At 40.2% G+C, this 72089-nt stretch overlaps 5 protein-coding genes across 5 annotated transcripts; all 5 read left to right on the forward strand.

Moving 5' to 3' along the window:
- Positions 1-18993: 18993 nt before the first annotated feature.
- LOC121450436 (small proline-rich protein 2D-like) lies at positions 18994-19239 on the forward strand. Its single transcript, XM_041655316.1, has one exon. The coding sequence runs from the start codon at positions 18994-18996 to the stop codon at positions 19237-19239; it is 246 nt and encodes an 81-aa protein (XP_041511250.1).
- A 15027-nt stretch (positions 19240-34266) lies between these two features.
- LOC121450437 (small proline-rich protein 2D-like) lies at positions 34267-34512 on the forward strand. Its single transcript, XM_041655317.1, has one exon. The coding sequence runs from the start codon at positions 34267-34269 to the stop codon at positions 34510-34512; it is 246 nt and encodes an 81-aa protein (XP_041511251.1).
- Positions 34513-41561: 7049 nt separating this feature from the next.
- On the forward strand, positions 41562-48735 carry LOC121450419 (small proline-rich protein 2D). The gene is made up of 2 exons (XM_041655266.1): positions 41562-41665; positions 48609-48735. Exons 1-2 carry the CDS (start codon positions 41562-41564, stop codon positions 48733-48735), a joined length of 231 nt encoding a protein of 76 aa, XP_041511200.1.
- Positions 48736-55108: 6373 nt separating this feature from the next.
- LOC121450435 (small proline-rich protein 2I-like) lies at positions 55109-55336 on the forward strand. Its single transcript, XM_041655315.1, has one exon. The coding sequence runs from the start codon at positions 55109-55111 to the stop codon at positions 55334-55336; it is 228 nt and encodes a 75-aa protein (XP_041511249.1).
- An 8503-nt stretch (positions 55337-63839) lies between these two features.
- Positions 63840-64139, forward strand: LOC121450427 (small proline-rich protein 2E). The gene is made up of 2 exons (XM_041655293.1): positions 63840-63887; positions 63969-64139. Exons 1-2 carry the CDS (start codon positions 63840-63842, stop codon positions 64137-64139), a joined length of 219 nt encoding a protein of 72 aa, XP_041511227.1.
- Positions 64140-72089: the final 7950 nt, after the last annotated feature.

Consider the following 72089-nt stretch of genomic DNA (forward strand, 5'->3'; position numbering starts at 1 on the left):
ATTGGCCTCTTCAAGAGGCAGATATTCAATGCCTGGGAATTATCTCAAGTGAAACAAAGCACGAGGTGAGTTGAATGCATAGATCCAGAAAGACAGAAAAGTAAGGTTCAAGCCACATACAGCTAATATTGCAATAAATTTATGGTTTAGTGACATATTGCAGCAATGGAATACTGCTATTAACATTCCGTCAGTCCCAAACCTCATGTTTCTGGGAAGGATATTACAAATACTAGAAACAAAATTCACAAGCCATTCAGGCTGTACAAGAACACAAAACAATTGACAAAACTTCAGAGGTACTAACTGCTTTGTATTTAAAATAGTTAACTGAGAGTTATGGGTTAAACAATGGCCTTTAACAGAAGATAACCTGAATGCTTTAGAACAGCTGGTACAGAAGCAACTAGATGCTCATTATATTTAAGAGTCACCCAGCCCTTGGAATCCTCCTGCATTTGTTGTTAAAAATAAATCTGGAAAATGGAGAATGGTGACAAATTTAAGAGCTGTCAACAAGGTTATTTGACCTATGGGCCCTCTACAATCTGAAATTACTCTGCCTTCTCTATTACCAAAATTATGTCCTCTTATAGTTTTTGATTTAAAAAAATTGTTTCTTTACTATGCCTTTACAAGAAAAGGACAGAGAAAATTTGCTTTCACAGTGTCTACTAATAATAATTCTCAGCCTACTAGGAGATACCAGTGGAATACCCTTTCACAGGTGTGCTCAATATCCCCACCCTGTGCCAATACTTTGTAAATCAACCATTGGAAATAATATGCAAGCAATTTCCTAAGTCTACAATTTACCATTACATGGATAACATTTTGACATCTGAATCAAATGCAGATACTTTAGAAAGAATGTTTGAAGAAGTAAAAAAATTATTGCCTAAATGTAGTTTAAGAATTGCTCCTGAAAAAATACAAAGAGGAGATTCTGTCAATTATCTGGGTTACAAGATAGGTTTGCAGAAAATTAGAACACAATTTATTAGAATTTATGGCCCTCATGGATATACCTGCACAAATAAATACAGACAATGGACCAGTGTATGTATCTAAGAAAATGAAACTTTTTTGTTTATTATAATATAAAGCATATTACAGTTATATCAAGCAATCTTACAGGTCAGGAAGTTATAGAAAGATCAAATTGAACTATAAAGCATAGGCTAAGAAATCGCCACACTGATTTCCAAAGGGGTTGCACAAGTTTGCATTCCCACCAGCAATGGATGAGTGTGCCCCTTACACCACAACCTCTCCAGCAAAGGTTATCATTGGTGTTTTTGATTTTAGCCATTCTGACAGGTGTAAGATAGTATCTCAAAGTTGTTTTAATTTGCATTTCCCTGATCACCAAGGAGGATGAGCATGACCTTAAGTGTCTTTTGGCCATTTGAACTTCTTCTGTTGAAAATTCTCTGTTCAGTTCAGTGCCCCATTTTTTAATTGGGTTAATTTTTAATGTCTAGTTTCTTGAGTTCTTTATATATTTTGGAGATCAGACCTTTGTCTGTTGCAGGGTTGGTGAAGATCTTCTCCCAGTCAGTCGGTTGCCTTTTTGTCTTAGTGACAGTGTCCTTTGCTTTACAGAAGCTTCTCAGTCTCAGGAGGTCCCATTTATTCAATGTTGTCCTTAATGTCTGTGCTGCTGGGGATATGCATAGGAAGTGATCTCCTGTGCCCATGTGTTGTAGAGTACTTCCCACTTTATCTTCTATCAGGTTCAGTGTGTTCAGCCTGATATTGAGGTCTTTAATCCATTTAGACTTGAGTTTTGTGCATGGTGATAGATATGGGTCTATTTTCATTCTTCTACAGGTTGACATCCAGTTGTGCCAGGGCCATTTGTTGAAGATGCTTTCTTTCTTCCATTGAATATTTTTAGCTCCTTTATTGAAAATCAGGTGTTCATAGGTTTGTGGGATCAAATCTGGGTCTTCTACTCTATTCCATTGATCGACTTCTCTGTTTTTATGCCAGTACCAAGCTGTTTTCAATACTGTAGCTCTGTAATAGAGTTTGAAGTCAGGGATGGTAATGCCTTCAGAAGTTCCTTTATTGTATAAGATTGTTTTGGCTATCCTGGGTTTTTTGTTCTTCCATATAAAGTTGATTAATGTCCTCTCAAGATCTGTGAAGAATTTCGATGGGATTTTAATGGCGATTTCTCAGGAAATTTGGGATCAACCTACCCAAAGATCCAGTAATATCACTCTTGGGAATATACCGAAGAAATGCCCTATCATATTACAAAAGCATTTGTTCAACTGTGTTCATAGCAGCATTGTTTGTAATAGCCAGAACCTGGAAACAACCTAGATGTCCTTCAATGGAAGAATGGATGGAGGCAGTTAGGAATATATATACATTAGAGTACTACTCAGTGGTAAAAAACAATGACTTCGTGAATTTTGCATGCAAATGGATGGAAATAGAAAACATTATCCCAAGTGAGGTATCCCAGACCCAAAGAGATGAGTATGGGATGTGCTCACTCATAATTGGTTTCTAGCTGTAAATAAAGGACATTGAGCATATAATTTGTGATCCTAGAAAAGCTAAATAAGAAGGTGAACCCAAAGGAAAACATATAGTCATCCGCCTGGATATGGGAAGTAGACAAGATTGCAGAACAAAACCTGGGAACTTGGGGGTGAGGTAGCATGGGGCTAAGGGGAAATGGGGTGAGAAACGTGAGAAGGGGAGAATGGGGGCAGCTTAGGGGAATGGGATGGTTGGGATAAAGGAAGGGTGGACATGGGAGCAGAGAAATATATATCCTAATTAAGGGAGCCATCTTAGGGTTATCAAGAGACTTGACTCTAGAGGGGCTCACAGATGTCCAGGGAGATGTCCCCAGCTAGTACCTTGAGCAACTGAGGAGAGGGAACCTGAAATGACCCTATCCCATAGCCATACTGATGAATATCTTGCAATCACCTTAGAACCTTCATCTGGCGATGGATCGAGATAGAGACAGAGATCCACATTGGAGCACTGGACTGAGCTCTTAAGATCCAAATGAGGAGCAGAAGGAGGGAGAACATGAGCAAGGAAGTCAGGACCACGAGGGGTGCACCCACCCACTGTGACAGTGAAACTGATCCATTGGGAGCTCACCAAGTCCAGCGGGACTGGGACTGAATAAGCATGGGATGAAACCGGACTTCTGAATGTGGCGGACAATGAAGGCTGATAAGAAGCCAAGGACAATGGCACTAGGTTTCGATCCTAATACATGAACTGGCTTTGTGGGAGCCTAGCCAGTTTGGATGCTCACCTTCCTGGTCCTGGGTAGAAGTGGGAGGACCTTGGACTTCCTGCAGGGCAGGGAATCTGGACTGCTCTTCATTCTTGAGAGGGAGGGGGAATGGAGTGGGGGGGGAGGGGGAGAGCGGTAGGGGAGTAAGGGGAGGAGGCGATGTGTGCGAGGAGGGGGAGGGAAATGGGAAACGGGGAGGAGGCGGAAAATTTTTTTGCAACAACTAAAAAAAATAAACAAAAAAAGCATAGGCTAAAAAACAGAAAGGAATGGAAAATTTTCCATTATTAATCTTGAATTTTCTTAACGCTAATGAGAAAGAAACAGCAGCAACAGAGAGACATTGGATAATAGGAAAAAACTTCTGAATTAAATCAGCTGGTGTATTTCAAGGATGTGTTGACCTCATAATGGAAACCCGCAGATGTGCTATGTTGGGGAAGAAGTTTCACTCTTGTTTCCACAGGAGAAGAAAAACTTTGTGTACCATAAAAATTAATAAAGATTTAGTTTGAAAAAGAGAAACATCTTGTGAAAGAGAAATGACATCTCATCCACAGAGGTGGCAATAATACAGGTGGTAAGAAAATCTCATAAGGGTGAGGGCAGGGTTCTGTTCTCATCTTTGCAGAAAAATACTCATCTTCAAAGAGTTGAGAGACATTGGGCATCTAGATACCTAAAGATGAAAAGATAACTATTCAGAAAGGATTGCCAAGCAAGAGAAATCCAACTTATGCTCTATCATCTGTATGATAAAATTTGATTATCTGGACATGTATACATCTCTACTTAAAAATAAGAGCAGGCTTTAGAGTTGAAGGATGGCTATCCTTCTCTAAATCAAAGCATGTTGTTAAAAGAAAAATTCAGAATTTCGGTATCATGTCAGAAGCCATCTGGTATGGGATAGGAAAAGGTAAATTTTAACGAAATATTTTACTTTTCTTCATGCCCACTTTGTCTATATTGTATCTTTCATTGAATATATGTCTATATGAATAATGTTTAAGTTTTCAACAATGAACAGTAGGTTTTCCTGCAATAATTTCTTAAGCTTCCTGGAAGAAGATAGGGCCCCACAACAATGACTCCCCATGGTTAATATGACATCATGATGTGGATAGCCCTACTCTGAGACCAGTTTTGGGTACTAGCTGCTGAAATACTGTACTTTCTTACAACATTATGGCCATAACTCCAAATAAGAACTTCAGAAAAACCCTATCGACTATTCAGAAACCATTTGCAAGGCCTGATCTCTCGGCGCCAGGAGAGACAGCATTGGGGTGAGTTTCTGGCCCTGCGGCGCCAGCCTTGGAAGGGGAGCTCAGAGGTTCCTTGGCCCCCTATCCTTCTTGGGCTCTCTGCAGGGCCTCCACTCCCTGCATACCTCCTCTTTCTTCCTAGCCCACCCAGCTCCCATCCAGAACCCTCCCCACTTCGGCCCCACTGTCCTCTTTCTGCAAGTAACATCACCCAGCCCAGCCTGTCTGGGCACTGGGTCCGAATCCTCGGGCCACTCAAGCGGGCAGGACTCCTTTTGTTTCTATTGCCTGCCTGCACCAAGCAGGTTAGGCGCTTTGTTTGCGACCTGCCCACCAGCATGGAGGCCTGATCTCTCGGCACCAGGAGAGACAGCATTGGGGTGAGTTTCTGGCCCCGGGGCGCCAGCCTCGGAAGGGGAGCTTAGAGGTTCCTTGGCCCCCTATCCTTCTTGGGCTCTCTGCAGGGCCTCCACTCCCTGCATACCTCCTCTTTCTTCCTAGCCCTCCCAGCTCCCATCCAGAACCATCCCCACTTCGGCCCCACTGTCCTCTTTCTGCGAATAACATCACCCAGCCCAGCCTGTCTGGGCACTGGGTCCGAACCCTCGGGGCACTCAAGCGGGCGGGACTCCCTTTGTTTCTATCACCTGCCTGCACCAAGCAGGGTAGGCGCTTTGTTTGCAAGCTGCCCAACCAGCACGGAGACCTGATCTCTTGGCGCCAGGAGAGCCAACGTTGGGGAGAGCCAGCGTTGGGTAGGCAAGGAGACCTGATCTGATAAAAGAAGATTCATAAGGGAGCATTTGGAAGAAGAGATGGGCAGACGCCAAGGCAAGAATTCGCCCAACAAGCTGAAAAGCAACATGAAGCCACCAGAAACCAGCCACCTCACAATGGGAAGACATGAACACCTTAATCAAGAAGAAGTAGAAAAGACTGACTTCATGAAAGTGATTGATGCCCTTAAACAGCATGTAAAAAACGCCCTTATAGAAATGGATGAGAAATATAACAGAAAGTTTGAAGAATTGAATAAATCAGTGAATGATACCCTAGAAAACCAAGGAAAAACAATCAAACAGATAATGGAAACAGTTCAAGACTCGAAAACTGAACTGGAGGCAAAGAAGAAAACACAAACAGAGGGCTGGCTGGACATGGAAAATTTAAGTAAACAAACAGAGTCTACAGAAACAAGCATAACCAACAGAATACAAGAGTTAGAAGAAAGAATCTCAGATTCTGAAGATACCATAGAGAAAATAAACACACTGATCAAAGAAAACAGCAAGTCCAACAAACTCTCATCACAAAATATTCAGCCAGGAAATATGGGACACAATAAAAAGACCAAACCTAAGAATAATAGGAGTAGAAGAAGGAGAAGAAGTGCAGCTCAATGGCCCAGAAAATATATTTAATAAAATTATAGAAGAAAACTTTTCCAACCTAAAGAAAGATATACCTATGAAGGTGCAAGAAGCATACAGAACACCGAATAGGCTGGATCAAAAAAAAAATCCCCTCGCCATATAATTATCAAAACACAAAGCATACAGAATAAGGAAAGAATATTAAGAGCTGCAAAGGAAAAAGGCCAAATTACTTATAAAGGTAAACCTATCAGACTTACACCTGACTTCTCCATGGAAACCATGAAAGCCAGAAGATCCTGGATAGACATACTGCAGAAACTAAGAGACCATAGATGCAAGCCCAGATTACTATACCCAGCCAAGCTTTCGTTCACTATAAATGGAGAAAACAAAATTTTCCACGATAAAAACAAATTTAAACAATACGCAGCCACAAATCCAGCCTTACAGAAAGTAATAGAAGGAAAATCACTAACCAAGGAGTCCAACAATGACCACAATAACTCAGACGTCTAGAGACCCTTCACAAACACAAATCAAAGAAGGGAAACACACAAACTCTACTACTAAAAAAATGACCGGCGTTAACAACAACTGGTCATTAATATCACTTAATGTCAATGGACTTAACTCACCTATTAAAAGGCACAGGCTAAGAGATTGGATACGAAAACAGGATCCAACATTCTGCTGTTTACAAGAAACACACCTCAACCACAAAGACAGGCACCTACTCTAGAGTAAAGGGCTGGGAAAAGGCTTATCAAGCAAATGGACCTAAGAAACAAGCAGGTGTGGCCATACTAATCTCTAACAAAGTAGACTTCAAACTTAAATCAATCAGAAGAGATGGAGAGGGGCATTTTATACTCATAACAGGAACAGTTCATCAGGATGAAGTCTCAATCCTGAACATCTATGCCCCTAATATAAAAGCACCCATGTACATAAAAGAAACATTGCTAAATCTCAAGGCAGCCATCAAACCGCACATACTAATAGTAGGAGACTCCAACACTCCTCTCTTACCAATGGACAGGTCAATCAGACAGAAACCTAACAGAGAAATAAGAGAATTAATGGAGGTAATGAAGCAAATGGACTTAACAGACATCTATAGAACTTTCCACCCAAATAGGAAAGAATATACCTTCTTCTCTGCTGCTCATGGAACCTTCTCAAAAATCGACCACATAGTTGTTAACAAAGCAAACATCCACAGTTACAAAAAAATATTAGTAACCACCTGTGTCTTATCAGATCACCATGGATTAAAGTTAGAATTCAACACCAATGCTACCCCCAGAAAGCCTACAAACTCATGGAAACTGAACAGTCAACTACTGAACCATACCTGGATCAAGGAAGAAATTAAGAAAGAAATTAAAGTCTTCCTGGAATTCAATGAAAATAAAGAAACAACATACTTAAACTTATGGGACACTATGAAAGCAGTCCTAAGAGGAAAGTTCATAGCACTAAGTGCCCACTTAAAGAAAACAGAGAAAGCTCACATTGGAGACTTAACAGCCCACCTGAAAGCTCTAGGAAAAAAAGAAGCAGACTCACCTAGGAGGAGTAGAAGACTGGAAATAATCAAACTGAGGGCTGAAATCAACAAAATAGAAACATATAAAACAATACAAAGAATCAATGGAACAAAAAGCTGATTCCTGGAGAAAATCAACAAGATTGACAAACCCCTATCCAAACTAATCAAACGGCAGAGAGAGAATTTGCAAATTAATAAGATCAGAAATGAAAAGGGGACATAACCACAGACACAGAGGAAATTCAGAGAATCATTAGATCTTACTACAAAAGACTATATGCCACAAAACTGGAAAATGTAAAAGAAATGGACACGTTTTTAGATAAATACCATATACCAAAGTTAAACCAGGACCAGGTGAACAATCTAAACAGACCGGTTAGTCGCGAAGAATTAGAAGAGGTTATCAAAAACCTCCCTACCAAAAAAAAGCCCAGGACCAGATGGTTTCAATGTGGAATTCTACCAGAACTTCCAAGAAGAACTAATACCTATACTCCTTAATGTATTTCACAATATAGAAACAGAAGAGTCATTGCCAAATTCCTTTTATGAAGCTACAGTCACTCTGATACCAAAACCACACAAAGACTCAACCAAGAAAGAGAATTACAGGCCAATCTCACTCATGAACATCGACACAAAAATCCTCAACAAAATACTGGCAAACCGTATCCAAGAACACATTAGAAAAATTATCCCTTATCATCAAGTAGGCTTCATCCCAGGGATGCAGGGCTGGTTCAACATACGAAAATCTATCAATGTAATCCAGCATATAAATAAACTGAAAGAAAAACCATATGATCATTTCATTAGATGCTGAAAAAGCATTTGACAAAATTCAACATCCCTTTATGATAAAAGTCTTGGAGAGAATAGGGATACAAGGGTCATACCTAAATATAATAAAAGCTATATACAGCAAGCCGACAGCTAACATCAAATTAAATGGAGAGAAACTTAAAGCCATCCCACTAAACTCAGGAACACGACAAGGCTGTCCACTCTCGCCATACCTCTTCAATATAGTACTTGAAGTTCTAGCAATAGCAATAAGACAACATAAGGGGATTAAGGGGATCAAGGGGATTCGAATTGGAAAGGAAGAAGTTAAACTTTCGTTATTTGTAGTTGATATGATAGTGTACATAAGCGACCCCCAAAACTCCACCAAAGAACTTTTACAGCTGATAAACAGCTTTAGTAATGTGGCAGGATACAAGATCAACTCCAAAAAATCAGTCGCCCTCTTATACACAAAGGATATGGAAGCAGAGAGGGAAATCAGAGAAGCTTCACCTTTCACGATCACCACAAACAGCATAAAATATCTTGGGGTAACTCTAACCAAGGAAGTGAAACATCTATTTGACAAGAACTTTAAGGCATTGAAGAAAGAAACTGAGGAGTATACCAGAAAATGGAAGGACCTCCCTTGTTCTTAGATTGGGAGGATCAACATAGTAAAAATGGCAATTCTACTAAAGGCAATTTATAGATTCAATGCAATCCCCATCAGGGTCCCATCAAAATTCTTCACAGATCTTGAGAGGACAATAATCAACTTTATATGGAAAAACAAAAAACCCAGGATAGCCAAAACAATCTTATACAATAAAGGAACTTCTGAAGGCATTACCATCCCTGACTTCAAACTCTATTACAGAGCTACAGTAATGAAAACAGTGTGGTACGTTCATAAAAACAGAGAAGTCGACCAATGGAATCGTATAGAAGACCCGAATTTTAACCCACAAACCTATGAACACCTCATTTTTGATAAAGGAGCCAAAAGTATACAATGGAAGAAAGAAAGCATCTTTAACAAATGGTGCTGGCATAACTGGATGTCAACCTGTAGAAGAATGAAAATAGACCCATATCTATCACCATGCACAAAACTCAAGTCCAAATGGATTAAAGACCTCACCATCAGTCAGAACACATTGAACCTGATAGAAGAGAAATTGGGAAGTACCCTACAGCAGATGGGCACAGGAGATCGCTTCCTATGTGTAACCCCAACAGCACTGACTTTAAGGGCAACATTGAATAAATGGGACCTACTAAAACTGAGAAGCTTCTGTAAAGCAAAGGACACTGTCACCAAGACAAAAAGGCAACCTACTGACTCGGAGAAGATCTTCACCAACCCCGCAACAGACAAAGGTCTGATCTCCAAAATATATAGAGAACTCAGGAAACTAGACTTTAAAATGCTAATTAACCCAATTAAAAAATGGGGCACTGAACTGAACAGAGAATTCTCAGCAGAGGAAGTTCAAATGGCCAAAAGACACTTAAGGTCATGCTCAACCTCCTTAGCGATCAGGGAAATGCAAATCAAAACAACTTTGAGATATCATCTTACACCTGTCAGAATGGCTAAAATAAAAAACTCCAATGATAGCCTTTGCTGGAGAGGCTGTGGAGGAAGGGGTACCCTCATCCATTGCTGGTGGGAATGCAATCTTGTGCAACCACTTTGGAAATCGATGTTTCGGTTTCTCAGGAATTTCGGGATCAACCTACCCCTGGACCCAGCAATACCACTCCTGGGAATATACCCAAGAGATGCCCGATCATATGACAAGAGCATTTGTTCAACTATGTTCATAGCAGTATTATTTGTAATAGCCAGAACCTGGAAACAACCTAGATGCCCTTCAATGGAAGAATGGATGAAGAAAGTATGGAATATATACACACTAGAGTACTACGCTGCGGTAAAAAACAATGACTTCGTGAATTTTGCATGCAAATGGATGGAAATAGAAAACACTATCCTGAGTGAGGTAACCCAGACCCAAAAAGATGAATATGGGATGTACTCACTCATAATTGGTTTCTAGCCATAAACAAGGGTCACGGAGTCTACAATTGTTGATCCCAAAGAAGCTAAGTAAGAAGGTGAACCAAAGGAAAAACATATAGTTGTCCTCTTGGCTATGGGAAGTAGACAAAATGGCCGGGGAGAAAATTGAGATCTTGGGGGTGGGGTGGGAGGGTGGTAAGGGGAAATGGGGAGAGTAAAGGGAGAAGGGGAGAATGGGGGGAACTTGGGGAAAAAGGAGGATTGGGATAAAGGAATGTTGGATAGGGGAGCACGGAAGCACAATTCTTAGTTAAGGGATCCACCTTAGAGTTGGCAAGAGACTTGAACCTAGAGTGGCTCCCAGATGCCCAAGCCAAGGTCCCCAGTTAGTTCCTTGGGCAGCTGAGGATAGGGAACCTGAAATGACCCTATCCTATAGCAATACTGACGAATATCTTGCATATCATCATAGAGCCTTCATCTGGTGATGGATGGAGATAGAGACAGAGACCCACACTGGAGCACTGGACTGAGCTCCCAAGGTCCCAATGAGGAGCAGAAGGAGGGAGAACATGAGCAAAGAAGTCGGGACCACGAGGGGTGCACCCACCCACTGAGACAGTGGAGCTGATCTATTGGGAGCTCACCAAGGCCAGCTGGACTGTGACTGAAAAAGCATGGGATAAAACTGGACTCTCTGAACATGGCGAACAATGAGAGCTGATGAGAAGCCAAGGACAATGGCACCGGGTTTTGAACCTACATAATGTGCTGGCTTTGTGGGAGCCTAGGCAGTTTGGATGTTCACCTTCCTAGAAATGGATGGAGAGGGGAGGACCTAGGACTTACCACAGGGCAGGGAACCCTGACTGCTCTTTGGACTGGAGAGGGAGCGGGAGAGGAGTGGGGGGAGGGGGAGAAGGGTGGGAGGAGGGGGAGAAGGGTGGGAGGAGGGGGAGGGAAATGGGCGGCTGGGAGGAGGTGGAAACTTGTTTTTTTCTCCTTTTCGCAATAAAAAATGGAAAAAAAAGAAACCATTTGCAATTATACAAAACTGCAATCTCAAAATCTAATTACCATTTTGCTTTGACAGGATCCCATAGAAAGAACATCACCCCCATGACAGCTGGAAGCAATTCTAGAAGATAATATCCTCTCTCCCAGCAACGTTTGTCCTCATGTACACCCTTTAGGGGTTGATTATTACTTGAATTATTGGGTTGGAGTTTGGGGTGGAAATTATGTATGCCCAGAGATCTCAAAAAAAAAAGAGAGAGAAGAGCAACTGAATGGGATTATAGGTAGTTTAATGTGAACTTACTCACACCAATAGTAATAATAGTGAGTAATAGAGTGAATACTTATGAGGTATTATTTATGGACAATTTACATTGGTATAAATTTTTGTATACTGATACAAGTTCAAATTATATTTGTTATATTGACTATGCTCCTATTTCTGTTTATAAAATTTGTATACCTATGCAAAGTTATTTTGTCAGATTGTATGCATGCATGTTTCTACCTTTGTTTAAGAGATTTTGTATATTGATACAATTTTAAGATATATTTATCATATTGCATTGTATATTTTTACCTCTGATTAAGATATTTATACATTGTTTATATTTTGAGGTCATTTTTCTCCTTACTGCACAGGTGTTTAAATATTGTTTAATATTCTGATATGAATTCTTAATCTTTAAGTTATATAGATATTAAGTATTATAGGTCAATAGTCCCTTAGGTTTGTTATAGTTAGACTAATCAGGTTCTTTTGATATATAAAAATTGTATTCCACATAAATAAGTGCTCTTTGTAGAACATGGCATTTTAATAACTTAGGATTCTGTTGACATGAGACATGATTGCTCCTGGAAGAATGGATCTATTCCTTAGAGAGTATTGAGCACCAAAGTCACTCCACTTGGAGTTTGTTTTCTTCTTGGCACATCTGGTCTTTGGGCAAGTAACCACTGACTAACTGAACAATGTCCAGACTGGACAAGCAGGATATAAGAAAAAAGACTGCTAAACATTGACTAGACAGGGTAAGACGATTTTGAAAAATTTCCTGCCTCTGAAAATGGTCTGTCAGTTACTCTAGGCCTTAGCCAAAGTTGGTTGCTTCAACATTGCTAATGAGACTTTGGGTGAGTACTCAGGGAGCTAGTTGTCTCTGTCATCTACTGTACACTTTGGAACCTGCTTGATAGCACTTCCTGCCTATTTAAGTAATATTATCTCCCTTCTCAGGCCTTTGATGGGGTTTAAGATTAGATGGTTGTAGCTACCATCCTCTGTAGAAGGAGGGCCTGCTTGTTTGTCCTGGCTACCTAGCTAGCTTAGCCCCAAAATAACCACACAGAAACAGTGTTACTTAAATCACTGCTTGGCCCATTAGCTCTAGTTTTTTATTGGCTAACTCTTATACTAATTTAACCCCTTTCTATTAATCTGTGTATTGCCATGTGACAGTGGCTTACTGGGTAAGATTCTCAGCTTCTGTCTCTGGAGGTTCCATGGTGTCTCTCTGACTCTGCTTTCTTCCTCCCAGAATTCAGTTCTTTATTCCCCGCCTACCTAAGTTCTGCCCTATCAACAGGCTAAGGCAATTTCTTTTTCATTAATGAAAGCAACACATAGACAGAAGGACCTCCTACACCATTTCATCTTTTCTGTTTAAACAAAAAGGAAGGCTTTAACTATAACATAGAAAAACTACATATAACAAATCAGGGATCAAGCAAGAACTACAGTTACAATATTTATATCTACTTTATCTTTTATCATAACTAAGGAAAACTATAACTATAAATATAAATTCTTTTACTCCATCAAAGACTCCAGAAGGATATAATATTACCTAAGTAAACAGGAAGTACATTGTAAGCAACTTCCAAAACTCTAGAAATGACAGAGACATCTTGCTGCCTGGACAGTCACCAGTGTTCTCTTGTATCATTGGGGCATTCATCTTTGGCCTGCAGGTTGATAGTATTCACGTGATCTTTCATTTCTAAAACTCACTCTATTACCTTCCTGATATGCTCTTGTTACATTGTTTTTATTCTTTAACCTCCTGTTCATTCTTGTGTAATCAGATTTTGACTGAATTTTGGTTCATAACAACAATTACTTTGTGTTTCTTTGCTGGAGAGACACATCATTTCATTCCTTATAACTAGAATTTCTTTTTTAGCAAATGGTAACTTAAGAAGATTATGTGATATTCACATATGCATGTGCTACTTAGGACAAATTTTCTCCCTCTCCCCATATAGTTTTACCTCACTTGTCCCCTTTCTCTGATGTAATAGTTACATGTCTACATCTACTTATCATTGTCATGTTTTTCTTCTTCAACAATATAGAAATGTATGCTGATGTTGTATTAAGGGAGCATTTATTTTTCTTAACACGATGATAGGTAGTTTCTTTTATTTGAATGAAGAGAATGTGATATAATTGTTCTTTATGACTGATTATTACTCCAGTACAGATTAGTGCCACATTTTCTTATCCCATTCATTCCCTGGTGAGCTGCTAGACAGATTATTAAACCTACATTATTAGTTGCATTTCATAAATATAGATGGATATGCAGGTACCTCTTTTGTACTTTATTTGACTTTTCTTTATTAGAACTCATGTAATGCTGGTGAATCATATGATGGTTCTACTTTAGTGTTGTTTCTCTGGAGGAAACCCCACACTGATTTCCATATTTGATAGGTTAATCTATTCTTTCACAGTCTGACAGTTTATGTTCTTTTTCCTCCACTCCTCTGCTAGGACATGTTATTACTTTGATTTACTCAATTTTACATGGGTAGAATGGTCTTCTGGTGTAGGTTTGGTTTCCAGTTCTCTATTAGCTACAGAGTTGAAAATTTTCCTGTTAATATTACTTGTAGAAACTCCTAATTTTGCTAAAGTCTTGTCTTTGGTCATAATTGAGCTACTGCATACTGTTTGATTGGCACAATCTAGGGTACCTAATTAGTACTAAGTAAGTAATATGTTTAGAAGCTTCTGATCCACATAATTTCCACCACCGTCACATCCACCTGCAACATCACTATCATTGTCATTAATACAAGAGTCATTATCATAACCATTGTAAGCTAGCACTGCCAACCTCCACTACCATTGCCACCCTCTCTAATATTACCCCACCAAGAGCAACATATCCTTGTCCATCATCATTTCCATGTCCATTACTTCAAGTACCACCAACAACTTCAAAAAAACTAAGTAAAATATTGGTAATTGCCCAAATGTGTGGGCAAGGAATTCTGGCCAAGAAATGTGATTATTGTTTTTTTCATATGTTAATATAGAATCTTCAGTTTTTTCCAAGACTTTTTCTAGTGGCATAGATTACATTACATTAAAATATTAAATGAAATGAAGAACTAGAAAAATTAGAACTTCATGTTCAGGCCTGTCATATGACTAATACAAATCCTTAAATGTTTAGATAAAACCATGAAGTTTGAATTCAGGGTTATCTACTTTAAAGGATAATAAAACTAAGAGAAGCAAATGTTTAGCTCAATGGTAGATGACATCTAGAAAGGACTTATATGTGTGTATTCATGTCTGTGCACACATCTGTTCCATGTCTCTGGTCTTGAAGGTTCACACTTGAGAAAGTGTGCTGTGCTCCCTGTTCATATGTGACTGCTCTTCATGGAGCTTCTGTGGAAGGAACTCCCTTCAGTGTCTGAGCCTGGTATGAGATTCAGCTGCTCTAACTCTCATGTCAGTGCTTCAGGAATTAGTAGCTGCTATTTTGAAAATATTGTAATTAACATATATTATTGTAAAAAGTGAATGGTTTCATCATTTCATTAAATATTTAAATATTTGCAAAGAGATTATATTTGCATTCATCTATTGCATCAACAGAGGAAAGCAAACATGATATTTGTCTTGCAAACTTTCGCATGTCCTTCAAAATGATACCTTCTTCAAAATGTCATCTTTATTAATTCTTGGAAAAGTTTATCCAATGCATTTCAGTGATCCTCACTCAGAGGCTTAGCAACATTTGTCATCCATCCCCTGTGCCTCTCCTTCTACTCCCACCCACATTTGCACCCAGCTTTGATATATTTTCTATTGCTTCTCCTTAATGACATCATTGAATTTTGTGTAGTCCAGCTACTCCAGACAATGGGGCCTACCCTGGAGTGTGGTTAACATAGCAAGGATTACGTGGAAGAAAACTGCCATTCCTTCTCTCAGAAGCTCTCAGCTGCTAATAGCACCTCAGCGAGTGGGATTTCATACTTCCCTTCTCTTTCATGATGAGTTTTGGTCTGGTTTGAGTTTTCACACGACTGTGCATGCTGTGTCAATTGTTATGAGTTCAAACGTTTAATGTCCTGATTACATGAAGAAAACAGTTTCTACCTGTAGTTCTTATACCCCTTCTGCCAACTCCCCTGTGAGGGTAAGGCTGAGAAAACACTAGTTTCTTACTCTCAGCACCATTTATCAGTTGTAGGTCTCTTTGTTAATTATATAGTGTGAGGAGAAGCTTCTCAGATGAGAAATGAGAGATATATTGGTATGAGAACAGGAATAAATCATTAGGAATTGCTGTGTTGCTTTATTAAGTTTTGAAGGGTAGACAAGTTACAGGCAATAGTCTGTAAGCTAGTGGAGTCAGACTATTGCTTTCACTGTCTAGAAACTAAAAAGAGGGAAGGTGTTACTGCTACTGAGGTTTGCACTTTCTAGTATGAGTTATCTACTTGTGGCAATGCATCCCTTTATGTTGTAAGGTAACTGCATTAAACATTTTTTATATGCATATATTCTAGCAAGCCTTTAGAATAGTAGATTTCCATATGGCTTTTTCAAAAGCTCTTTTATGTTAATCATCTCTCTATGCCCTGATCTACCCTGCTCTCTCGTGTCCTATCACAATGTAAATCATCCCTTTGCATTATTTCCCTTTATCCCTTTGTACCTTCTGAGTGGGCTATATTCATAGGAAGAACCTCTGGTTAAAAGACCCTGTGTTATACTGACATCCCAGGTCAGTGTGCAATTTTGTAATTGTGATGACTGAAGGCAGACATTGCCTAAGATCATCCTTTACATGTGATATGCAAACATGGAGAGTACTGAGTCTCCTACTGACCTGGCCTTATGGTATGTGTCCTAACCTTTATGAGCCATCCACTGGCGGTGTGTTTCTTGGCACCTGGCCTCAGAACTAACGACTCTTTCCCTTCAGGGACATGGAAAAGGGCATCCTCAGCTAAATTGTTCCTCACTCTGGAAGGCGCTGACAGTCACAGGAAGCTGACATGCCCTACTGAGTTTGATTCAGTACCCGTGTGCTTCTCAGGGCAGTGTTGGTACTAATTAATGGCTCTGTTTCATGTTCCCCATTCTATTCTTTCTTCTCCAATCACAAAGAACTTCCCAGAACTAAAGAAATTATTTTTTCTCTTTTATTAACTGTTTCCCCTTCCTTCTTAGGAGGTTCTATGTTCTTGAATTCTGGGTTTGTTTTATAGCCTAGTCAACTTCCTAGGACATCTCAAGTAATAGTGATTGCAGCAGTTACTGTCATCACTGAGACTGCCCAGTATTTTAGAACTTAAACTTCAGACTACCTTTCTTGAAGATCATGTTTCTGTAAGATCACTTACTATTTCCTTTGAAGGAAAGATGTTTTATTACAATAAATGTGAAGAAAAGTTTTGTTTTCTAGGTTAATAAAACAAAAGGATGACATAAACGGGAAATTCAGGAAGTCTGGAGGAGGAGTTGAAATTGAGGAAGAGTTCTGATGTTTCATAAACTTGACATTCTTTCTCTGTGGGGATCATGTCTTGTGAGAATTGTTGCATAGTGTCTTTCAGATTCAAGATTTAGCCTTGACAGCCTCCTCCTGTGTGCCAACACACAGAGTGCTCAGAGCATCGTCTACTCTCAAGTTGCTCTGAGCCTTGACTTTCTCCAATGTTCCCAGAGCCTTGGACTCCCTCAAATGTTCAAAAGACATTTAAGTCAATCAATCACTAAACAAACACCCAATTTTTAGTTCCTTCTGTTAGTTTTCATGAGGCAATGAATTAGTAATATACATTAGAAAATGAGTAAGTGATAAATGTAGCTATGTGGCAGATAAAAATGTGAGTTTGCTGCTTTTTTGTTTTGTCTGTGTCTGTCTTCTGTCTATCTATGTGCATGTACAAGAATGAGCACCTGTGCTATATATAAAGAAGTTAGTATACTGTATGTTTTGGGAGATCCCAGAGTTCCAGTTGGTGTGTACCACAGCCAAGGTGGACTCAACAGGTCTTCACACAAGAGAAGTGTGGGAGATTATGAGTCTTCATGCTGACCACCTAAGCAAGAACATGCTTAAGGTAGGTGTTACGGTAGGTATGATTTTATTTCCTTTATCTTCATGATAAGCAGCCTTATGAAAATTATTAGAGGGGATTCTAAGCATATACACCAAATATGTCATTGGAGATGGCAGTTCTGACGAGGGTGGGGATAAGGTTCAAGCCCAGCAATCTCCTTTATGAAGAGCATAATTGATTTTCTATGGTTACAGAAGACTTAAATCTATGCAGCAGACAACACCTGTCTCCAAAACAGGTTTATCAAAGATGAAGCTGGAAAGCACAGCTGATGTCCCCTTTAATTTTGTCCTTCTTTCAGCACACACGCAAATTTTGCCTAAAAGCAGGAATATAAATGGGCCAGTGCACCAAAGATTATCAGTGAGCTGAGATAGAACAAACAGGACACAAGAGAGATGTAACAGCGAAAAGAAATACTGTCTTCAATCAAGAAAGACAACTTAGACAACCAGGGAACTCTGGCTGAAACCAAAGAGACAGGAGGGCCCACTGAGTCACAGCACTCTACAGTGATGACGTCCAGACACAGGATATTTCACATGATGTAGAGTCCCAGTCAAGAGAGTCAAGCATGTATTTGCATTTTGTTTGGGAAATTCTTGGACCTGCCCCTGTCAGTCAGCTCTACTCCCTCTGGGCGGGGCAGTCAGCACTATAAAGAGGTCCTTGGATGCATGACTGCAGACTCCTTGTACTCAAGTCCTAGACTACTTTGGAGACCTGGTGAGTGTTATATCTTGAGTTGGTCTTTCTTATGATCTCCTTATATGCTTCAGTCAAGTTTTAGGGTCTGTGTGTGATGTTTTTTTCCTTTTTTTTAGTATGCAATTGAACACAGTGTATTTCTCTTTCATGTGCATCTTTGGTGTTTATTCGTAGTCCTATGACGTAGCAGGTATTAGGACCTGGTTTTCCCGAGCTGTTCTTTACTCTGTCACCCAGACAACCTGCTGGGATGTCACAGTGACAGGAGAGTCAGGGATTTGTTCTGAGGGTGCTCAGGGCATCAGTTCTTGAGACTTCCTGTATTGAAGATGTTTCTCTGTGAAACACTTTTGTTTCCTTGGAACAGATATTTTCTCCTGGAAAAAAGCATCAAACAATGGGGAGTTCCCAAGGCTACTACCACAGATTGCTGACAGGAAAGGGGAAAGTGAGCATATCCTAAAACAGGACTTGGGGAGATGTGAATGTGTGGGGAGGAAATGGTTGTGACGCTCCATGTTCCACCTCTCTTCTCTGTGATGATCATCCCCTAACACTGTCATGTAATGTCTTTCAGATCCTGAGCTTTCAGCACAATGTCTTACCAAGAGCAGCAGTGCAAACAGCCCTGCCAGCCTCCTCCTGTGTGCCCACCCACAAAGTGCCCAGAGCCTTGTCCTCCCCCAAAATGCCCAGAACCTTGTCCTACCCCAAAGTGCCCTGAGCCTTGTCCTCCCTCAAAGTGCCCAGAGCCATGTCCCCCTCAGCCATGCCAGCAAAAATGCCCTCCTGTGCAACCTCCTTCACCCTGCCAGCAGAAGTGCCCACCCAAGAACAAGTGAGTGCTTTAACAGTCATCAGGATCAAGAGAAGAGGTGTGAATTTGTCTTTCATACTTCCACAGTAACACTTCCAACGCACTTCAAAGCCTGTCATGGATGCAAGAGAATCTTGTCCACCCTTCTCTCTTAATGTTTCTGCAAAGGATTTCCCCTGAGGTTGATCTGTTTCTGCTGTCAAGGGGCAGCTGAGCATGGTCCTTCCTCACTGGTTCAGTGTTCCAGATGCTCAGTGATGAGCAGCATCTTCCCACCCTGTGCACTCAGAGGATGTTTCCAGAACTCCCAGTTTCGTTGCTTGTGTGGTTGTCACTGTGGCTTCATTTCCTGAATAAAGTACAATATGGCTGTTTGTACTCATTAGTTTTTTTTCGTCTAAAACTGACTCTATGACCTTACTGATATGCTCCTGTTATTGCTTTTTATCATTAATGCCCGGGTCATCCCATTGTAATCAGATGTTGACTGGATTTTGGGCAATAACATAGATTTCTTAGTGTTGGTTTGCTTGAGAGACAGAGTTTCCTTTTGTACAACTACAAGCTGTTTGTTAGCACATGTTATTTTAAGGCGATTATGTGGTATTCAGATATGCATGTGGCACTTAGCCCAAATATCCCCCCCCCATACTCCATGTGTTTTCCCCTCACTTCCCCTTTGTCATCAACCTATCCTTGTTATCTTTTCCTTCTTCAATATTTGAAACATCCTCCCCTTCTCACTTTTCTCTCCCCATCTCCCCTTACCCCCCATCCACCTCACCCCCAAGATCCCAATTTTTTTGCCTGGCAATCTTGTCTGCTTCCCATAACCAGGAGGATAGCTATATGTTTTTCTTTGGGTTCACCTTCTTATTTAGCTTCTTTAGGATATCAAATTATAGACTCACTGACCTTTATTTATGGCTAGAAACCAATTATGAGTGAGAACATCCCATGCTCATCTTTTTGGGTCTGGGTTACCTCACTCAGGATAGTGTTTTCTATTTCCATCCATTTGCATGCAAAATTCACGAAGTCATTGTTTTTTTACCGCCGAGTAGTACTCTAATGTGTATATATTCCACACTTCCTTCATCCATTCTTCCATTGAAGGACATTTAGGTTGTTTCCAGGTTCTGGCTATTACAAATAATGCTGCTATGAACATAGTTGAACAAATGCCCTTGTCATATGATCAGGCATCTCTTGGGTATATTCCCAGGAGTGGCATTGCTGGGTCCAGGGGTAGGTTGATCCCGAATTTCCTGAGAAACCGAAACACTGACTTCCACAGTGGTTGCACAAGTTTGCATTCCCACCAGCAATGGATGAGGGTACCCCTTCCTCCACAACCTCTCCAGCAAAGGCTATCATTGGTGTTTTTGATTTTAGCCATTCTGACAGGTGTGAGATGATATCTCAAATTTGTTTTGATTTGTATTTCCCCGATCGCTAAGGAGGTTGAGCATGACCTTAAGTGTCTTTTGGCCATTTGAACTTCTTCTGTTGAAAATTCTTTGCTCAGTTCAGTGCCCCATTTTTTAATTGGGTTAATTAGCATTTTAAAGTATAGTTTCTTGAGTTCTTTATATATTTTGGAGATCAGACCTTTGTCTGTTGCGGGGTTGGTGAAGATCTTCTCCCAGTCAATCGGTTGCCTTTTTGTTTTAGTGACAGTGTCCTTTGCTTTACAGAAGCTTCTCAGTTTCAGTAGGTCCCATTTATTCAATGTTTCCCTTAATGTCTTTGCTGCTGGGGTTATACCTAGGAAGTGATCTCCTGTGCCCATATGTTGTAGTGTACTTCCCACTTTCTCTTCTATCAGGTTCAGTGTGTTCAGATTGATATTGAGGTCTTTGGTCCATTTGGACTTGAGTTTTGTGCATGGTGATAGTTATGGGTCTATTTTCATTCTTCTACAGGTTGACATCCAGTTGTGCCAGGGCCATTTGTTGAAGATGCTTTCTTTCTTCCATTGTATACTTTTAGCTCGTTTATCGAAAATGAGGTGTTCATAGGTTTGTGGGTTAAAATCCGGGTCTTCTATACTATTCCATTGGTTGACTTCTCTGTTTTTATGCCATTACCACACTGTTTTCATTACTGTAGCTCTGTAATAGAGATTGAAGTCAGGGATGGTAATGCCTCCAGAAGATCCTTTATTGTATAGGATTGTTTTGGCTATCCTGGGGTTTTTGTTTTTCCATATAAAGTTGATTATTGTCCTCTCAAGATCTGTGAAGAATTTTGATGGGATCTTGATGGGGATTGCACTAAATGTATAAATTGCCTTTGGTAGAATTGCCATTTTTACTATGTTGATCCTCCCAATCCAAAAGCAAGGGAGGTCCATCCATTTTTTGGTATCCTCTTCAATTTCTTTCTTCAATGCCTTAAAGTTCTTGTCAAATTGATCTTTCACTTCCTTGGTTAGATTTTCCCCCAGATATTTTATGCTGTTTGTGGCTATCGTGAATGGTGAAGCTTCTCTGATTTCCCTCTCTGCTTCCATATCCTTTGTGTATAAGAGGGCGACTGATTTTTTGAGTTGATCTTGTATCCTGCCACATTACTAAAGCTGTTTATCAGCTGTAAAAGTTCTTTGGTGGAGTTTTGGGGGTCGCTTATGTACACTATCATATCATCTGCAAATAACGAAAGTTTAACTTCTTCCTTTCCAATTCAAATCCCCTTGATCCCCTTAATCCCCTTATGTTGTCTTATTGCTATTGCTAGAACTTCAAGTACTATATTGAAGAGGTATGGCGAGAGTGGACAGCCTTGTCGTGTTCCTGAGTTTAGTGGGATGGCTTTAAGTTTCTCTCCGTTTAATTTGATGTTACCTGTCGGCTTGCTGTAAATAGCTTTTATTATATTTAGGTATGACCCTTGTATCCCTATTCTCTCCAAGACTTTTATCATAAAGGGATGTTGAATTTTGTCAAATGCTTTTTCAGCATCTAATGAAATGATCATATGGTTTTTTTCTTTCAGTTTATATATATGATGGATTACATTGATAGATTTGCGTATGTTCAACCAGCCCTGCATTTCTGGGATGAAGCCTACTTGATCATAATGGATAATTTTTCTAATGTGTTCTTGGATATGGTTTGCCAGTATTGTGTTGAGGATTTTTGCATCGATGTTCATGAGTGAGATTGGCCTGTAATTCTCTTTCTTGGTTGAGTCTTTGTGTGGTTTTGGTATCAGAGTGACTGTAGCTTCATAAAAGGAATTTGGCAATGACTCTTCTGTTTCTATATTGTGAAATACATTAAGGCGTATAGGTATTAGGTCTTCTTGGAAGTTCTGGTAGAATTCCGCATTGAAACCATCTGGTCCTGGGCTTTTTTTTGGTAGGGAGGTTTTTGATAACAGCTTCTAATTCTTTGCGACTAACAGGTCTATTTAGATTGTTTACCTGGTCCTGGTTTAACTTTGGTATATGGTATTTATCTAAAAACGTGTCCATTTCTTTTACATTTTCCAGTTTTGTGGCATACAGGCTTTTGTAGTAAGATCTAATGATTCTTTGAATTTCCTCTGTGTCTGTGGTTATGTCCTCCTTTTCATTTCTGATCTTATTAATTTGCGTATTCTCTCTCTGCCGTTTGATTAGTTTGGATAGGGGTTTATCAATCTTCTTGATTTTCTCCAGGAGCCAGCTTTTTTGTTTCATTGATTCTTTGCTTTGTTTTCTGTGTTTCTATTTTGTTGATTTCAGCCCTCAGTTTGATTATTTCCAGTCTTCTACTTCTCCTAGGTGAGTCTGCTTCTTTTTTTTCTAGAGCTTTCAGGTAGGCTGCTAAGTCTCCAATATGTGCTTTCTCTGTTTTCTTTAAGTGGGCACTTAGTGCTATGAACTTTCCTCTTAGGACTGCTTTCATGGTGTCCCATAAGTTCGAGTATGTTGTTTCTTTATTTTCATTGAATTCCAGGAAGACTTTAATTTCTTTCTTAATTTCTTCCTTGATCCAGATGTGGTTCAGTAGTTGACTGTTCAGTTTCCATGAGTTTGTAGGCTTTCTGAGGAAGTGATAATTTAGAAGCTACTGATGCACATTTTTCACAGCCCTCACTATCAAACCACTTCCATCTGCAATATCCACATCCCCAGAACCAATATGACCATCATTATTATAACCACTATAAGTTATCAACCAGCTACCTCTGCCTCCCTTCACTATCGTTGCCAGCTTGTCTATTATTACCCAACTAAGAGACCGTGTTCATCACCATTTTAATGTCTATTATCTCCAGAATCACCAACATTATATAAAAAACAATAAAATATTGATAACTTTAGAAGTATGTGGGAAGTACATCCCAGCCTAAGAATTTGAGACCTGCACGGATCCTCCTGTTGCTTGTTATTATTTCTTTTACTTGTTAATATAGAATCTTGACTTTTCAGGGACTTTTTTAATGGCTCAGATTATATCCTAGTAAATATTAAATCAAATGAAGAAATAGAAAAATGTTAGAACTTCATGTTCAGGCCTGTCATTTGATTCATAAAATCCCATAGAAAATTAGGATAAAAATATGCAGGTTGAACTCAGAGTCATTTGACCTTAAAAGATTATAAAACTAAGAGAACCAAACATGAAACTCAATGATAGATGACTCCTAAAAGGACAATTGTGTGTGTATCCGTGTCTGTGCACACATCTTCCTTGTCTCTGGTCTTGAAGGTTCACACTTGAGAACCAGCACTGCGTGCCCTGTTCATCTGTGACTGCTCGTCATGGAGCTTCTGTGGAAGGAAAGCCTGGCCTGAGTTTCAGCTGGTGCCAAATTGGCATTGTAAGAAGCCTCTGTTTTAAAAATAATATAATTCACCTATACATTGTAAAAGGTGAAAGATTTCATCATGCTATTAAATAATTGTTGATAGAGAGTCATCACCCTGATCCACTGTACTCACATAGAACAAACACTTAATATTTTTTTTTACATTTTAAATGCATATTTTATTTTTAAAAATGAAAACAAACTTTTTTTTTTCATTTTATACCAATCCCAGTTGCCACTCCCTCCCCTCTTCCCATTCCCTCCACCTACTCCTCCCACCAATCCCATTCATTCCTCAGAGAGGGTAAGGCATATTGTTTTGGGGAAGGTCTAATGTCTTCCTACTATATCTAGGCTGAGCAAGGTATCCATCCAAAGACAATAGGTTTCCAAAAATCCAGTAAAATCAGTAGGGATGAATCTTGATGCCACAACCAGTGACCCTGCAATATGCCTCAGCCATACATCTGTCACCAACATTCAGAGAGACTAGTTTGGCCTTATGCTGGTTCCTTCACTGTCTGGCTAGAGTTGGTGAGCTCCCATTAGCTCAGGTAAACCGCTTCAGTGGATATTCCCATCACAGTCTTGACGTCTTTGCTTATATTCTCACTCTTCCCACTCTTCAATTGACCTTGGGAGTTCAGCGTAGTGCTCCACTGTGGTTCTCTGACTCTGTTTCCATCAGTTGCTGGATGAAGGTTCTATGATAACGTTTAATCCCAGCACTCGGGAGGCAGAGGCAGGCGGATCTCTGTGAGTTCGAGGCCAGCCTGGTCTACAAGAGCTAGTTCCAGGACAGGAACCAAAAGAGATGGAGAAACCCTGCCTCGAAAATCAAAAAAAAAAAAAAAAAAGATAGTCATCAATCTGACTACAGGGCAAGGCCAGTTTGGGCATCCTTTCCTCTATTGCTTAGGGTCTTAGCTGTGGTCATCCTTGAGGAATCCTGGGAATTTCTCTAGTGCCAGGTTTCTTGCTAGCCCCATAATGACTCCCTCAATCAAATTATCTTCTCCCTTGCTTTCATCTCTGTCCTTCCTCTATCTTAACTACTCCATTTCCTCAAGTTCTCCCCTCTCGCCTTCTTCCCTGCTTTTCCCCTTCCACCCTCCCTTCTCTCCCCACCCTATGCTCACAATTTTCTCAGGTTATCTAGTCTATTTTTCCTTTCTAGGTGGATATATGTAATTTTTTCTTAGGGTGCATCTTGTTACTTAGCTTTTCTATGGTCAGAAACTATAGGCTCAGTATTCTTTGTTTACAGATAGTTTTCATTTAAGAGTGAGTACATACCATGTTCATCTTTCTGGGTCTGGGTTACTTCACTGAGGATATTTTTTTCCTAATTCGATCTATTTGCATGCAAATTTCAAGATGTCATTTTTTTTTTTACCACTGCTAGTGCCCCAATATTTAAATGTGCCATTTTTTCTTTATCTATTCTTTGGTTGAGGAGCATCTAGGTTGTCTTTACGTTCTGGCTACTACAAATAAACAATACTGCTATGAACATAGTTGAAGAAATGTCCTTGTGGTATGATTATCTTTTTTGGTACATGCCCAAGAGTGGTATTGCTTGGTCCTGGGGTATGGTGATTCCCAATTTTCTGAAAAACCGCCATACTGATTTTCAGAGTGGTTGTACAAGTTTGAATTACCACCAGCAATGGAGAAGTGGTCCCCTTACTCCACATCCTCTCCTAGCATAAGTTATCATTGGTGCTTTCGATCTTAGCCGTTTTGACTGGCATAAGGTGATATCTAAGAGTCATTTTGATTTGCATTTCTCTGATGGCTAAGGATGTTGAACTTTTCCTTAAGTGTCTTTTGGCCATTTGAGATTCTTATGTTGAGAATTCTCTGTTTACCTCTGTACCCCATTTCTAAATTGGGTTATTTGGAATTTTGATATCTAATTTCTTGAGTTCTTAATATGTTTTGGAGATCAGTTCTCTGTGTGATGTGGGGTTGGTAAAGATCTTTTCTCTTTCATTAGGCTGCCTTTTTGTCTTACTGACTGTGTCCTATGATTTACAGAAGCTTCTCTCTCTCAGAATGTCCCATTTATTAATTGTTGCTCTCAGTGTCTGTACTACTGCAGTTATATTCAGGAAGTGGTGTTATTTACCAATGTGTTCAAGTATTCTTTACACTTTCTCTTTTGTGAGGTTCAGTGTGGTTGGTTTAATGTTGAGGTCTTTGATCCATTTGGACTTGAGTTTTGTACATGGCTATAGAGATGGATCGTTTGCATTCTTCTACATGTGGATATCTAGTTATGCCAGCATCATTTTTTTGAAGACGCTTTCTTTTTTCTAATTTATATTTTTAGCTTCTTTGTCAGAAACCAGGTGTTCATAGGTGTGTGGATTGATTTCCTGTTCTTCAATTTAATTCTATTCTTCCTCTTTTCTGTTTTTATGATAATACCAGGCTGTTTTCATTACTATAGCTCTACAGTAGAGTTTCAAGTTTGGGATTGTGATGCCTCCAGAATTTTTTTTTGTACAGGATTTGTTTTTCTATCCTGGGTTTTTTTTCCATGTGAAGTTGATTATTGTTCTTTCGAGGTCTGGGAAGAATTTTGCTGGGTTTTTGATGGGCATTGCATTGAATCTGTAGCTTGCTTTTGGAAAGATTCTATTTTTTTTTTAACTATACTAATTCTACCTACTGAACAGCATGGGAGATCTTTCCATTTTCTGGTGTTTTCTTCACTTTCTTTCTTCAAAGTTTAAATGTTCTCGTCATATAAATTTTTCACTTGCTTGGTTAGCATTACCCCAAAATATTATATGTTCTTTGCAGATACTGTAAAGGGTGATGTTTCTCTGATTTATTTTTAGCCCATTTATCATCAGTATAAAGGAGGGATACTGATATTTTTCTGAGTTAATCTTGTATCCTGATACATCACTGAGGTGTTTTCAAGTTATAGGAATTCTCTGGTAGAATTTTTGGGGTCACTTAAGTATACTATCATATCGTCTGCAAATAGTGAGAGTTTGATTCCTTCTTTTTTGATTTGTATCCCTTGATTTCATTTTGTTGTTTTCTTATTGCTCTAGCTAGAACTTCAAGGACTATATTGAATAGATATGAAGAGAGTGGACAACCTTGTCTTGTTCCTGATTTCAGTGGGAGAACTTTGAATTTCTCTTTCCTTAGTTTAATGTTGGCTGTTGGTTTGCTGTATATTGCTTTTATTATGATTAGATATGTTTCTTGTATCCCTGCTCTCTCCAAGACTTTTTTCATGCACGGGTGTTAAATTTTGTGAAAGCCTTTTTCAAAATCTAATGAAATGATCATGTGTTTTTTTTTCTTTCAGTTCGTTTATATAGGAGTTTACCTTGACAGATTTTCGTATGCTGAACCATCTCTGCAACTCTGGGATGATGACTACTTAGTCATGGTAGTTGATTTTTCTGATGTGTGTTTAGATTTGGCTTGCCAGTATTTTATTGAATATTTTTGCATCAATGTTCATGAGTGAGACTGGTCTGTAATTCTCTTTCTTAGTTGTGTCATTGTGTGGTTTGGCTATCAGGGTAATTGCCACCTCTAAAAAGAGTTTAGCAATATTCCTTCTGTTTTTATTGTGTGGAACAGCTTGGGGAGTATTGGTGTTAGTTCTTTAAAAATCTTGTAAAATTCTGCACTGAAACCATCTGGTCCCAGTCTTTCTTGGTTGGGAGACTTATGATGACTGCTTCTATTTCCTTAGCCATTATAGTTCTATTTAATTTGTTTATCTAGTCTTGATTTAAATTTGGCAAGTGACATTTATCCAGAAAGTTGTCCATTTCCTTAAATTTTTTTAAATTTTGTGGTGTACAGGCTTTTGAAGTATGACCTAATGAGTCTCTGGATTTCTCTGTTGTTGTGTCTCTCTCTTCATTTCTGATATACTTCATTTGAATATCTTCTCTCTGCTTTTTGGTTAGGTTGAGTAAAGATTTATGTGTTTTGTTGATTTTATATAATAAATATATAATTTATATAATAAATAAATCTCATTTGTTCTTTGTATTGTTTTCTTTGTTTCTATTTTGTTGATTTTAGCTCTCAATTTGATTATTTCTTGTTGTCTAGTCCTCTTGGGAGAGTTTGCTTCTTTTTGTTCTAAAACTTTCAGGTATTCTGTTAACTCACTAGTGTGAGATTTTTTCCAGTTTTTTTAAATATAGGAATTTAAAGCTATGAACTTTCCTATTAACACTGCTTTCATTGTGTCCTATAAGCTTGGGTATGTTGTGTGTTCATTTTAATTGAATCTAAGGAAGTCTTTAGTTTCTTTCTTTTTTTCCTTGACACATCAGTGATTCAAGTGAGCATTATTCAATTTCCATGTGTTTGTGGGCTCTGAAATTAGAGTTGTGGTTGAATTCTAGCTTTAAGGCGTGGTGATCCGATAAGATACATGGAGTTATTCTAATTTTTTGTTTCTGTTGAGGTTTGCTTTGTTACTGAGTATGTGGTCAGTTTTTAAGAAGATTCAGTGGGAGTGCTGAGAAGAAGCTATATTCTTTTGTGTTTGGATGGAATGTTCTATAGATGTTTGTTAAGTCCATTTGTATCATAACATTTATCAATTCCCTCATTTCTCTGTTAAGTTTCTATCTGGCAGATTTTTCCAGTGGTGAGAGTAGAGTGTTGAAGTCTCCCACTGTTAGTATGTGGGGCTTAATGTGTGATTTAATACAAGGGTGCCCTTGTATTTGGGGGATATGTGTTCAGTATTGATGTTTCTTCTTGGTGGCTTTTTTTCCTGTTTAAATGTGAAAATGTTTTTCTTGGTCTCTTTTGATTGATCTTAGTTTGAAGTCTATTTTATAATGAATAGATACCCCAGCTTGTTTCTTTGGTCAGTTTAATTGGGAATTTTTTCCCAACCTGTCTGTCTTTGAGACTGAGGTGTGTTTCTTGTATTCAGCAGAAGGATGGATTCTGTTTTTGTATCCAAATTCTAAGCCTGAGTCTTTTTATAGGTGAGTTGAGTCCATTTATATTAAGGGATATTAATGACCAGTGATTGGTAGTTCCTGTCATTTTAGTTTTCATTTTAGGTAATGTTATTGTGTGTGCTTTTCCCTTTGGGGGGGGGTTTGCTGCTGTGAGATTATTTATTCTGTGTGTGTTTTGTGGGTGCAGCTGACTTCTGTGGGTTGGAGTTTTCCTTCTAGTACTTTGTGCATGTCTGGGTTTGAACTAGGTATTGTTTAAATCTGTTTCTGTCATGGAATGTCTTCGTTTCTTCATCTATGGTCACTGAAAAGTTTTCTGGACATATTATCCGTGGTCTCTTAATGTCTGCATAACGCTTGACCAAGCCCTTCTGGCTTTCATTTTTTCCACAGAGAATTTAGCCGTCATTCTAAGAGGTCTGCCTTTATATGTTCCTTGGTCTTTTTTTTTGCCACTCTTATTATTCTTTCTTTATTCTGTATGATTTTTATGTGGTGAGGGGACTTTTTTTTTGGGTTCTGTCTGTTTTGTGTTCTGTAAGCATCTGGTACCTTCATAAGCATACTTTTCTTTGGTTGGGAAAGTTTTCTTCTATGATTTTGTTGACTATATTGTCTGTGCCTTGACTTGGACTTATTTTATCCCTATTATTTTAGATTTGGTCTTTTCACGGTGTCCCATATTTCCTGGATATTTTGTGTTAAGCTTTTGTTAGATTTAACATTTTATTTATCAATTAGTCTGTTTCCTCTATCATATCTTCAATGCCTCAGATTATTTCTTTCATCTCTTTTGTTCCACTGTTTATGCTTGCAATTGTGGTTCCTGATGGTTTACCCATAATTATCATTTCCAGAATGTTGTAATATGAGCGGCGGGGCTGCGTCCCCAGCACCTGGCCGCCTGCACGGCTAGCTTTACCCTAAATAATTACATGGAAACTGTATTCTTTTAAACACTGCTTGGCCCATTATATCTAGCTTTTTCTCGGCTAACTCTCGTACCTGGACTAGCCCATTTCTAATAATGTGTGTAGCCCACGAGCTGGCTTACCACGAATGATCTTAACCTGCATCTGCCTGGAGTGGGAGAATCATGGTGACTCCTTGACTCAGCTTCTTTCTCCCAGCATTCTGTTCTGTTTACTCCTCCTACCTATGTTTTAACCTATGAGGGTCAAGCAGTTTCTTTATTGCTTAACCAATGAAATCAACAGATTTATATATGACACTCCCACATCACTAGAATTTCCTTGGTTTGTGTTTTCTTTATTGTCTCTATTTTGATTATAAAGTCTTGAATCATTTCTTTCATCTGTTTGGTTGCCTTTTCTTGGTTTTCTTTAGGGATTTGTTGATTTCTTCCAATATATTGTTTGTCTTTTCCTCCACTTCTTTGTCATTTCTTATAGTCATTTTTTATGTTATCTCCTTCTGCTTCACCTGTGTTGTGGTTTTCAAGTCTTCCTGCTGTTGCTCCTTTGGTTTTTGGTGGTGATGTGTTGCTTTTTTTTTTTTTTTTGCTGTTCAGTGTGTTCTTACCTTGTTGTCTACAAATCTTTTCTGTAATTGGTGTAGTTGGGGTTGTGTCTCCACTGATCAACCTTCCAGGCTCCATCCAGATGGTTGAGTTGGGGCCATGGTTCAGGTCAAAATAAATGTCGCTCAGCAGGCAGGCTGAGGTTGGGCATATGCAGGCAGGATTTCCTTGCCTGCTAGCTATGGGGGAGGTTGTGTGCCAGTGGGTGGGACTTCTTTGCCAGCTGGCTCTGGTGGTGGTTGGGCACGCATGGGCTGTCTTTTCTTGCCTACTGGCTCCAGGGGACATTGGGCATGGGCGGGCTAAATGATAGTTTCATAATTAAAATACTAGAGAGATGATGTAATTACCAACCTTAGTTGGTAGTCCTCTCATCGTGGCCAGGGATGATAATCTTCCTGTTTCAAATCAAAGAATGTGGTTTTTTTCTAGATGTGTTCTCATAACAGCCTGAAGCATCACAAAGGTTCAAGTTTCACAATTTACCACTGCCCAGGATCCTCCTTTCTCTGCCTTCCTAGCAAAAGGAACAGCAAGAAAACAAATGAGTCTATTTCAAAGCAATGAATTATAGAACTGAAATGCATGTTTGTAGAAAATGAAAGACAAATGGCTGAGAACTCTTAGATGTGTTAAAATCCTTAGCCAGCCAGGAAATAAAAAAAAAATACTATTCAGAGATTTTGTCTTACTTCAGTCAGAATGACCAAGATCAATAAAAGAAATGACACTCCAGGCTAGTAAAGATGCAGGGAAAGGGTTGCACACTTTCTTTTATGTTGAATGAAAGCTAGTTCAGCTGCTGTCAAAATCAATGGAGAGAATCCTGGATATTTTATCTTATTTAATAAATAGCAAGGTACAGAAGAATAGTGGCGCTAGTTCTCCCATATACATGCCCTTGTTTACTGTGGTAGCCAAGAAATGTGAGCCTATTTCTACCTTGTATGACGATCACAGAGTTTCCCTGAGATCATTCTTAGGTGTGGTATGCAAACTTGGAGAGCGGTGAGTCTCCTACTGATCTGGCCCTATGGGCTGTGTCCTAACCTTCATGAGCCACCCACTGGTGGTGCAACTCTTGACTCCTGGCCTCAGGTGTAGAACTGATGACTCTTCCCCTTCAGGGACATGGACAATAGCATTCTCAGCCAAATCCTTCCTTACTGTCAAAAGCACTGTCAGTCACAGGAAGCTGACATGTTCCACCCAGGTGGATTCAGTGCCCGTGTGCTTCCCAGAGCACAGCTGGGACTCGTTAATGGCTTTGCTTCATGTTCCTCAGTTTATTCTTTCTCCTCCAACTACAACTCAGCTTTCCAGGACCGAAGAAAATACCTTCCTCTTTTCTGAACTCCTTTGGTCTTCTTTTAAGGAGGTTATAGATTCTTGAATTGATCTGGGTGTTCTTTTATACTTCAACCAAGTTCCTGGAACATCACAAGTGATAGCAATGACAGAGGTTACTGTCATCACTGAGACAACCAGTATGTCACTACTTAAAATGCACAGTGCCTTTTCTGCAAGTATCAGTATTCTGTCCTTTGGAAGAAAGATGTTTTCTTACAGAAAATGTGAAGAAAAAGTTTGCTTTTCTGGGCTAATGAAACAAAAGGGTGACATGGAAGGGAAATACAGGAAGTCTGGAGTAGGAATGGGGAGTAAGGAAGAGTTGTAATATTTCATTAACTGGAGTTCCTTTCTTTGTGGGGAAACACCTCTTGTGGCAAATGTCACATGGTGTCTTTCAGATCCCTAGATTTCAGCATGATGTCTTACCAAGAGCAGCAGTGCAAGCTGCCCTCCCAGCCTCCGACTGTGTGCCCACCCACAAATTGTCCTGAGCCTTGTCCTCCCCCTAAGTGCCCTGAGCCTTTTCCACCCTCAACATGCTCTGAGCTGTGTCCTCCTCCAAAGTGCCCAGACCCTAGGCCTCCTTCAAAGTGTTATAAAGTCAACCAACAACAACAAACACCAAACTTTTAATTAATTCTGCCAGTTTTCATGCAGAAATATATCATTAACAAATATTAGAAAATCAAGACATGATATATGTAGTTATGTGGCAGGTAAAAATGTAAGACTGATATTGTGTGTGTTTCTCTGTGTGTTTGTGTGTGTGAGTGTGCATCCATGAGTGTCTGCCTGTGTACATTTGCAAGAACGAGCACATGTGTTGTATATTAAGGATTCAGTATATGATATGCTTTGAGAATTCTAATAAAAACTCAACTAGGTGTGTATCACAGCCAAGGTGGGCTCAACAGTGCCTTACACAAGAGAACGTGAGAGATTGTAAGCCTTCATTTTAACTATCCAAACAAGAGCATGCTAACTTAGGACAAGTGTGATTTTAGTTCCTCTATCTTCATGATAAGCAGTTTTATAGTTATCATTAGAGGGGAATCTAAATATATATACCACAAATATGTTATTTGAGATGGCGCTCCAGAAGAGGGTCAAATTATGGCCCAAACTCAGCAGAGTCCCCTATGAACAGCATATTAGATTTTCCATGGTTACAGAAAGGAATTAAACGTAGGCAGGAATCCCTACCTGTTTCTGGGAAGAGGTTTGTCAAAGATGTGGCTGAGAGCACAGCTGAGGTTCCCTGTAATACTGTCCTGCTTTCAGCACACAGATGAATAATACCTAGAAAACAGGAATATGAATATGACAGTGCACCAAAGAATATCAGTGAGCAGAAGCAGGGCAAACAGGACACAGAGTGGTGTAACAAAGAAAGAAATACAATGGATGTCTTCAGTCAAGAAAGACAACTGAGATAACCGGGGAGGTCTTGCTGAAACTGAAAAGACAGGAGGGCCCACTGAGTCACAGGGCTCACAGCGATGGTGTCCAGGAACAGAATATTTCCTATTTTGTAGAGTCCCAGTCAGACAGTCATACATGGATTTGCATTTTGGTTGGGAAATTCTTGGACCTGCCTTCAATCACAGCTCTACTCCCTCTGGGTGGGGCAGCCAGTCCTATAAAGAGGCCCTTGACTGTGTGACTGCAGACTCCTGGTGCTCAAGACCTGGACTCTGAGTTTGGAGAACCTGGTGAGTGTTTCTTGGGTTGGTCTGTCTTTATGGTGTGCTTATGTGTTCCAGTCAGTTTTGAGGGATTAAGTGTGTTGAGTCCAGTTGTATTTCTGGGATGAACAACGACAACTTAGCAATCAGAAATATAGCAATGGTTACAATGGTCCACTATGAAAGGTGGCTTTTCCTTTTATTTAGTAGGAGGTTGAACAGAATATTTTTTCTTTCATATGCATCTTTTGATGTCCTTTTCAGAGCCCTATACCTTAGAAGATATCAGACTCTGGAACTTTCCTGAGCTGTCCTTTATTCTGCAACCCCAGACAAGATGCTGGGATGTCACAAGTAACAAGGGAGAAAGGGATGTGCTCTTAAATTTTGCACAGGGTTCTAGAACTTGAGGTTGTCTGCCTCAAAGGAATTTCTGTGTGAAAAAAGCCCTACTTATTTTGCTAAAATAAAGTATTTATTTCCTGGAAGGAGTCATAAAATGAAGGTTACATCCCAAAGCTAGTACCATAGATTGCTGAAAGAAAAGGAGAAGCCAGGCTGTCCTAAACCAGGAGTTGAGGAATAGGTACATGTGTGGAGAGAGAAGTAGATGTGTTGTTCCATGTCTCTGACTCTCCTCTCTCTCTATGGATTATCCTCTAACTCTCTCTTGTAATGTCTTTCAGATCTGAACCTTCAGCACGATGTCTTACCAAGAGCAGCAGTGCAAGCAGCCCTGCCAGCCTCCTCCTGTGTGCCCACCCACAAAGTGCCCAGAGCCTTGTCCTCCCCCAAAATGCCCAGAACCTTGTCCTACCCCAAAGTGCCCTGAGCCTTGTCCTCCCTCAAAGTGCCCAGAGCCATGTCCCCCTCAGCCATGCCAGCAGAAATGCCCTCCTGTGAAACCTCCTTCACCCTGCCAGCAGAAGTGCCCACCCAAGAGCAAGTGAGTGCTTCAGCAGTAACCAGGATCAAGAGAAGAGGAGAAAATCTGTCTCTCATTCTTCCATAGAAACACTTCCGTCTTTGCTTCAAAACCTGTCATGGATGCAGAAGAATCCTCTCCAGCCTTCACACTCCATGAGTCTGTGATGACCCCTGATAGGGAGGGCATTCTCCTGAGATTGTTCTTCTTCTGATGTCAAGGGGTGGCTGAGAATGACCCTTCCACACCAACTCAGTGTCCCAGATGCTCAGTGATGAGCAGCATCTTTCCACCCTGTGCACTCAGAGGATGTTTCCAAAACTCTCAGTTTCCTTGTTTGTGTTGTTGTCACTGTGCCTTCATTTCCTGAATAAAGTACAATATGATTGTTAGTAGTCATGAGTTATTTTTTTGTTCTATAACTCACTCTATGACCTTCCCGATATGCTCCTGTTACATTATTTATTCTTTGATGCAGGGGTCATCCTGTTGTAAGCAGATTTTTACTGTATTTTGGGTCATAACAAAGATTGCCTAGAGAAAGAGTTTCATTTCACACAAATACAAGTTTCTTGTTAACACATGCCATTTTAAGAAGATCATGTGGTATTCAGACATGCATGCATCACTTAGCACAAATATCTCCCATACCCCATGTATTTTTCCCTCATTTGTCCCCTTCATCTAATGTAATAGTTACACATCTACATCTTTTCCTCCTTTAATATTTCCTTTATTTTAATATTGTCTTTTTCTCCTTTAATATTTGAAACATCAGTGCCAACCTTGTATTTGAGACTAGATTTTTTTTCCCTGAACATGATGATATGCAGTTGCTATTATTTGCCTGCAGAGGACATGATATCATTGTTTTATCATTCCTCTAGTCCACCCAAGTGCCACATTCTTATCCCATCCACTTCTGGTGTGCAGCTGTACTGACTAATTTACCTTGCATATTAGGAGTAGTTCTGAAATAGAGATTGATATGCAGGCATCTCTATTCTATGCTGTATGTGACTTTTATTGTTAAAAACCCAACTGATGGTGCTGAATCATATGATCATTCTACTTTAGTGCTATTTCTTTGGAGGAAACCCCATACTGATTTTCATATTTGATGGGTTAGTCTCGTCTCTCAACTTTAGAGTTTGTGTTCTTTTTCCTCCACTCCTGTGCCAGGACTTATTACTATTTTAATGGTCCTCATCCTTTCATGGGTTGAATGCTCTTCTGGTGGAGGCTTGGTTTTCTGTTCTGTAATGGCTAAATATATTAAATATTTTCTTGCTAATTTTACTTGTGGAAACTCCTGTTTGCCAAAGTCTTGTCTTTGGTCACAATTGAGCTAATGCATGCCATTTGACTGACACAATATGAGGCACATAATTAGCACTAAGCACCTGCTAATTTAGAAGTGACTGAAGCACATCATTTCTATGACCCTCTCTCCTGCATCCTCTTCCATGTGCAACATTTCAGTATCATCAACAATACCACCATCATTACCTCAACCACTACAAGCTATTACACCAGCTAGAACTGCCTACCTGAGAATTTTATTCAATGTATTTTAACGATATTGACTCAGTTCCTTACCAGCAATGTCCTTATCCACACACTGTGTCTTTTCTTCTCTTCCCATACAACCTAGATTACTTTTCTATTAGCTTCCCCTTGCCCCACCACTTCTGGTTTTGTAGTCTCACTGCCCTAGACAGTAGGTCCTCCTGGGATTTTAGTCAATATATCAAGGTTGACATAACAACCCTTTCAGAAGTTGTCAACTGCCAATGGAGTTCAATTGGTAGCCTTTCATTCTTTCCCTCTCTTGCGTGATGCATTTGGTCTGGTTTGAGCTTTCTCATGACTGTGCATGCTGTGTCAATAGTTATGTGTTCAAATGTTTAATAGTCTGATTATATGAATAAAACAGTTTCTACTTCTTCTGTGACATAATGTTGAACTTACACAAATTTCTCATTCTTTGCACCATTTATCAATTTTGAGTCTCTGTGTTACGTATTCACTGCAAGGAGAAACTCCTCTGATGAGAAACGAGATATAGTGATATTACTGTGGCAATCTTATTAGGAATTGCTGGGTTGATTTGTTCATTTAGCAGAATAATAACATTGATTGGATAATCCTTGAGGGTCTATGTCCTACCTAGCTACAGAGTCTCTCCCCTTTAATGGTGCTAGGTATGCATTTTGTCTCAGAGAAGAACCTTAAATCCAAACAGAAAGTGGTTGGTTGCACCCATTCGTTTGTGCCACTGTCACACCAGTGGTCATATCTTGTCAAGCCAGTCACTGTTGTAAGTTGCAGTGTTCAGAACTGGGTAAGGCTGGTGAGTACTTTCCTACTTCAGCAGTGTACATAGCACCTTACAGTATCATGAGGGCTGGCCAATAGACATGAATTGTTCGTGAGCACCTCTTAGATTTCTCCATGTTGTCTGTCTTAAGCATTGGTGTCTATAGAAATGGGGTCTTAGCATATTGTTCTGGAGTATGGACAAGTTACAGGCAATAGCGGGTAAGGAAGTGAATTCAGTCTATGAGACCCCACTGGTTAACAACTAAAGAGAAGGTAGCTGTGAGTGTTAATGAGTTTTGCATTTGTATTTTTATTATTCTTATTATTTTATTTCATTACTTTAAAAAATACCAATCCAAATTTATACTTCCTCCCCTCCTCCCACTCCCCTCCCACTCTCTCCACACATGCTTTCTCCCCACCCCCTCCAATGTTAATAATAGAGGGCAAGGCACCCTTCCCTGTGGAAAGTCCAAGGCCTTTCCCACTACATCCAGGTTGAGTAAGGTATACATCCAAAGATTACAGGATCCCACAAATTCAGTATGTACAGTAGAGACAAATTCTAGTGTCGTTGTCATTGGCCCCTCAGTCAGCCCCAACTGTCAACCACATTCAGTGGGACTAGTTCGATCCCATGCTCATTCATTCCCAGTCCTCTTGGAGTTGGTGAGCTCCCATTAGCTCAGGCAAATTGTCTCAGTGCGTGAACCCCTCATGGTCTTGACCTCCTTGCTCATATTCTCCCTCCTTCCACTCTTCAACTGGATCGTGGGAGCTCAGTCCAGTGCTCTGATGTGGGTCTCTGCCTCTGTTTCTATAAGTTGTTGGATGAAGGTTCTATGGTGATATTTAAGATTACAGGGCAAGGCCAGTTCAGGCACCCTCTCCTCTATTGTTTAGGGTCATCCTTGTGGGTTCCTGGGATTTTTTTTTCTAGAGCCTGGTTTCTTGCTATCCCCAAACTGACTCCTTCAATCAAGATATGTTTTTCCTTGATCTCATATCTGTCCTTCCATCATCTCGACTATCCCATTCCCTCAAGGTCTGCCCAACCCTCCCTTTCTTTCCCCCTCTTCCTCTTCTCCCATTCCTTCTATCCCCAAAACCATGCTCCCAAATTTTGTCAGGTGATCTTGTCTGCTTCCCGTTTATTAAGATGAGCTATCTACTTGAGGTATTGCACCAACTGCAACAGTAAGGTAACTCCATTAAAACACTTTATATGTGTATATCTTCAGTAAGTTTTCAGTGTAGTAGATTTACATATGGCTTTTTTGAAAGGTCTTTAATGATTATCATCCTTCTCTATATACCTGATCTACCCTGCCCTCTCATGTCCCATCACAAAGCATGTCTTCTCTTTGCATTAATTCCCTTTAACACTTTATACCCTTCTAAGTGGACTATATTCAAAGGAAGAACCTAGATGTAACAGACTCTATGTTACACTGACTTACCAGGTCAGTAGGCAATGCTGTAATTGACACAGCAGATCAGGCATGACCTATGATGATCCTTTATGTTTGATATGCAAATATGGAGAGTAGTAAGTCTCTTACCAGCCTGACTGGTAGTATGCGTACTAACCTTTGTGAATCATCCTCTGGTCATGTGTTGGTCAGCATCTGGCCTCAGGTACTGAACTGATGACTCTTTCCCTCTAGGGGCGTGGACAAGGGCAGTCTTGGCTAAACCCTTCCTTACTGTCAGAAGCACTGGCAGGCACAGGAAGTTGACACGCTTCACTGATGTTGATTCCATGCCCATGTGCTTCTCAGAGCAGAATGGGGCCAGTTAAAGACTCTGTTTCATCTTCCTCATTCTATTCTTTCCCCTCTAAGTAGAAAGCATCTTCTCAGGAGCCTTCACAATTGCTTTTTCCAGTCAAGGGAGCTCTAGCAACATAACTTTAAACATCACCTGTGCTGTTTCCAACCAGGCCCCTGACTGAAAGAAAGCATAAGGGTTAGGGAAGCACAAGGCCTGCATATGTACTGAGAGCATGTCTTCAGTGGGGGACTGCAACTAAATCACTCAGCTCAGAGGCACAGCGCGGCTCTGTCTAGGAAATCTCTGATGTGGAGTCATAAGCTAGAGAGCCTATTGAGAAAAACAGTGTTACCCTGTATGAGAACAGATATTAAAAATACTCTTTCCCAAATTTGGGTATTTGTACAAAGAATGACATAGAACTGTAAGTAACAACTATATAGCTACATCTGAGATCTTTTTCCTTCTCTGAAGCTCTCTGTTCCTCAGTTTTACCCTGAATCATGTACACATGTTCCTGGCAGTATAGGGCCTCACAAAGGACCACAGAGTTATGATCTGTAAGTCAATTTTTATGTATCCATGTGATTTTTATTTGATAATTCATGTTTTCTTCAAGAGGCAATTAATTTAATCATTGTAAATATTAAAGAGTACTACAAGGATACCTCTCTGGGGGTAAGGAGACAAAAGCTGAAGGGCCTGAGGGTCACTCTGAAGTCACACTGTCTCATGAGAGCTCAGCATTGCTGTGTCAGTGGTAAGAGGAAAGAACCCATGATGCAGGGCACACAGGTCAACTCCGGAATCTCTCAGACTCACATGTGGTAGAGAAATTGCTTAATGAGGCTATTGTCTGTCATTATGTGAAGCAGATGCTTTTAAATATTTTGTTTGTTAAGGAAAATGACTTAAACCCAGGGAGTAGAAATAACCAGCTGAGACTTGCCAGAGAAGGATATAGGATTATAAACGAGGTTTCTTCTGACTTTTTCCTTCTTCTAGCATACTAAGCAATTTTATAAGAAATGCAATGATGGGGTAGTTATGTCTGCATTCTACAAAATGACAAACAGCTCAAACTGACAATTTTTTTTTATCCCCAGTAAAGATGAAGAACAGAATGTAACAGCATAGTCAAAGAGGAAATAAAAATTTTCAAAACAAGTTAGAAGATTCATCTATTTCCCCTGCTGCCAGCAATTACTGAACTTGTGCAAGAAGGAAGGGCCTCTGAGTCACAAAACTTCACAAGCAATGGTGTACAGAACAGGCCATACCCTTCTTTGTTTCCGATAGCTATGTTTGATTGCCATTTTGTTTAGTAAATTGTTGCTCTAAAGACATCCTTGGATACCTGAATGCAACACACTGACCTGTCAGGTACTGAACTACTAATGACAACTTGTAAATCTGATTCTTGGTGGTCATTTTTTATGGTCTTCTCATGCATCAAATATAATTTGGATAGAGTAAGTGTGATGACCACAAAATGAATGTTAGCAGTCCGAAAATTTGAAGGGAAGCACAATGAAGAATTGTGTATATTGGCGTTTACTTCTTTGAGGGTAGGTAGAATCTAAAGAAAGAATAATATGAAAGGTTTGATATTATATTACCTTAGTTGTTCTATCACCAGAAAAGACTTGGGAGTTGGATATTAGGGTAAAAACCTTATAGATCAAATAAATGGCAGAGGAGAGACCAGTTGACCTCCTCTGCACACTTCCTAGACCCTAATGGACGGAAGAAAAGGCTAAAAATCTCCAGTCTCTCCCTACTCCCTTTCTACTGGACTCCTAGGTCTTCTGTATTCTCTTTGGCTAATTTTGTCAACTGGTTGCTGGTTCTGCCCCCTGACTCAAGGTAAACTTTATTACCACAGTCTTGGAGTGTCAGAGTGTGATCAAATATCCTGCAACATTCACCCCATTTTACCCTAATAAAAAGGAGAGATTTTGTCTCTTAACCCATAAAACCATATACAATAAATACAATTATCAGGTAAGAATTACATTTACCATATCCTGAACTTTACATTTTGCAAATTAAGAGAAAATACTCTATTATTTATCCTATCTCGATGAATCCAAAGTTTTATACATAGCCCTCTTCTATCATAGCTTGTATTTTTAGATTTGTTGTTGCTGGGCCCTATCATTTCCTTGGAGATCATAGGTCACTGTCAGGAATGAGCAGAGTTCACTGTAGAAAATGTCAACATTGTAAAGGTCATAGGCAGCAGATCTCCAACAGGGAAAGAACTTCAATTCTTAAATATATCCAGGCTACAAAAACTTAGTTCCTAGTTCTTGCTTTAGTCTAAAGTCGGAAATGATGTACAGGAAGATAGATGGAGATTATTTCTAGAATAGTGATTGATATCATGACAGAGATTATGTATATGTATATATATGCATATATACACACTTAAAATCTTATAAAATTTGAGATAATATTTATGTCTTCATAAAAGTGTTAAAGAATCAAATAAAAACCAAAAGATAATGAGATTACAATGGCAATTAAAAATATTTTTGTTTTTATTTGTCCCATACTTTGTGGCTCTTCTAACACGAAACTAAGGTTTTGGATTTTCCTTTAACAAATATGTGTGAGTTTTGAGAAGGAGAGAGTCATGCTCCAACTCCTAAGCCAGTTTCAATTTTAATTGAATTGGGACCACAAAAGGAGCATTTGCCTTTTATATATGTAGAGAGCATACATTTGGGAAGACCTATGGAATTCTACCCTGTTGAAATTGTGCAGCAGAATTCATAGGGGGATTAGGTTGTTACTGTGGCACAGATTGCTGACAGGAAAGGGAAAAGCCAGGCTGTCCTAAAAGAGGAGTTGTGGATATGTGCATGAGTGGAGAGAGAAATGGATGTGATGTTCCATGCCTCCATCTGTCTTCTCCATGTGGATCACCCCTAACTCTCTCATGTAATGTCTTTCAGATCCTGAGATTTCAGCACGATGTCTTACCAAGAGCAGCAGTGCAAGCAGCCCTGCCAGCCTCCTCCTGTGTGCCCACCCACAAAGTGCCCAGAGCCCTGTCCTCCTCCAAAGTGCCCAGAGCCTTGTCCTTTTGCAAAGTTTCCTGAGCCATGCTCCCCTCATCCATACCAGCAAAAATGCCCTCCAGTCCAACCTCCTTCACCCTGCCAGCGTAAGTGCCCACGCAAGAGCAAGTGAGTGTTTCAGCAGTCACTAGGACTAAGAGAAGAGGAGGAAATCTGTCTTCCATACTTCCACAGAAATACTTCCATCCTCACTTCAAAGCCTGCCATGGATGCAGAAGAATCTTGTCTACCCTTCATTCTCCACGTGTCTGTGATGACCATTGATAGGAAAGGCATTTCTTTGAGGTTGCTCTGCTTTTGCTGTCAAGGGGCTGCTGCGAATGATCCTTTCTCACAGGTGCAGTGTTCCAGATTCTCAGAGTTTTGAGCAGCAGTTTTCCAGTCTGTACTCTCAGAGGATGTTTTCAAAACTATCAGTCACCTTGGTTGAGATATTGCTCCTCTGGCTTCATTTTCTGAATAAAGTTCACTCTGGTTGATAGTGCTCATGAGTTCCTTTTTCCTAAAACTCACTCTATGACCTTCCTGATACGCTCGTGTTTTTTTTTAAATTTCTTTATTCTTCAAGTTATTCTTCTGTGATCAGCTTTTGACTGAATTTTGGGTCACAACAAAGATTACTTAGTGCTTGTTTGCTTGAGAGACACACAGTCTCATTTTGGGAAGCTCAACTCTCTCTTGACATGCTATCTTAAGAAAGTTATGCTATTTTTCGATATGGAATGTGTCACCTAGGCCACATTTTCTCCCCACACCTCACCCATTTTTTCTCTTTTCCCCTTCATCTGATGTAATAATTACACATCTACATTAACCTAACCTTGTTACGTTTTCCTTCTTCAACACTTGAAACATCCAGCCACCCTTGTGTTTAAGAGTGTATTTATGTTTTTTAACTTGATGACATGGAGTTTTGTTCTCTTGCCTGAAGACCAAATGATATCACTGTTCTTTATGACTGATTATTGCTCCAGGATACATAAGTGCCACATTTTCTTAACCCCTTAGTTTATTTGTGAGCAGCTGTGTTGACTTACTTACCTTGCACGTTAGAAATAGTTTTGAAATGCAGATGGATATGCAGGCATCTCTATTGTATAATTTATTTTATTTCTTTTCATAAGAACCCAGGTGATGCTTATGAATCATATGATTGTTCTGCTTTAGTGTTATTTCTTTGGAAGAAAACCCACACTGATTTCCATATTTGACAGATTAATCTGCTCTCTCACACTCTGGGAGTTTGTCTTCTCTTTCCTCCACTCCTGTGCTAGGACTTATTATTTTTATTGCTCTCATTCTTACATGATTAGAATGGTCTCCTGGTGTAGATTTGATTTTCAGTTCTCTAATGGCTAAAGTTGTTGAGCATTTTCTTGTTAATGCTACTTGTGGAATCTCCTAAGTATGCTAAAGTCTTGTCTTTGGTCATAATTAAACTGATGCATGCCATTTGATTGGCACAATCTGAAGCACCTAATTAGTACTAAGTAAGTGATAGGTTTAGAAGCTGCTGATCCCCATCATTTCCACTGCACTCACTTCCACCTGCAACATCCCCATCATCTTCACCAGTACCACAATCATTATCACAACCACTACAAACTATGACACCAGCTAGCCCTGCCTACCTCCACTATCACTTCACCCTCTCTACTATTACCCCACTGAGAACACCATAACCATGTCCATCACCATTTCCATGACCATTATGTTATCTCCACCTTCACCAATGCCATCACAAATACTAAGTAAAATCTTGATAACTGTAGAAATGTGTGGGAAAGGGTTTCCGGTCTAGGAATGTTAGTCCTGTGTTAAACCTCCTGCTGTTTGTTATTACTTCTCTCATTTGTTAGTGTAGATCTTGACTTTTTCCAGGGACATTTTTCTGATGGTTTAGATTATATTAAAGCATTAAATTAAATAAGAATCAGAAAATATTAGAATTTTGTGTTCATACCTGCCATTTGACTCATAGAACCTATAGAAAATTAGGATAAAAAGAAGTACATTGAACTCAGGGTCATCTGACCTTAAAAGATCACAAAACTATGGGAATCAAATGTTTAGCTCAACAGTAGATGGCATCTAGAAAGGACCATTGTCTTTGTATCCATGTCTGTGAACATATGTTGTCCATGTCTCTGGTCTTGAAGATTCACACTTGAGAAAGTGCGCTGTGTACCCTATTTATCTATGGCTGCTCCTCATGGAGCTTCTGGGGAAGGAATGCTCCTTTGGTGTCTCAGCCTGGAACAAGATTCAGCTGCTCTGACTCTGGTGCCAGTGCTGTCAGAATTAGTAGCTGCTATTTTGAAAATAGAGTAATTAGTATATATCATTGTAAAAGTAAAGGATTTCATCACAATATTTAAATATATGCAGATGGACTGTATTCACCCTCATCCACTGCATTCAACAAATGAGAGTAAGCATGTGATTCTTGTCATTGGAGACTTGTTTGTGTCCTTTAATAGCATGCATTCTCTAAAACATTATATTTATTAATTCTTTTATAATTTTATATAGTGCATTTCAATGATATTCATTCAGTGGGATACCAAAAACTGTCCTTATCTACTCACTGTGCCTTTCCTTCTCTTCCCACCTAAACTTGATTTTGTTCTATTTGCTTCTCTGTGCCCCATCATTTCCAGTTTGTGTAGCCAACTATTCTAGACAGTGGGGTCTATCCTGGAGTGTGGTAACATAGCAAGGCTCACATCATTAAAAAAATCACACTCCTTCTCTTACAAGCTATCAACTGCTCAACAGCTAGTGGTGGAATTACGTACTTTCCTTCTCATGTAAGCTGAGCTTTCATCTGGTGTAAGGTTTTACATGACTTGTGCATACTTTGTCAATAGTTATGAGTTCAAACATTGAATGGCCCAGTTATGTGAAGAAAAGAGTTTCCGCCTCTAGTTCTGATGCTCTTCCTGCCAATTCCTTTGTGGGGGTAATGCTGAACACACAGTCTCTCATTCTGTACACTGTAGATCAATTGAGGGTCTCTGTGTTATAATCTACTGCAATGAGAAGCTCATCAGATAAGGATTGAGAGATATATCAATACAAGTATAGCAATAAATCACTAGAAATGACTGGTTTGATTTTTCCATTTAGGAGAGTTATAATATTAATTGGATTATCCTCCAGGACCTATGTCCTATATAGTAGTAGATTCTCACCCCTTTACCAGTGCTGGGTGTTCACCTCATCTCATTGGGAAGGACCTTAAGTCCAAAAAAGAAGTGGTTGGTTGCTCCCATCCAGTTGTGCCACTGTCACACCAGTGGGCATATCCTGTCAAGCCAGCCATTTTTTTTTTGATTTTTCGAGACATGGTTTCTCCGTAGCTTTTGATTCCTGTCCTGGAACTAGCTCTTGTAGACCAGGCTGGCCTCGAACTCACAGAGATCCGCCTGCCTCTGCCTCCCGAGTGCTGGGATTAAAGGCGTGCGCCACCACCGCCCGGCTCAAGCCAGCCATTTTTATACCTTGCAGTGTTCAGTAATGACTGAGGCTGGTGAATTCTTTTCCTCTTCAGCAGTGTACACAGCATTTTCTATATCATGTGGGCTGGCCAGTAGGGATGAAATGGCCAGGTCAACACCTCCTAGATTTCTCCAAGTTTTCTGACTTAAGCTTTGATGTCTATAGGAATAGACATTCTGGAGGGTAGACAAGTTACAGGCAATAGTCTGTAAACTAGTAGAGATTGCCTATTGTGACCCACTGACCAACAACTAAAAAAGTTAAGCTAAAAAAGTTAAAGTAACTTCTGCTACTGAAGTTTGCATTTGACAGTATAAGGTATCTACTTGTGGTATTGTACCGGTTGTAAGGTAACTCCATTAACATATTTCTTCATAAGTATATATCTTAGTAAGTTTTTAGAGTAGTAGATTTCCATATGGCTTTTTTTTAGATAGGCTTTCTGTATAGCTTTGGAGCCTGTCCTTGTAGACAAAGCTGGCCTCAAAGTCACAGAGATCCGCCTACCTCTGCCTCCCAAGTGCTGGGATCAAAGGCATACACCACTGTTAATCATCCTTCTCTGTATGCCCTGATCTACCCTGCCCTCCTGTGTCTCATCACATAGTATGTCTTCCGTTTGCATTACTCCCCTTTAACACTTTATACCTTTTTAAGTGGACTATATTCAAAGGAAGAACCTAGATGTAACAGACTCTGTGTTATACTGACTTCCCATGTCAGTAGGCAATGCTGTAATTGACACAGCAGAAGTCAGGCATGACCTATGATGATCCTTTATGTTTGATATGAAAAGATGGAGAGTAGTAAGTCTCTTACTGGCCTGACTGGTAGTATGGGTACTAACCTTTGTGAATCATCCTCTGGTCATGTGTTGGTCAGCATCTGGCCTCAGGTACTGAACTGATGACTCTTTCCCTCTAGGGGCGTGGACAAGGGCAGTCTTGGCTAAACCCAACCTTACTGTCAGAAGCACTGGCAGGCACAGGAAGCTGACACGCTTCACTGATGTTGATTCCATGCCCATGTGCTCAGAGCAGAGCTGTGAATACTTAATAACTTTGCTTCATGTTCTTTCTTCTGTTCTTTCTCCTCCAATTACAAACCAACTTTCCAGGACTAAAGAGAATAGTTTTCTCTTTTCTGAACTCTTTTTTCCCTTCCTTCTTAGAAGGTTCCAGATTCTTGAATTCTGGCTGTTGTTTTACAGCCTAGTCAACTTGCTGGGACATCCTAAGTAATAGTGATTGCAGCAGTTACTGTTATCACTGAGGATGCTCAGTATTTTAGAACTTAAACTTCAGACTGCATTTCTTGAATATCATGTTTTCTGTAAGATCACTTCCTTCGTCTTTTGGAAGAAAGATGTTTTCTTACGAAAAATATGAAGATAAAGGTTGGTTTCCTAGATTAATGAAACAAAAGAGTGACATGGAAGGGAAGGTCGGGAAGTCTGGAGGAGGAGATGAGATTGAAAAAGGGTTGTGGTATTTCATAAACTTGAGATTCTTTCTCTGTGGGTATCATCTCTAATGAGAACTGTCACATAGTGTCTTCCAGATCCTGAGATTTCAGGATGTCTAACCAACAGCATCAGTGCAAATAGTTTAACCAGCTTCCTTCTGTGTGCCCACCAAAAACTGCCCATAGCTCTGTACACTCTCAAAGTGTTCTGAGCCTTGTCTTCCTCCTAAACAAACAGAACCTTAGATTCCCTCAAAATGTTCAAAGTCAATCAAGAATTGTGAAACACTCAATTTTAATTCCTTCTGTCAGTTTTCATGCAGAAATGAATCATTAATATACATTAGAAAATCGGGAACTGATGAATGCAGCTATGTGGCAGATAAAAATGTAAGACTGATGTTCTGCCTTAGTCTGTGTCTGTCTGTCTATCTGTGTGCACGTACAAGAATAAGCACATGTGTATGAAGGAGTCAGTATACTCTGTGTTTTGGGAGATCTCAGAGCTCCAGTTGGTATGTACCACAACCAAGGTAGGCTCAACAGCTCTTCACACAAGAGAAGTGTGGGAGATTATGAGTCTTCATGCTGACCACCTAAGCAAGAACATGCTTAGGGCAGGCATTAGGACAGATAGAATTTTAGTTCTTCTATCATCATGGTAAGCAGCCCTATGAAAATCATTAGAGGGGAGTCTAAGCAGATACCACAAATATGTCATTGAAGACGGCAGTCCTGATTAGGGTCAGGATAAGGTTCAAGCCCCACACCCTTCTCTATGAACAACGTATTTGATTTTCTATTGGTACAGAAAAGATTTAAACCTATCCAGCAGACTAGACATGTGCCTCAGAACAGGTTTGTCAAAGATGAATCTGAAAGCACAGCTATAGTCCCCTGTAAAACTGACCTGTCAGCACAAATTTCAGGCAAATTTTGCCTAAAAACAGGAAAAAAAGGGGCCATGAACCAAAGAGTATCAGTGAGCTCAGTCAGAACAAACAGGAAACGAGAGGAATAACAGGAAAAAGAAATATTGTCTTCAATCAAGAAAGACAACTTGGACAACCAGGGAATTCTGGCTGAAACCAAAGAGACAGGAGGGCCCACTGAGCCACAGCACTCTACAGTGATGATGTCCAGACACAGGATATTTCACATGATGTAGAGTCCCAGTCAAGCGAGTCATGCATGGATTTACATTTTGCTTGGGAAATTCAAGAACCTGCCCCCTGTCAGTCAGCTCTACTCCCTCTGGGCGGGGCAGTCAGTGCTATAAAGAGGTCCTTGGCTGCATGACTGCAGACTCCTGGTAATCAAATCCTAGACTACTTTGGAGAGCTGGTGAGTGTTATTTCTTGAGTTGGTCTCTCTTTATGCTCTGCTTATGTGTTGCAGTCAAGTTTTAGGGTTAGTGTGTGATGGTTTTTCCTTTTATTTAGTATGCAATTGAACACAGTGTATTTCTCTTTCATATGAATCTTCGGTGTCTTTTCATAGTCCTATAATTTAGCAGGTATTAGGACCCAGTTTGCCTGAGCTGTCCTCTACTCTGCCACCAGACAACCTGCTGGTATGTCACAGGGATAGGAGAGTCAGGGATATTTGTTCTGAGGATGCCGAGGACTTCAGACCTTAAGACTCCTGTATTGAAGATGTTTCTCTGTGAAACACCTATATTTCATTTGGAACAGATATTTTCTCCTGGAAAAAAGCATCAAACAAATGATATCTCACAAAGAAGGTGGCACAGATTGCTGACAGGAAAGGGAAAAGCCAGGTTGTTCTAAAAGAGGAGCTGGGGATACATGCATGTGTGGAGAGAGAAATGGATGTGATGCTCCATGTCTCTGTCTATCTCCTCTGTGATGATCATCCCCTAACACTGTCATGTAATGTCTTTCAGATCCTGAGCCTTCAGCAATATGTCTTACCAAGAGCAGCAGTGCAAACAGCCTTGCCAGCCTCCTCCTGTGTGCCCACCCACAAAGTGCCCTGAGCCTTGTCCTCCTCCACAGTGCCCAGAGCCATGCCAGCAGAAATGCCCTCCTGTGCAACCTCCTTCACCCTGCCAACAGAAGAGCCCACCCAAGAGCAAGTGAGTGCTTCTGCAGTCACCAGGACCAAGAGAAGAGGAGGAACTCTGTCTCCCATACTTCCACAGAAACATTTACATCTCAGTTCAAAGCCTGCCATGGATGCAGAATCTTGTCCACCCTTCTCTCTCCATGTGTCTGTGATGTCCCCTCATAGAGAACACATTCTCCTGGACTGTTCTGCTTCTACTATAATGGTCCTTCCTCACTGGCTCAGTGTCCCAGATGCTCAGTGATGAGCACCTTCTTCCCACCCTGTGCACTCAGAGGATGTTTCCAAAACTCTCAGTCTCCTTGTTTGTGTTGTTGTCACTGTGGCTTCATTTCCAGAATAAAGTATATTCTGGTTGATACTACTCATGTGACTTCTTTCCCTAAAACCCACTCCATAGCCTTCCTGATATGCTCCTATTCCTTTACGTTTATTCTTTGATTCCCAGGTTATTTTTATATCAGTTTTGACTGAATTTTGGATCACAACAAAGGATACTTAGTGTCTGTCTGTTTGCTTATGAGAAACATGATTTCATTTTTCACAACTATGATCTCTTTTTTAGCACGAGATATCTTTAGAAGATTATTCTATACTCTGATATGTGTGTGTCCTTTATTACACATCTTCTCCTTACACTCCCATGTATTTCCCCCTTACTGTCCCCTTCATCTGATGTAATATTTACACATCTACATCAACCTGCCCTTGTTACATTTTCACTCTTCAATATTTGAAACATCAGTGCCAACCTTGTATTTAAGACTGGATTTAGTTCTCTTAGCATGATGACATGCAGTTTCATTTATTTACCTGCTGAGTACATGATATCATTGTTCCTTATGATTCATTTTAGTGGGAGATTTTCTTATCTCATTCATTCACTATTGAGCCATGAGACCGATTATTTAACTTTCATTATTAGATGTAGTTCAGAAACATAGATGGATATGTAGGCATCTCTAATGTATACTATAATTGACTTTTTTTCATATGAACCCATGTAACGCTGGCGAATCATATGATAGTCCTACTTTAGTGTTGTTTCTTTGGAGGAAACCCCACACTGATTTCCATATTTGATGGGTTATTCTCCTCTCTCACAGTCTGACAGCTTATATTCTTTTCGTCCCCTCCTCTGCCAGGACATGTTATCATTTTGATTGCACTCAATCTTACATGGGTAGAATGGTCTTTCGGCATAGGTTTAGTTTTCAGTTCTCTACTGGCTAGAGAGTTGAACATTTTCCTGTTAATATCACTTGTAGAAACTCCTTAAGTATGCTAACATCTTGTCTTTGGTCATAATTGAATTAATGCATGCTATTTGAGTGGCATAATCGGAGGCACATAATTATTACTAATTAAGTGAGTGATAGGTTTAGAAGCTGCTCATCCACATCATTTCCACTGCACTCATTTCCATCCCCACTTCCATCTGCAACATCCCCATTATCAGTACCAGTACCAGAATCATTATCACAACCCCTACAAGCTACAACATCAGCTGGCACTGCCTACCTCTGCTATAATTGCCACCCTCTCTACCATTACTCCACTAAGAACATCATATTCATGTTCATCACTGTTTCCATAATCAATATCACAAAGTCTCCAGTACCAACAACATCATCAAAAAAAAAGCCAAGCAAAATATTGTTAAATGTAGAAATATGTGGGAAAGGGATTCCAGGAAAGGAATGAGTGGCCTGCATGGAACCTCCTGTTATATGTTAATATAGATTTTAATTTTTTCATGAACTTTTTCTAATGGCATAGATTATATTACATTAATATATTAAATTAACGGAAGAGCTTGAAAATATTAGAATTTCATGTTCAAGTCTTTCATATGACTCATAAAAATCCTTAAATATTAGGATAAAAATATGCAAGCTATATTCAGGGTCATCTACATTAAAAGATCACAAAACTACAATAATCAAATATAATAATAATAGATGATGTCTAGAAAGGATCGATGTGTGTGCATTCATGTCTGTGCACACATGTGTTCCATGTCTCTGGTCTTGAAGGTTCACATTTGAGAAACTGCCTTGTGCACTTTTATCACATGTGGCTGCTCTTCATGGAGCTTCCGTGGAAGGAACTCCCCTTTGGTGTCTCAGCCAGGAATGAGATTTAGCAGCTCTAACTCTAGTACCAGTGCTGCCAGAATTAGTAGCCGCAAGTATGAAAATAGTGTAATTAGCATATACATTGTAAAAAGTAAATAGTTTCATTATTTCATCAAAATATATAAATATATGCATATAGAGTATATTCACCTTCATCCATTCCATCAGCAGAGGAGAGCAAACACATGATACTTGTCTTTGCAGACTTGCTTGTGTCATTCAATATGATGCCTTCTTCAAAATATCATCTTTATTAATTCTTTGAAAAGTTTATCCAATGCATTTCAGTGATCCTCACTCAGAGGCTTAGCAACATCTGTCATCCATCCCCTGTGCCTCTCCTTCTACTCCCACCCACATTTGCACCCAGCTTTGATTTAGTTTTTATTTGCTTCTTACTGCCATCATTTCCATTTGTGTAGTCCAGCTACTCTAGACAATGGAGTGTGGTCAACATAGCAAGGGTAACACTGAAGAAAGCTGACATTCCTTCTCTCAGAAGCTATCAACTGCTAATAACTTCTCAGCTAGTGGTGGGATTTCATACATACCTCTCCTGCATGATGAGTTTCGGTCTGGTTTGAACTTTCCCATGACTGTGCATGCTGTGTCAGCAGTTATGGGTTCAAGTGTTCGATGGCCTGGTTATGTGAAGAAAACAGTTTCTATCTCCCCTGAGAGGCAATGCTAAGCAAACACTAGTTTCCTACTCGCAGCTCCATTTATCACTTGCAGGTCTCTTTGCTAATAATCTATAGTGAGGAGAAGCTTCTCAGATGAGGAATGAGTAATATATTGATATGAGTATAGCAAGAAGCCATTGGTTATTGCTGTGTTGCTTTGTCTATTTAGCAGAACAGTAATACTATCTAGCTACACATCCCCTCCTTTCTACCAGTGCTAGGCTTGGACTTTGTCCCATAGAGAAGGACCTTAAATCCAAACAGAAAGTGGGCAATTGCTCCCATACATTTATGCCACTATCACATCAGTGGGCATACCTTGTCAAGCCAGGGTTTGTTGTAGGTTGCAGTGTTCACAACTGGATGAGGCTGGTGAGTACTTTTCTCCTTCAGCAGTATACATATCACAAGGGCTGGCCAGAAGAGCTGAAGTGTCTCGGTAAGCACCTTCTAGATTTCTCCATGTTCTATGCCTTAAGCATTGGTGTCTACAGAAATATGGTCTTACAATGAAGCTCTGGAAAGTAGACAAGTTACCAGCAACACTCTGTAAGGTAGTGAAGTCAGTCTATGGGCCCTCACTGGGTAGAAACTAAAATGAGGTAAGGTATTACGGCTACTGAGGTTTGCACTTGCTAGTATGAGTTATCTACTTCTGGCTTTGCACCCCTTCCATTAATAAGGTAACTGCATTAAACATTTTATATATGTATAAAATTATTATTATTACTATTCTAGTAAGATTTTAGAGTAGTAGATTTCCATGTTTTTTTCAAAAGGTCTTTAATATTAACCATCGCTCTATGCCCTGGTCTACCCTGCCCTGTCATGTCCTATCACAATGTAAGTTATCCTTTTACATTATTTCCCTTTATCCTCTCGTATCTTCTGAGTGGGCTATATTCAGAAGAAGAACCTCTGTTTAATTGACCCTATGTTATACTGACGTCACAGGTCAGTGTGCAATTTTGTAATTTGGTATGGCTGAAGGCAGACATTGCCTAAGATCATCCTTTACATGTGATATGCAAACATGGAGAGTACTGAGTCTCCTACTGACCTGGCCCTATGGTATGTGTCCTAACCTTTATGAGCCATCCACTGGCGGTGTGTTTCTTGGCACCTGGCCTCAGAACTGGTGACTCTTTCCCTTCAGGTACATGGACAATTACATTCTCAGTTAATTGTTCCTAACTCTGAAAGGCACTGACAGTCACAGGGAGCTGACACGCTTCCCTGAGTTGGATTCAGTACCCATGTGCTTCTCAGAGCAGAGCTGGGACTAGTTAATGGCTTTGTTTCATGTTCCTCATTTTGTTCTTTCTTCTCCAATTATAAAGCAATTTTGAGGACTGAAGAGAATACTTTTCTCTTTTCTGATCTCTTGTTTTCCTCCTTCTTAGAAGGTTTTAGATTCTTGAATTCTTGGTGTTGATTTATACCCTTGTCAATGTCCTGGGACATCTCAAGTATAATCATGGCAGCAGTTACAGTCATCACTGAGGTTGCTCAGTATTTTAGAACTTAAGCTTCAGACTATCTTTCTTGAAGATTAGTTTGGGAAGTCCTTCTTTATATGTGTTGCTTTTATTGACTAATGAATAAAGAAACCGCTTTAACCTGTGATAGGGCAGAATATAGCTAGGTGGAGAAAACTAAACTGAAGCTGGGAGGAAGTAGGTAGAGTCAGTGAGATGCCATGTTTTCTTACTGAAAATGTGAAGAAAGATGTTGGTTTTTGAGGTTAATGAAACAAAATGGTGACATGGATGAAAGGGAAAGTTGGGAAGTCTGGAGGAGGAGATGGGATTGAGGAAGAGTTCTGATATTTCATAATCCTGAGATTCTTTCTCTGTGAGGATCATCTCTTATGAGAATTTTCACACAGTGTCTTCCAGATCCTGATATTTCAGAACCATGTCTTACCAACAGCAGTAGTGCAAGCAGCCTAGAGCCTTGGACTCCCTCAAAGTGTTCAAAAGTCAATCAAGAATTGTGAAACACTCAATTTTAATTCCTTCTGTCAGTTTTCATGCAGAAATGATTCATTAATATACATTAGAAGATTGGAAAGTAGCAATGTGGCAGATAAAAATGTAAGACTGATGCTTTTTCTGTCTCTGTCTGTCTGTGTATCTCTGTGTTTATGTGCAAGAATGAGCACCCATGTTATGTATGAAGGAGTCAGTATTCTATGTGTTTTGGGAGGTCCCAGAGCTTCAGTTGGTGTGTAGCACAGCCAAGGTGGACTTGACAGCTCTTCACACAAGAGAAGTGTGGGAGATTATGAGTCTTCATGCTGACCACCTAAGCAGGAACGTGCTTAGGGCAGGTATGATTTTAGTTCCTCTAAAGTCATGCTAAGCAGCCTTATAATAATAAGCATATACCCCAAATATCTTTTTGGAGATGGTAGTCCTGACGAGGGCGAGGTTAAGGTCCAAGCCAAGAAGCCTCCCCTATAAACAGCATATTCGATTTTCTTTTGTTACAGAAAAGACTTAAGCCTATGCAGCAGACCAGACCCATCTCTGGGAAAAGGGTTGTCAACAATGAAGTTGAAAGCATGGCTCAAGTCCCTTGTAATACTGTCCTTCTTCAGCACATAGGCAAATTTTGGCTAAAAACAGAAATATAAATGGGTCATGAACCAAATAGTATCAGTGAACTGAGGCAAAATACAGCACACAAGAAAGTTGTAACAGGGAAAAGAAATACTATCTTCAATCAAGAAAGACAGTGTATACAGCTAGGAAAGGGTTGCTGAAACCAAAGAGAGAAGAGTTACAGCACTCTACAGTGATGATGTCCAGACACAGGATATTTCACATGATGTAGAGTCCCAGTCAAGCGAGTCATGCATGGATTTGCATTTTGCTTAGGAAATTCTTGGACCTGCCCCCTGTCAGTCAGCTCTACTCCCTCTGGGTGGGGCAGTCAGCACTATAAAGAGGTCCTTGGATGCATGACTGCAGACTCCTGGTAATCAAGTCCTAGACTACTGGTGAGTGTTATTTCTTGAGTTGGTCTGTCTTTGTGGTCTGCTTATATGCTTCAGTCAAGTTTTAGGGACGGTGTGTGATGGTTTTTCCTTTTCTTTAGTATGCAATTGAACACAGTGCAATTCTCTTTCATATGCATCTCTGGTGTCTTTTCATAGTCCTATGACTTACCAGGAATTAGAACCCAGTTTTCCTGAGCTGTCCTCTACTCTGCCACCCAGACAACTTGCTGGGATGTCACAGGGACAGGAGAATCAGGAATATTTGTTCAGACCTTACGACTCCTGTATTGAAGATGTTTCTCTGTGAAACACCTATGTTTCATTGGAACAGATATTTTCTCCTGGAAAAAAGCATCAAACAAAGGCTATCTCTCAAAGAAGGTGGCACAGATTGCTGACAGGAAAGGGAAAAGCCAGGCTGTCCTAAAAGAGGACTTGTGGATATATGCATGTGTGGAGAGAGAAATGGATGTAACGCTCCATGTCTTCATCTATCTTCTCTGTGATGATCATCCCCTAACACTGTCATGTAATGTCTTTCAGATCCTGAGACTTCAGCACGATGTCTTACCAAGAGCAGCAGTGCAAGCAGCCCTGCCAGCCTCCTCCTGTGTGCCCACCCACAAAGTGCCCTGAGCCTTGTCCTTCTCCACAGTGCCCAGAGCCTTGTCCTCCTACAAAGTGTCCAGAGCCTTGTCCTCCACAGTGCCCAGAGCCATGCCAGCAGAAATGCCCTCCTGTGCAACCTCCTTCACCCTGCCAACAGAAGTGCCCACCCAAGAGCAAGTGAGTGCTTCAGCAGTCACCAGGACCAAGAGAAGAGGAGGAACTCTGTCTCCCATATTTCCCTACTGACACTCCCATCCTCACTTCAAGTCTCTCATGGATACAGAAGAATCGTCTACATTTTTGTTCTCCACGTGTCTGTGATGTCCCTTCATAAGGAGGGCATTCCTGTGAGTTGGTTGTGTTTCTACTGAGAATGGTCTCTCCTGGCTTGTTAATTGTGCCTCAGATTCTGTGGGGGTGGGGAAGGCAGCAGCTTTCTAGCCTGTGCTCTCAGAGGATGATTCCAAAACTCTCAGTCTCCTTCTTTGTGTTGTTACTGTGGCTTCATTTCCTGAATAAACTACACTCTGGTTGATAGTACTCATGTGATCTTTCATTTCTAAAACTCACTCTATTACCCTTCTAATATGCTCTGGTTACATTGTTTTTATTCTTTAATCTCCAGGTCATTCTTCTGTAATCATATTTTGACTGAATTTTAGATCATAATCTTTGTTATGATTACTTCATGTTTGTTTGCTTGAGAGAAACATAATTTCATTTTACACACCTATGATCTCTCTTTTAGCCTGTGATATCTTAAGATTATGCTATACTCAGATATGCATGCATCACTTAGGATACAATTTCTCCCTACACCCCCATGTATTTTGCTCTCACTTGTCCCCTCCATATGCTGTAATAGTTACACATCTACATCAGCCTACCCTTGTTATGTTTTCCTCCTTCAATATTGAAACATCGGTGCCAACCTCATATTTAAGAAATTTCCCTGAGCACAATGACATGCAGTTGCATTTATTTGTCTGCAGAGGATACAATATCATTGCTCCTTGTGATTCATTTTAGTGCCATGTTTCTTATCTCATTCATTCACTGTTGAGCCATGAGACCGATTATTTAACTTTCATTATTAGGTGTAGTTCTAAAAGATAGATGGATATGTAGGCATCTCTATTGTATACTATATTTGACTTCTTTTCATATAAACCCACATAATGCTGGTGAATCATATGATAGTTCTACTTTAGTGTTATTTCTTTTGAGGAAACCCCACACTGATTTCATATTTGATGGGTTATCTACTCTCTCACAGTCTGACAGCTTCTATTCTATTTCCTCCACTCCTCTGCCAGGACATTTTAGTATTTTGATTGTTTTCATTCTTACATAAAAAGAATGGTCCTCTGGTGTAAGTTTGGGTTCAAGTTCTCTATTGCCTAGCGATGTTAAACATTTTCTTGTTAATGTTACTTGTAGAAACTCTTAGGTATGCATTTGGTCATAATTGAACTAATGCATGCCATTTTGTTGGCACAATCTGAGGTACCTCATTGATGCTAAGTGAGTGATAGGTTTAGAAGCTGCTGGTCGACATAAGTTTCACTACCCTCCCTACTTCCATCTGCAACATCCACATCATTACCAGTACTGGAATCATTGTCACAATCCCTGCAAGCCATGACACCAGCTAGCACTGCCTACCTCCGCTATCATTGCCACCCTCTCTACCATTACCCCACTAGAACAGCATATTCGTGTCCATCACCATTGCCATTACCAAGATCCCAATATCTCTAGCACCAACAGCATCATTAAAGAAATCAAGTAAAATATTGTTAAATGTAGAAATATATGGGAAGGGATTCCAGGCAGGAAAGCGAGGCCTGCATGGAACCTCCTGTTGTTTGTTACTGTTTTCTTCATATATTAGTATAGATTTTGATTTTTTCAGGGACCTTTTCTTAATGGCATAAATTGTATCATAGTAAAATATTAAATTAAATGAATAACTAGAAAAATATTATAACTTCATATTCAGGCCTGTGATTGACTCCTAAAAGTCCTTAAAAATATGCAGGTTGATCTTAGGGTCATCTGACCTTACAAGATCATAACACTAAAGGAAACAAATGTTTAACTCAGTCATAGCTTGTTAGGAAAAATCTTAAGAAAAGCCACTCTACCAATCCAAAAGAACTCCAATGAGACCACATCAAACCAACACTCCTGGTTGGCTGGGAGAGCATGGTGAGGGGAAGGCAGAGGAAGCACACAGGCAAACCCAAAACCACATGTTTCTCTTTTTGGAGCAAGATTAAATACCCTGTGGGGTCAGTGCTTTGGCAGGCTGGGAGTTGAAGTCCAAGCACAAAGCACTTGGTAGGCTGGGAGTTGGAGTCCAAGCACAAAGCACTTGGTAGGCTGGGAGTTGAAGTCCAAGCACAAAGCACTTGGCAGGCTGGGAGTTGGAGTCCAAGCACAAAGCACTTGGTAGGCTGGGAGTTGAAGTCCAAGCACAAAGCACTTGGCAGGCTGGGAGTTGGAGTCCAAGCACAAAGCACTTGGCAGGCTGGGAGTTGGAGTCCAAGCACAAAGCACTTGGCAGGCTGGGAGTTGGAGTTCAAGTGCAAAGCACTTGGCTGGCTGGGATTACACTTCCAACTCAATATTCCATTCCAAACTCTTTGGATATAGGGGTGTTAGAGGACTGGGGTCTCACTTTTGACCAAACATCCTAGAGTCCTTGGATATAGGGGCATCAGTTCAAGTCTGGCTGCTTCCTGCAGGCACGGGCCATGTGGCATGGTGGGGGCTGGGAAGGGAGCTAGAAGTTGGGCTCATTCTCAGTGAGAGGTATGGCTGGAGTGACATCCTGTTTGCTGTCATTTTGAAGTCTTCAGGCAGCTTCTTTTTGAGGGAGATGAGAAGGCAGGTACCTGGAAGAAAAAAATAATGCTATTATTGGCCCTCTGAAATGGGGCTAGCCATAGGATGGGACACAATAACAGATGGAACAGATTTTAGTTGGAGGGGTCCTTGATCCAAAAGAGTCAGCTTTCTGTTGGCAGGTGTCCTTGATCCAGGAGTGTTGGTACCAATGGTAAAGTTCCAGGAGCTGGTGCAGGTGCTTGGCATTATCTGGAGAGCATGTTGTGAGTTGGTCTTGGCCCAGGCATCAGGAGTGACCTGTAAAATATGCTTAAAATTGGCTGGGGTAGCAAAAGACTTTGGAGACTATTAGGTTTTGTTTTTGTTTTGTTTATTCCAAACCTGATTTTTTTTTTTTTGGATTTTTCGAGACAGGGTTTCCCAAACCTGATTTTGATACAACAGTAGAACTTTTTCAGGAACCTGTAAGAGAACTGGAATAGATTTACAACTTGGTGTCATAGCAAAAGGCTATTGCTTTGGTTAAGACAATTAAAGTAGTTGGGAACCCTGGATATTTAAGATATACCCAAAACCTGTTAATCCTAGACTATGAATCCTGTTAGAGAACAGTACTTTAAGTTGTCAAATGCCCTTAGACAGATCTGGGAGAGATAAATGAGCAAAAATGAGACAGCTTTTTAGTTATGCAGGCAATCCCCAATCCTCTCCTTGCCCTTGGAGAACACCAGTCTTGGAAGCAGGGCTTGCTGTTAGCTGCTGAGTATGAGAGGACCAAAGATTTTCGTGTGGGGAAGATTTAATCTACCTGGCTTGGCAGGATGAGAGGATAGATTCCCAGGTGAAGCATCCAGAAAGATGGAGAGGTAAAAGGCCACTTTTGCTTTGTGGGTTGCTTTGTCAAACCCAGAGGCAAGGCATGGAGACAGAAGGTCTTCTGTCTTCTTGGAGGAGCTAAAGGATGCTGTGAAAGCTGCAAGTCTGTGTTAGAAGCTCTTGTTAAAATGCTATGCCTTCAGATCTGTAAAGGCACTTGAGAACCAGGTACTATTATCTGGTGTGGGAGGTCCTTCTGTCTATGTATTGTTTTTATTGGTTAATGAATAAAGAAATTGCTTTGGGCCTATAGCAGAGCTATAGGGGAACAGAGATAGGCAGGGAAAACTAAACTGAATGCTGGGAGAAGGGAGGCAGAGTCTGAGAGGTCATGTAGCTCTGCTGGAGACAGATGCCAAAACTTTAGCCGGTAAGCCACAGTCACGTGGACATACACAGATTAATCGAAATGGGTTAAAGTAAGATGTGAGAGTTAGTTAATAAGAAGCAATCTGGTAGCACACATGCACGCAGAAACTTAAATTAAACACATCATGAAAACATACTTAGATACTTATGTAAACATATTTTGGCCACAACATTCTAACAAACAGACAAATAAAGCACTTTTAGAGCAAACACTGTAAGAGGAGGTAGGGGCAAAGGCCAGAAAATTACAGCAGATAGCTTAGAGAAGTGGGGGCGGTGGGGGAGGAGGTGGGGAGCATGCATCTATAAACCATGCACTTTTGGAGTGTTGTTTTCTTTAAGTTAGATAATTAATAAGTTAGATAAATTTAAAAGGATTTTTTTAAAAAGGCGCTTAAGGGCAATTTGAAACCAGCTTGGAATTGCAAGAAACCCATTTTAAGTACACGCTTGAGTGACTCAAGTCTGTTATAGCATGTCCGCCAAGATAATTCTTGAGCCGAAGATGGGGCTGTGAAAAATTGAATGTCTGGTGTCCCGGATCAATCAAAGTCACCTCAGTAAAAGTATCTGGCTTTCACCTCGTTGGTCAGGTCTCCGGCATGGGCACGCAGCTTTATGGGAGAACCTGAAAAGTGAATGGGTCACCCCAAACCCTACTGAACATGCACTTTAAAAGAAGAACTTACCTGGAGCTGATCTTGCCTGGCAGAGGGTATGTGCGGGACGTGCATTTTCCAGCACTGCCCGGGGCCCTGGGCCCATGGGAAAAAAACGAACCCTCACAGTGGGACACTCCAACTGTTAGGAAAAATCTTAGGACGAGCCTCTCTGCCGACACAAAAGAACTCCAATCAGATCAGATTAAGACACATTAAATGCCCATGTTAAATAGATGTCACACTCCTGGGTGGCTGGGAGAGCGTGGTGAGGGAAAGACAGAGGGAACACACATGCAAACCCAAAACCTCTTGTTTCTCTTTTTGGCTTGAGCTTAAATACCCTGTGGTTGCTGTGGTGCTTTATCCATTAGAAGAATAATAGTACTATTGGATTATCCCCTAGGGTCTGTGTCCTATCTAGCTATAGATTCTCTCCCCTTTACCAGTGTTAGGTATACCCTTTGTCTCATAGAGAAGGACTTAAAGTCAAGTAAGAAGTGGTCAGTTTCTCCCATTGGCTTATGCCACTATCACACCAGTGGGATTATCTTATCAAGTCAGTGTTTGTTGTAACTTGCAGTGTTCAGACCTGGGGGAGGTTGGTGAGTACTTTTCTCATTCAGCAGAGGGCGTTACACCTTTCAGTATCACTAGGGCTGAGCTGTAGGGTTGGAGTGTCTGGGTGAGTACCTCCTAGAATTCTCCATGTTCTTTATCTTAAACATTGATGTCTGCAGAAACAGGGTCTTACCACGAAACTCTGGAAATTAGACAAGGTATAAGCACTAGTCTGTAAGCTAATAGAGTTAGTCCATGGGATCCAACTAGCTGGAAGCTAAAGGAGGTAAAGTATTACTGCTACACAGGTTTGCATTTGCTGGTATGAGGTATCTGCTTGTGGTTTTGTACCCCTTCCAATAGTAAGGTAACTGGATTAAACATTATATATATTCTAGTAAGCTTTCAGAGTAGTAGATTTCCATATGGCTTTTTCAAAGGGTATTTAATGTTAACCATCTCTCTATGCCCTGGTCTACCCTGCCCTGTCATGTCCTATCACAATGTAAGTTATCCTTTTACATTATTTCCCTTTATCCTTTCATACCTTCTGAGTGGGCTATATTCAGAGGAAGAACCTCTGTTTAACTGGCCCTGTGTTATACTGACATCCCAGGTCACTGTGCAATTTTGTAATTTGGCATGGCTGAAGGCAGACATTGCCTAAGATCATCCTTTACATGTGATATGCAAACATGGAGAGTACTGAGTCTCCTACTGACCTGGCCCTATGGTATGTGTCCTAACCTTTATGAGCCATCCACTGGCGGTGTGTTTCTTGGCACCTGGCCTCAGAACTGGTGACTCTTTCCCTTCAGGTACATGGACAATTACATTCTCAGTTAATTGTTCCTAACTCTGAATGGCACTGACAGTCACAGGGAGCTGACACGCTTCCCTGAGTTGGATTCAGTACCCATGTGCTTCTCAGAGCAGAGCTGGGACTAGTTAATGGCTTTGTTTCATGTTCCTCATTCTGTTCTTTCTTCTCCAATTATAAAGCACCTTGTTTGGACCAAAGAGAGTATTTTCTGTTTTCTGAACTCTTTCATTTCTCCCTCTTGTGAGGTTCTAGGTTCTTAAATTCTGGGTATTGATTTATACCCTTGTCTAGTTCATGGGACATCCTGAGTATAATCATGGCAGCAGTTACAGTCATCACTGAGGTTGCTCAGTATTTTAGAACTTAAACTTCAGACTGTCCTTCTTGAAGATGATGTTTTCTGCAAGTTCACATACTCTGTCCTTTGGAAGAAAGATGTTTTCTTACAGAAAATGTGAAGAAAAAGTTTTGTTTTCTAGGTTAATGAAACAAAATGGTGACATGGAAGGGAAAGTTAGGAAGTCTGGAGGAGGAGATGGGATTCAGGAAGAGTTTTGATAACTGATAAACCTGAGATTTTTTTCTCTGTGGGGATCAACTCTTGTGAGAATTGGCACATAGCATCTTTCAGATCCTGAGACTTCAGCACAATCTTACCAACAGCAGCAGTGCAAGCAGTCCTGTGAGCCTCCTCGTGTGTGCCCACCAACAAAGTGCCCAGAACCTTGTCCTCCTCCAACACAAACAGAGCCTTAAACTCCCTCAAAGCATTCAAAAATCAATAAAGAAGTGCAAAACACCCGATTTTAATTCCCTCTGTCAGTTTTCATGCAGCAATGAATCATTAATTTATATTAGAAAATCAGGAAGTGATGAATGCTGCTACAGATAAAAATGTAAGAGTTAGGCCATGTCTATCTGTTTGTGTCTGTCTGTTTGTCGTCTGTCTGTCTGTCTGTCTGTCTGCCTGTCTGTTTGTGTGTATGTAAAAGAATGAGCACCTGTGTTATGTATGAAGCAGTCAGTATTCTATGTGTTTTGGGAGATCCCAGAGCTCCAGTTGGTGTGTACAACAGCCAAGGTGGACTCAACAGCTCTTCGCACAAGAGAAGTGTGGGAGATTATGAGTCTTCATGCTGACCACCTAAGCAGGAACGTGCTTAGGGCAGGTATGATTTTAGTTCCTCTAAAGTCATGCTAAGCAGCCTTATGGAAATAATTAGAGGGGAGTCTATATACCCCAAATATATTGTTAGAGATGGCAGTTGTGAAGTGCATCAGGGTTAGTCCCAAGCCCATCAGCCTCCTCTATGAACAGCATATTTAATTTTCTATGATTACAGAAAAGAATTAAACCTTGGCAGGAATCCTGAGTTGTCTCTGGGAACAGGTCTGTCAACGATGCTGCTGGAAGCACAGCTGGGGTTCCCTGTAATACTGTCCTGCTTTCAGCACATAGATGAATAATACCTAGAAAACAGGAATATGAATATGACAGTGCACCAAAGAATATCAGTGAGCCAAAGCAGGGCAAACAGGACACAGAGAGGTGTAACAAAGAAAGAAATATAATGGATGTCTTCAGTCAAGAAAGACAACTGAGATAACCGGGGAGGTCTTGCTGAAACTGAAAAGACAGGAGGGCCCACTGAGTCACAGGGCTCACAGCGATGGTGTCCAGGAACAGAATATTTCCTATTTTGTAGAGTCCCAGTCAGAGAGTCATACATGGATTTGCATTTTGGTTGGGAAATTCTTGGACCTGCCCTCAATCACAGCTCTACTCCCTCTGGGTGGGGCAGCCAGTCCTATAAAGAGGCCCTTGACTGTGTGACTGCAGACTCCTGGTGCTCACTTCCTGGACTCTGAGTTTGGAGAACCTGGTGAGTGTTTCTTGGGTTGGTCTGTCTTCATGGTCTTCTTATGTGTTCCAGTCAGTTTTGAGGGACTAAGTGTGATGAGTCCAGTTGTGTTCATGGGATGAACAGCAACAACTTAGCAATCAGAAATATAGCAATGGATACAATGGTCCACTGTGAAAGGTGGCTTTTCCTTTTATTTAGTAGGAGGTTGTACAGAGTATTTTTCTTTTTCATATGCATCTTTTGGTGTCCTTTTCAGAGCCCTATACTTTAACAGATATCAGAACTTTGGACTTTCCTGAGCTGTCCTTTATTCTGCAACTCCAGACAACCTTCTGGGATGTCACAAGTGACAAGGGAGACAAGGCTGGGTTCTCAAATTGCTCAGGGTTCCAGAACTTGAGACTGTCTGTCTCAAAGGAATTTCTATGTGAAATCAGCCTTACTTGTTTCACTGAAATAAAGTATCTTTTGCTTAAGTAAGACATGAAAAGAAGGTTCTCCTAAGGCTAGAGTCACAGATTGCTAAGAGGAAAGGGAAAGGCCATGCTGTCCTAAGACAGGATTGGGGAAGATGTACATGTGTGGAGAGAGAAAAGGATGTCTTGGTCTATCTTCTCTGTGTGGATCACCCCTTAACACTGCCAAGTAATGTCTTTCAGATCCTGAGACTTCAGCACGATGTCTTACCAAGAGCAGCAGTGCAAGCAGCCCTGCCAGCCTCCTCCTGTGTGCCCACCCACAAAGTGCCCTGAGCCTTGTCCTCCTCCAAAGTGCCCTGAGCCTTGTCCTTCCCCAACGTGCCCAGAGCCTTGTCCTCCTCCAAAGTGCCCAGAGCCTTGTCCTCCTCCAAAGTGCCCAGAGCCTTGTCCTCCTCCAAAGTGTCCTGAGCCATGCCCCCCTCAGCCATGCCAGCAGAAATGCCCTCCTGTGCAACCTCCTCCACCCTGCCAGCAGAAGTGCCCACCCAAGAGCAAGTGAGTGCTTCAGCAGTCACCAGGACCAAGAGAAGAGGAGGAAATCTGTCTCCCATACAGAACCACTTCCATCTCACTTCAAATCCTGTCGTGGATGCAGAAAGATCTTCTCTACCCTTAACCCTCCTTGTGTCTGTGATGACCCATCATATGGAAGGCATTCCCCCTTGATTGTTTTCACTGTGACTTCATTTCCTAAATAAACTACACTGGTGGATAGTAATCATGAATTCTTTTTATTTCTTTTAAAGCTGATTCTATTACTTTCCTGATATGCTCCTGTTACATTCTTTTTATTCTTTGATCCCCAGATCATGCTGTTGTAAGAAGATTTTGACTGTATTTTGGGTCATAACAAAGACTGCTTAGTGTTTGTTTGCTTGAGAGAAAGAGCTTTATTTTGCACAACTACAATCTCTCTATTAGCTCATGCTATTTAAGAAGATTATGTGATATTAAGATAATCATGTGACACTTAGGACACATTTTCTCCCTACACCCCATGCATTTTGCTCTCAGTTGTCTCCTTCATATGCTGTAATAGTTACACATCTACATCAGTCTACCCTTGTTATGCTTTCCTCCTTCATTATTTGAAAGATCAGTGCCAACCTTGTATTTAAGACTGAATTTAGTTCCCTTAATTTGATGGCATGCAGTTTCATTTATTTGCCTGCAGAGGGCATGACATCACAGTTCTTTAAGACTTAGTATTACTCCAGTTCATGTAAGTGCCACATTTTCTTATCCCAACCATTTCTGGTGTGCAGCTGAACTGACTTATTTACTTTGCATGTTAGGAGTAGTTCTGAAATATAGATGGATATGCAGGCATCTCTATGTATGCTGTATTTGACTTTTTTTCATTTGAACCCAAGTGATGATGCTGAATCATATGATCATTCTGCTTTAATGCTATTTCCTTGGAGGAAACCTCACACTGATTTCCATATCTGATGGGTTAATCTATTTTCTCACATTCTGGGACTTTGTTTTCTTTTTCCTCCAACCTCTGTCAGGACTTGTTATCATTTTGATGGTCTTCATTCTTACATGGGCAGAATGGTCTTCTGGCGTGGATTTGGTCTTCAGTTCTCTCATGGCTAAAGATGTCGAACATTTTCTTGTTAATGTTACTTGTGGAAACTCCTGCTTGCCAAAGTCTTGCCTTTGGTCACAAATGAACTACTGCATGCCATTTGATAGACACAATCCGAGGCTCCTAATTAGCACTAAGTAAGTGATAATTTAGAAGGTACTGACCCACGTCATTTATACTACCCTGTCTACTACATCCACTTCCACCTGCAACTTCCACATCATCATCAACATAAGTTAAAGGACCACAATCTGTTAAATACATCCAGGGTGCAAAAACTTTGTTCCTAGTCAACTGCTTTATTTTAAAGTCTGAAATTATGTACAGGAAGCTAGATGAAGTTTATTTCTAGAATCACTTAATGCTGTATATGGCCATTAATATGATGACAGAAAGGTTTTCTATACATACACAATCTTATGAATGTTGGTATAATGTTTAGATCTTCAGAAACGTTTTAAAGAATGAAATGGAAACCAAAGGATGATGAGATTAATAGCAATAGAAAAAAATTTTGTTTTCTTTTGTCCCAGAGATTTTGGATTTTCCTTTAGCAAGCATGCATAGGTTTAGAGAAGGAGAGAACCATGGTCCAATTACAAAGTCATCTTAATTTTTTAATTGAATTGAGACCACAAAAGGACCATTTGCCTTTTATGTATGTAGAGAACAGCAGAAACAAATATTTGAGATCTATGAAATTCTACCCTGCTAAAGGATGCTAAGGAAATACCCACTGAAAAGTTTCTGAGGTCAATTAATGACTTTCATTGTAATAGAAACTCCAAATAGCCAGTCAGTACACTAGGGATAAATCCTAGTCTCATTGCTAGTGGCCCCACAGACTTCCCAAGACAAACAAATGTCACCCATGAATTCATTCAGAGAGCCTAGTTGGTCCTATGCAGGCTCAGCCTGGATACAGTGGAAGGGCCTTGATCCTACCTGAAAGTGATATGCCAGACTTTGTTGACTCCCCATAAGAGGCCTTTCACTCTCTGAGGAGTGGATGGTGGGGATAAGGAGGGGAGGGGGAGTAGGAAGAAGAGAGGCAGTGGGAACTGGGATTGGTATGTAAAATGAGAAAAGATTGTTTTAAAAATAATAAAATTTAAAAATAAAATAGAAAGAAACCCCAATAGAGATTCTGGCACTGACATGAATTTGGCAGAGTTTTAGGCAAATACTTGAAGTTAAGTAATAATGTATGTGGATATAAGGATGAAAAATTTCTTTATCAGTACTAGAGTCATCAAGTTGGGTTCCGGTCTAAACATCTCTTGCAGTTTTCTACCATTGAGAGAAGCATAGAACAGCTGGCACAGCACAGGGAATAGCTCTATTTTTTAAAAAATGTCATCAAATCATGGCCTCCAGATTTTCTATAGTTTGTGCTAGAAACTGAAACTAATTTAAAGAATACTTCTTGTGCAATGGCATGTTTGCCTCAGAAACTAGGTATTTTCCCCAAATCTCTAGAAAGCGCCTGTACTTAGAGGTGTGGTCTTAAGAGAGCAGACTAATGTAATCTGATGTCACATGGGCAGGTCCTCATCCTGCTGAATTGCTGTCCACCTGAGAAAGGTAAGGCACAGAGAGACATGGGACACTCAAGGGAGGGGCAAAGGAAAGATGGCCATGTCTGGCCACAGTGCAGAGGAGAGCATCTAAAGCATGCTCTCACATGTGTGTCCTTTGGAGCTGGGAGAAATGAATCCTGGCTATTTGAGCTGCACAGTCTGCAGAGCATCTTACTGGAGCTCATGCCAGAGAATCCAGAGAGCTATGAGCAAAGGCTGTTCTGAAAAGGGAACTGAAACTCTTCCATCCAAGTCCTCATCTCTAATCTGTCTCACAGGAATATGACTGAATGGATTCTCTCCATTGCTGCGTCAGATGGACACACAGAGTAAGTGTATATATGTGTGCAGTACAAACTAATATGATTACTTGGTGTTGTTTGTCCGTTGTTCCTCCTTCTCCTTCTTTTTTGACCTCCCTCTCTCTTCCCCAAGCAGTTATACTTCCCTATTATTCCATTAATTTGTGTATCTGCATATGTCCCCGTGTGGTTTCAGGCATGTTAGTGCAGTTTCTAAGGAGGCCATAAGAGAGTACCAGATTCCTGTGGTTGAGACAAGGAAGTTGCTATTTAGTAGATGTGCATCCAGGGAGGTAAATTTGGATGCCTTTCATGAGCAGTTAAATGCTCTTAACCGCTGAGCTATTGAGGTTTTTCGTTGTTGCTGTTTTCCTCTGTTTGCTTTAGATATTAATCCCTTGTTGAATGTTGTAGGCATATCTAGCAATATTTCAAGTATTTCTCTTTCTGTTGGTTTCTAATTATTTTCATTATGGAATAATGAAACACAGGAAACATTATTTTTTATGTTTGTTCGTTTTGTTTTGTGTCCTTAAATATGATGTATTTTTGGGAAACTACATGACTTCTCAATAGGTTATTTCCTTTAGTTACTAGCACTGACTCCTTAGATCCTCTGTGTTTCTGTTGCAGATGCTGGTCACCTCCTCGAGAACACCTTTTATTGCACTTGTTTGGAGTTTCATTTTTTCACTCTTTCACCTCTGTGTGTTGACATCATTGTGTGTGAAGTCTTTTGAAAAATATCAACATAGACATCTGAAACCTTTTATTTGAAGATTTCCTTTCAATTTGTAAGCATAATTTATACCATACTGTACATATTGAGGGGTACCATGATGCATGCAAACATTGCTGAACATTCAAACCAAGGTCATTATATTTCTCACCTAAAATACTCTCCATCTTTTATGGTGAGAATACTTACAATTATTTCTTGTGGTTGTTTTACAATATAAAATACTTCATGAAATTTATTTTTGTATCCATTTGCAGCTTAGTGCTGTATAAGAAACATCCCATATCTATCTCTCATCCACAATGTTCCCATGGAAACCAAAATTTTCCTATCCATCCTTGTGATATCAACTTCTTAGTGTCAAAATATTAGTGAAATTACACAATATTTGTCTTCCTGACTATGGGAGTTAACTCTTCATTCTGCTGTGTTTATTTTTTTTAAAAAAAATAGTTCTTCCCTAACTTGCCTAACCTCCTACAACTTCAGTGGAACTCTGAAACACAGCTTGCTACAATACATAGATGACCAAGAGTTGAGTGAGCAGTCATGTGGCAGGACACCCCATTCTCAAGGACCTCCTCCATAGTGGGCAAAACCTCGGATCCCTCTCCAACCTGCCTCAGCTTATCTAGCCACCAGCAGGAGAGTTTCCTGCTGAGAAGCCCAAGAGAAAAGACCAAGAGAGGAGGCTAAGAGATACCTCAGTGGCTCCCTGAGACACAGACATTGACACTACAGAGAAGACCAAGAACAATTCCCAAAGGACACAGTCACTGCAAGGATTGGACCAAGTCACAAAGACACTGCCGGCATCAACTGAAGGAAGAGATGGGTAGGTGCCAATGCAAGAATTTATCCAAAAACCTAACCCAGTGATCACACAACAGGAAGACTTAATCATCCTAAACCAGAAGAAGAAGAAGAAGAAGAAGAAGAAGAAGAAGAAGAAGAAGAAGAAGAAGACAACTTTAAATGTAACTTAATGAAGATGATGGAGACCTTTAAGGAGGAAATGAGAAACTCCCTTAAAAAATGGAAAAAAAAGACAAACAAAAAAATTGGAAAATGGTGATAGATATGGATCTATTTTCATTCTTCTACAGGTTGACATCTAGTTATCCAGGACCATTTGTGAAAGATGCTTTCTTTCTTCCATTGTATGTTTTTAGCTCCTTTGTCGAAAATCAGGCATTCATAGGGGTGTGGATTAATATCTGTGTCTTCAATTCGATTCCATTGGTCAACATCTCTGTTTTTGTGCCAATACCAAGCTATTTTCATTACTGTATCTCTGTAATAGAGTTTGATGTCAGGGATAGTAATGCCTCTGGAAGTACTTTTATTGAATAGGATTGTTTTGGCTATCCTGGGTTTTTTGTTTTTCCATATAAAGTTGATTATTGTCCTCTCAAGATCTGTGAAGAATTTGGATGGGACCCTGATGGGGATTGCATTGAATCTATAAATTGCCTTTGGTAGAATTGCCATTTTTTACTATGTTGATCCTCCCAATCCAAGAGCATGGGACGGCCTTCCATTTTCTGGTATCCTCTTCAATTTCTTTCTTCAAAGACTTAAAGTTCTTGTCAAATAGTTCTTTCACTTCCTTGGTTAGAGTTACCCCAAGATACTTTATGCTATTTGTGGCTATTGTGAAAGGTGATGTTTCTCTGATTTCCCTCTCTGCTTCTTTGTGTTTTGTGTATATAGGAGGACAACTGACTTTTGGAGTTGATCTTGTATCCTGCCACATTACTAAAGTGTGGAATATATAAGCATTAGAGTACTATTCAGCGATAAAAAACAATGACATCTTGAATTTTGCATGCAAATGGATGGAAATAGAAAACACTATCCTGAGTGAGGTATCCCAGACCCAAAAAGATGAATATGGTATGTACTCACTCATAAGTGGATTCTATCCGTAAACAAAGGACATTGAGCTTATAATTTGGGATCCCAGAGAAGCTCAATAAGAAGGTGAACCCAAAGAAAAACATATATTTATCCTTCTGGATATGGGAAGTAGACAAGATTGCCAGGCAAAAATTGGGAGATTGGGGGTGGGGATGGGATGGGAGTAAGGGGAGATGGGGAGAGAGAAGTGAAAAGGGGAGGATTGGGGATAGCTTGGGGGAATGGGATGGTTGAGATGGAAGAATGGTAGATATGGGAGCAGGGAAGTATATATCTTAATTAAGGGAGCCATTTTAGGGTTGGCAAGAGATTTGATTCTAGAGGGGTTCCCAGGTGTCCAAGGAGATGTCCCCAGCTTGTTCCTTGGGCATCTGAGGAGAGAGCACCTCAACTGGCCCTATCCTATAGCCACTCTGATGAATATCTTGCATATCACCATAGAACCTTCATCTGGCGGTGGATGGAGATAGAGACAGAGATTCACATTGGAGCACTGGACTGAGCTCCCAAGGTCCAAATGAGGAGCAGAAGGAGGGAGAACATGAGCGAGGAAGTCAGGACTACAAGGGGTACGCCCACCCATTGAGACAGCAGGGCTGATCTAATGGGAACTCACCAAGGCCAGATGGACTGGGACTGATGGAGCATGTCATCAAACTGGACTCTCCGAATGTGGCTGACAATGAGGGCTGACTGAGAAGCCAAGAACAATGGCACTGGGTTTTGATTCTACTGCATGTACTGGCTTTGTGGGAGCCTCTGTTTGGATGCTCACCTTCCTAGACCTGGATGGAGGGGGGAGGACCTTCGACTTCCCACAGGGCAGGGAAGCCTGACTGTTCTTTGGACTGGATAGGGAGGGGGAGTGAAGAGAGGGGGAGGGAATTGGGAGGAGTGGAAATTTTTAATAAAAAAATTAGAAGAAATTAATAAATCACTCCCCCAAACCCCAAGAAAACCAGGGAAAAACAGGTGTAGTAAACAGTTCAAGACCTGGAGACTGAAATAGAGGCAATAAAGAAAATGAAAACCAAGGGATCTCTGGATATGGAAAATCTGGGTAAATGAATAGGAACTACAGAGGCAAATATAACTAACAGAAAACAAGAGATGGAAGAGATTATCTCAAGTGTTGAAGATACTATAGAGGAAATCCATTCATTTGTCAAGAAAAACATTAAATCCAACAAATTCTTAACACAAAACATTCAGGAAATCTAGGACACCATGAAACGACCAAACCTAAGAATATTAGGGATAGAAAAGGGTGAAGAACTCAGCTCAAAAACACAGAAAATATATTTAACAAAATCATAGAAGAAAACTTTTCTAACCTAAAGAAGGATTTCCCTATGGAGGTATAAGAAGCTTATAGAACACCAAATAGACTGAATAAAAAAATGGCCCCTCACTGCATAATAATCAAAATATAAAACATACAGAATAAAGAAAGAATATTAATAGCTGCAAAAGAACATATAACAAGGTCAAGTAACATATAAAGGTAGACCTATCAGAATTAAATCCTACTTCTCAATGTAAACCATGAAAGCCAGAAGGTCCTGGGTAGATGCGTTGCAGACACTAAGAGATCAAAGATGCAAGCACAGACTACAAGGCCCAGCAAAGATTTCTATCACCATCGATGGAAAAAACAAGATATTCTATGACCAAGTCAGATTTAAACAATACCTATCCAAAAATCCAACCCTACAGAAAATGCTAGAAGGAAAACTCCAACCCAACAAAGCTATCTGCACTCACAACAATATAGGAAACAGATAATCTCTCACCAGCAAAATGAAAAAAGAGGGAAACACCCAACTACTACTTCCAAAAAATAATAGAAATTAACAACCACTGGTCATTATCTCTTAATATTAATGAACTAAATCCACATATAAAAAGACACAGGATAAGAGAATGGATGCTAAAATGGGGAACCAGCCTTCTGATGTATACAAGAAACACATGTCAACTTTAAAGACAGACATTACCTTAGAGTAAATGACTGGGAAAAGGTTTTTCAATCAAATGAACCTAAGAAACAAGTGGGAGTAGCTATCCTAATATCTAACAAAATAGATTTCGAACTAAAATCAATCAGAAGAGATGGAAAGGACGTTTTATATTCATGACAGGAACAATCCATCAAGATGAAATCTGAATCATGAACATCTGTGCCCCTAATACAAGAACACCCACATATGTAAAAGAAACAGTACTAAAGCTTAAATCGCACATCAAACCCCACACACTAATAGTAGGAGACTTTATCACTCCCCTCTCACCAATGGACAGGTCAACCAGACAG

The sequence above is a fragment of the Microtus oregoni genome, unplaced genomic scaffold (assembly GCF_018167655.1).
Source record: "Microtus oregoni isolate MIOR12 unplaced genomic scaffold, Mior012 000007F_ref0000211, whole genome shotgun sequence".
Classification (NCBI taxonomy): domain Eukaryota; kingdom Metazoa; phylum Chordata; class Mammalia; order Rodentia; family Cricetidae; genus Microtus; species Microtus oregoni.

Bases quoted from the DNA above. Each gene is read 5' to 3' on its own strand.
- LOC121450436 (XM_041655316.1), top strand. From the start codon at position 18,994: ATGTCTTACCAAGAGCAGCAGTGCAAACAGCCCTGCCAGCCTCCTCCT.
- LOC121450437 (XM_041655317.1), top strand. From the start codon at position 34,267: ATGTCTTACCAAGAGCAGCAGTGCAAGCAGCCCTGCCAGCCTCCTCCT.
- LOC121450419 (XM_041655266.1), top strand. From the start codon at position 41,562: ATGTCTTACCAAGAGCAGCAGTGCAAGCAGCCCTGCCAGCCTCCTCCT. The intron at 41,666-48,608 runs TTGTCCTTTTGC...GCCTCCTCCTGT, and splicing joins CCTCCAAAGTGCCCAGAGCC to GTGCCCACCCACAAAGTGCC.
- LOC121450435 (XM_041655315.1), top strand. From the start codon at position 55,109: ATGTCTTACCAAGAGCAGCAGTGCAAGCAGCCCTGCCAGCCTCCTCCT.
- LOC121450427 (XM_041655293.1), top strand. From the start codon at position 63,840: ATGTCTTACCAAGAGCAGCAGTGCAAGCAGCCCTGCCAGCCTCCTCCT. The intron at 63,888-63,968 runs GTGTGCCCACCC...ACGTGCCCAGAG, and splicing joins AGCCCTGCCAGCCTCCTCCT to CCTTGTCCTCCTCCAAAGTG.